The following is a 72,089-nucleotide window of genomic DNA, read 5'->3' on the forward strand; positions in this document are numbered from 1 at the left end:
ACCACCCTGAGTCCTCCGGGAAAGGGCGGTATATAAATGTAATAAAATAAAATAAAATAAATAAATAAATAAACCTTAGAAGGTCTGGACAAGGCCACTGAGTTTTTAACTCCTTGCAATTGTTAACTGATAAAGTACACGTACTTGTAATCTGTCCCACATGTAACATGATGTGTATAACCAAACTACCTCTCCCCCTCCCATTTCACCCCATTTAAATCCTTCATCAGTCTAACTACTCTATGCATTTAATACAGTGATCTGCAACCCATGAAAGTATACACCTTTAAATAAAATTTGTTGTCATAAAAATGCTACAGTACTAGAGTCCTGATTTTTTTTTACCCATCGTGGACTGCTGTCTGCCCTCCATAATGTCTTTATTTCACATGAACTGGGATCACCTACATGTCCAGTTATAAGCCAATTCTAATCAAATGCAAGGGACTAATGGCAGGATGGTTAAGATGTTGAATTAGAATCCAGGACACCTAGTTTAACTATGGAGATTTACTGAGTGATATTAGGTTGATGCTGTGGGGCAGGTGGGGGAACAGAGGACAGAATATTATATGCACTATTGTAAACTTTGGAGGAAAAGCAAGGCAGAAATCTAATAAACTAATAAACCTAACTCGGAAGATGAAGTGTTTTGTTGTAGTTCCATGATTCCATAGATGGAGGTTAGAAACCTTGTTATGTACAGCAGATTATCCAGAGACATACTAATTGGTCCTGATTTATTTTCCTTTCAACTTTGTTCTGAGCTGCATCTGGTCACCTTTTTCAGAAATGTAGCCTTTTTTTCCCCAGTTTGGTTTTTATTACTCCCAATGGGACCCAAAAGAGAAGAACAGGGTATCTGCAAAGGCATTGCCCCCAATCTGCCAGCGCAAATGTTCTGTGGCTCACTCAGTGTCAGCCACAAAGCCTTTAGTATACAGGCAATTCTCACTAGAGCCAGACCACCTCCCCCCAAACCCCCCCAGCCTTAATGGGATTTTGTAAAATGACCAATCACCAGTCAGTCGATAACTCCCCAAAGTATAAAGCAAGAACTGTGTTCATTAAAAATGGCTGTGTAACCTTGTCATAAAAGACCGTAACTGACTCACTATGGATCCATCTGAAAAGCCAGGGACATCTGCAGCAAGCCAAAGATGTTGTCAACATGATGAAATGTATGTCATGACAGAACAGGCAACACTGAGGCAGCATTTCTGTTATGACATATATTTTATCATTGTCCCCCACCTCCCAGTCTCATTCACCCCATGACTGATGCCCACCTATATAGCCAGGCTATCATTCAACTTTCAGATGATACAGGATCAATGGCATATACATTTTCCTCCATTTTTTTAAAGATACCTGAGAAGCAACACAAACTTTGGGGCAAAAGTCTGTCATATTAGGCTTCAGATGCAGAGGACACCTGTCAGAGATTAATTGTTCAATCATTCACTTATGGGCTAAAACATGTATTACCCTCTATCAGCACTTGCATGTCTCAGGAATTGATTTAAAATGCCCAATTTTTTTCTAATGTGACAGAATATGCATCCGTGTCCAAATGGTATGTATGAAAATGCCTGATCAGAACTACTAAGATGCTCTGAATATTTCCACAACTGACCCCCAACTCGTTTCCGAGAAAACAATATTTCAAGGGCAACTGATATTTTTTTCTTTTTTAAATGTCCTTAGAAAATCTTGCTCTCTTCCCTTACATGAACCAGGAATAAGGTTTCTTCAATTATACTTTTACACTGAGGGTTGGATCCCTTTTGTGAACAAGCAATCAGATCCATTTGTGAAAACTCATCTTCTACAGTGGAAAGTCAATCATGAATGCAAAATCATGAAATAAGGAGAGTGAATTATTACTTTTTTTCAAACACGGTCAAAAGAAGAATGCAAGAGGAGTCACAGAAATCATTTCTCAACAGGAGGATCACTTGCTCTTGAGCTGACACAGGCATTATAGTAATCTCAGGCATGCATAAAACTTGTCTTCTGATATTGGCTGAGATAAGCAGCAAGCACCCCGCTTTCTATCCTTCAGGAAACAGGAGGAAACTGCTTTCACAATTACAACTTAACCTTATCTTTCACATCTCTGGATCTTGTAGAAATTCTTCAGGCTTCTGACACAGGAAAATCAGCTCTTATATATATATAAACCTTTATTGTCAAAGTACAACATGTGTACATTGAGATTAACTGAGCCTCCCCCCCCCTGCTCTCCCCCCAACACACAGTGACAACAAACCCTCCATCCTACCACACCATGTGAACCAACTACACCACACACCCGTCTCCCAAGTCAATTCCGCATAAGATTTCTTACAGGTAAAGTTTAAAGTGCAACAGCCACAGGGTATAGGGATGCTCTGTTTTTTTTGTTCTGTTTTGTTTAAACAGCTCCTTATTCCATTCTACCCTAGATAGAAAAGAGCAGAGCTGTGAAAACTCTACAACAGGGGTCTTCAAACTTGGCCCTTTTGTGACTTGTGGACTTCAACTCCCAGAATTCCTCAGCCAGCCATGCTGGCTGAGGAATTCTGGGAGTTGAAGTCCACAAGTCACAAAAGGGCCAAGTTTGAAGACCCCTGCTCTACAACATCCAACCCACCATCATTCACTGCCTTCTGCCTTTGATCAGAACAATGTCCCCACTGCCTCAGCAAACTTCCCAGATGTGAGAGTTAGACTTCTCGGCAGGGCTTTAAAAGGCTCTACTAAAAGTTGTGCCTACAAAGCACGACAGTACCAGCCAGGATGTCGCTTCAAGCAGGGTAAATTCACCCATCCTACTGCTAAGCTTGTAAGCCGCCCTGAGTCTTCGGAAAAGGGCGGGATATAAATGGAATTAAAATAATAATAAAAAAAATATCCTAGGATAGCGCCCAGCCTATTCTGGCAGTAGTATCCCGGGCCACAGCTGGCGGGCGGGCGGGCTGCCTCGGACCGAAACAAACGCTGAGTTATCTTTGGGCCAACTTAACCTTACTGCGCAGGACTGCCGGGAAGAGACAAGGAAGGGCGCTGTGCATTGTTGGTGGTGAGTACGCTGAGTAGCGACGTTGAACTCAACGCACCGTCGCCCTTTTAGATGCCAGAGCCGAGCTCCGTTTCGAGCGACGCCACGAGCGCACAATTGTAACGAGCGCCTCTGAGTTCGTGCAGAGGGCTTTCCGCCCAGCCTCCGCTGGGGAGGGGGGGTGGGATGGGGTGGGGGCGGCGTTTCCCCCTATCCCGCGATCCCTTTCGTCGGTCGGCCGTAACAGCGCGCCAGCACGGCGCTTCCCGATCCCACCTGCCGCCTTCCGGGCAAAGTGACAACCGGGCAGGGAGGCGAGAAGCGCCCCACCCGCTGCCACCGAGGGCGTGGTGCGCGGAGCCCGGCTGCCTCCGGGAGGCCGCGCCTGCCATTGGCTTCTCCTGCGGCGGAGGCTGGGCTAGGCGAGCCGGGAGGGACGGAAAAGGTGGCGGGGGGGGGGGCGGAGGGGGGGGAAAGCAGGGAAAGTTGCTGGCTGCGCCATGCAGTTCTCACTCGACCCGGGAGTTTGCACGGGACTGGCGGAGCCGGGAGCCCAGGGGCGAGAGACAGGTAAGCTGATGCCGGCTGGGCTGGGCTGGGCTGGGCGAGCGCGGCGCGCGGTTTGGGGGACGAAGGGCCACCCCTTTTTCTTTGGCTGAGCTTCTCAGGCTGAAGCCTCTCCTCAGCGTCCTCGCCCTCCCGGCCCAGGAAATGAGTGCAGGTTCGCGTCCCACCAGGCTCAAGGTTGACTCAGCCTTCCATCCTTCCGAGGTAGGTAAAATGAGGAGCCAGATTGTTGGGGGCAATTAAGCTGATTTTATAATAATGCCGCTTGGGGGGGGCGGGGACGAAAGCCCTAATAAGCAGGCTTATTTATTTATTTATTTATTTATTTATTTATTTATTTATTTATTTATTTATTTATTTATTTATTTTAATCCCATTTATATCCCGCCCTTCTCCGAAGACTCAGGGCGGCTTACATTCTAAAGCACAAACCAATGTGCTTAGCAATAGCCTTCATTCTATGTATATGCCTGCTTATTAGGGCTTTCACACACACCCCAAGCGGCATTATTACAAAGTCAGCTTAATTGCCCCCAACAATCTGGGTCCTCATTTTACCTACCTCGGAAGGATGGAAGGCTGAGTCAACCTTGAGCCTGGTGGGATGCGAACATAGAATGAAGGCTACTGCTAAGCTTGTAAGCCGCCCTGAGTCTTCGGAGAAGGGCGGGATATAAATGGAATTTTTTTAAAAAAAGAGTGAGGAGTCCGGTCTCCTGTCAAGTCCCAGGTTGAATCAGCCCCCCCCCTGCCCCCCCCCCTTACGCCCGCCTGAAGGGGCGGGGAGGGATGTTCGACCGCGCGCATCTTTCCCTGGAAAGGCCAGCCCCTGGAGCTGTCGGGCTTCGCCTTCCTAGCATGAGAGGTAGCCCTAGGGCGAATGGGGGCAAGGGGGGGTTGCTTCGGAAACGTCGAAGCGCCGGAACCTAGGTGTTTTTCGGGTGCGGCGGGGAGCTGTTTGTTGGGAAAGTTGGGAAGGGGTAAAGGGGACGATTGAGGAAAGCGAGGGCTTTCGGTTTGGGCAAGGGAGGGGACCTTGCGAAAAGTTTGCAAATTTTTCTCCCGCAACTTTCTTAGGGTTGGAGCCGGCTGAACAAAGCCAGGACTCTTGTAATTTGTAAAAGAGGACGGGGATTAAGGCTCCGCTTTTCAGCCTGGTCTTTGAGAGGCTGGAATCGCAATAACTTGCCGGTCCACCGCAAATCCTTTGAGCCCAAAACGCTACGTTTCCAGTCCTCCGAAAAGATACCGGCAGGGGTGGAAATCCCAGCGTCTGATCCAGTAACAGCCATTCAGATGTACCGGTAATGTTTTGTATCCGAAGACGTTGTAGGGGAAAGAACGCGTGGCGTAATGGTTAGGGTAAGAGGACGCAGGTTCTCGCTGGGCGGCTGTTGGCCAGTCACGCCACTCTTAACCTAGCCTACCTCACCAGATTGTTGGGGAAGTGGATTGAAATAGGGAGCACTATAGACATTCGGAGCTCCTGAGCAAAGGGAGAAAGGGAGGGAAAGGGATCTATTATTATTACATCTAATAAACGAGCATACCTCAAGCAGACGACCTCAGGTATTTGGACTACAATGGCCATTATCCCCTGCTGCTCAGGGTGATGAGACATTGCTATTAAACCTGACTGGGGAAGGTTGCTGAAGGGAGAGACTCCCTTGAGCGGCTGGCAAAACTTGCTGTAACACATCAAGATGAGCCCAAGGACTGCTCTTTCCCCCCCCCCTCTTTCTTTCTTTCTTTCTTTCTTTCTTTCTTTCTTTCTTTCTTTCTTTCTTTCTTTCTTTCTTTCTTTCTTTCTTTCTTTCTTTCTTTCTTTCTTTCTTTTTTGCCATCCGGGTTTTTTGTGGTTTGACTGAAGGGTTGGGGCACTTGGGAAAGGGGGAAATGATCTTGAGAAGCAGGAATCCGGGCAGCATCCAGGAAGGCAGAGTCTGAGCAGAAAGCATGATCTTTTCCTCATCCCAGCTTAATTCAAACTCCTTCTCGCCGCCTCCTCCCATTTTTTTTCTGCTTTTTTTTTTTCAAGGGTGGCAGGACGTGAAAAAGAACCAGTCCATCCCTAGGGCTGTTCCTCCACTTCCAAGTCCGCTGTGGAGTCCCAGCCTGGCTGCACTGCGTGGAGGGAATTGCGCTTTCTCTGCCTTTCTGCTTGACCCAAGAAGAAGCTTCCGGAGGGCTGGAGCCAAGGATCCTTTAGAGACGAGAGACAGCCCAAGGAGCAGCACAGGAGAACAGTCCCTGACCAGAGGTGGTGATGCTGGGGTGCTCTCTTTGGGGCTGTGCATCCCCTGCGCTAAGTGGGGAGAGGCCAGGAGCTGGGGGGCTGGAGCTGCTACTCCTGCTGGTCCTCTCAGGCTGGGTTTGGGCTCAGCAGCCACAACCGCAGATTCTCCCCTGCCCTGCGCTATGTGAGTGCTCCGAGACAGCCCGGACGGTGAAGTGCGTCAACCACAACTTGACAGAGGTGCCGCCAGAGCTGCCGCCTTCCGTGCAGGGCCTCTTCCTCACCCGTAACTGCATCAGTAACCTCTCTTCTGCCTCTTTCCTCTCTGCCTCCTTCTCGGAGCTCACCCTCCTCGACCTGAGGGGCAACCAGCTGAGATGGGTGGGCGCGGAGACTTTTGCTGGGCTGCCCCACCTAACGCAGTTGGACCTCAGTGATAATTCACTCACTTGGCTCAGCCCCATGGCCCTGGGCAATACCAGCAGCCCCCTGGAAGAACTGGACCTGAGGAGCTCCCTCTACAACAACAGCTTTGTGCTCCTGGTGGCGGAGCTGCTCCAGACGGGCACCCTTCTCAACTTGAAGCGCTTGGACCTGTCGGATAACAATTTGATTTACCTGCCAGCCAGGATGTTCTCCGTCCTGCCCAGCCTGGAGCACCTAGACGTGCACAACAACTCCCTGGTGAGCTTGCATCAAGTGTTCTTGGGGAGCCTCCGACAGCTGCACAGCTTCAATCTCGGCAGCAACGGTTTCAAGACCTTGAGGAATGACACTCTCCAGCAGCTGCAGGGCCTCCCTTTGCTAGCCCTCAATCTCAGCAGCAACCCCTGGGTCTGCGACTGCCACGTCGAGGACTTGGTGAACTGGCTGAAGGAGAGCAAGCAGGTGGAGGCCAAAGGGTCCCTCGAGTGCTCCTATCCCCGGGCGTTGCAAGAGCGCTCTTTGGTGAGCATCGATGTGTCGGAACTCAGCTGTCCCATTCTGATCGATGACCAGACACCGCTGCAGACTTCTTACGTCTTCCTCGGGATAGTCTTGGCCCTCATTGGTGCCATTTTCCTCCTGGTTTTATATTTGAACCGAAAGGGGATCAAAAAGTGGATGTATAACATCAGGGACGCCTGTAGAGACCACATGGAGGGCTATCACTACAGGTACGAGATCAACACAGATCCCAGGCTAACAACCCCGAACTCCAACTCAGATGTCTGAAGAAGTACTACAGGGAAATGGGCCTGCTACATAATAGCCCTGCATGAAATGTAGACTTTAAATCTTTCCCTTACTCTCACCTTCTTCCTCTTCCCGTTTCACCTAGACATCAGAGACTTCACACATGCAGAGAATTATGCCTCCCTGCTCAGCATTCATATAGTTGTTATTATGGATGTGGCGCATGGTATTAGGCAGTCTGTACCATTATTACTTCCAAGCCTTTGCAACTCACTACCGGTTTGTGTTTCGATATTTCTTAGCATCTAAGCAGATAAGGAATGTTCCCTCTTTGTTTCCCCCTCCGATATTTTCAAAGAGTGAGCATGTATTAAAAAGTACCATTCAACAAAGACTGCCTCAACTTTTTTTTTGAGAGAAACATTTTACCGATTGCTAGAAGGTTGTTTTTATGCCTCATAATTGGGGGAAAAGGTTTATAGGTTACATGCATATATAGAAAAGTGACATGTACAGACAAGTAAATAGCAAGAATGCACAAAGGGAAAACCCTTAGCCCAAGTAAAATCATATCCCTTAGCCAAGTAAATCAGTTACTGTACTTGGCATGCTTGCCCTTTCCTTGGTTATTTGTACAAACCACTTGTATGGTTCTGCTTTTGGTAAAAAATACAAGCATTTGCAATTTATATGAAAAATTGTTTTCAAGGAATTCTCACCTCATATAAATTGCATATGAAGTGAGTTTGCACTGTTAAATCAATAAATGTTTCTGTTTTGCTGCAGTAGACTATCCTCTTATAATAAGGAAAATAAGCCCACAATACGATAAAGATTCTTTCCTTTTTGATAAAAATTGTGCAAAATATGAAAGAAAGTCCTTTTAAAAAAAGATTTGTTTGGAAGCATGTCATTAATGTTGTTTAATTTTAGACAGGGTAGAAAAAATGCAAAGTTATAATAATTTGCATTTTTTTAAACTGCATCTGAAATACCATCTCTTTTATTATGCAATCTCATTTTACACAACCTGTTGTGACCTAGTAGTGGTTGTACAACAACTCTAAGTGCGAAGATACTGACACTGATTTTTGGAACAATTGCTGAAATTGGGAGCATGGTTTTGCTACTGAATAATGGGCACTTGTACAGTTTCTTTTTAAAAATCTATGCAAACATTACTTTTGGCAACTCAATGGGAATTACTCCCAGATACATATGCGGAATCTTAAACTGAAAACACATATTTTGTTGAATTAAAATATGGATTGTTTCATTGTTGCTCAGCTTATGTGAACCCAGTAAATTGTGGTTTATTCAACAAGCTATGGTTAAACCAGTTGTGGCTTAACAACATATGAACCTATTCCTAATGTCGCATGAGTTTCAGTGACAACCCATCTGGTGGAAAAAGAGTAGCTTTCCAAGTGTTTAATTTGGCCAAATTGTACCTAATATATCTAAGCTGGAATAATTAGACCAAGGATCTAGGTGCAGATACTTTTGGAAAACTACTGTAATGATAGAACTAAGTCGTAGGTCCTGTGAAGTGGTAGACTTAGTCCCAAATAAGTATGCTTAGCAATGGCGTCTGATTATAAAACAACTTTATTGAAGTCAGCATGGCCTTAAGTTTTCAGCTGAGAGGTTGTACATCTTCAGACCTCAAGGGGGGAGGCTGACATAACTGTTCACCAAGCTAAAGACAATATTATACAACTCTAGTCTTCAAACCTTAGCTAGTATTCACAAGGAATAATGTAACGTCTGTGCAAATGTATATTTTGCAGTTTAACTTGTGCATGGCTATGACTTTATGTGTCTCTTTGCACATTTATAAGGAAAGATGTTTTGCAAACCAGAGGGTCACCTTCAGTCGGAACATTGTGATAGTGCAGGAAGTATATTAAACACGCTCTTCTTTGAAAAACTGGAATGCATGAATTGTGATGCCAATCTGCATATCAGCCCTAAACAGATAAATTTACTTTCTGTTGAGTTGCTCCTAGCGGGTTTTTGGAAAGTTGTATATCGCACATCCTTAGTATTGCTTGTGAAGTATTGTTATTTCAGCTAGGTCTAATAAATCAAAATAAGTTTACTGTAGCGATAAGCAATCTTGCCCTTATTGGTCTGGAAATAATTTCCAGCTAAATCAATGGCATGGAAATCTATTTGTGTATAAAGTAATTAACATTATTTAGAATGTTTACAGCTTAACTATACCACTGTTTATGAAGCTTCCACATTTATGCACACACACCATTACTGCAAGTTCTGCTAAATCTCTTTTTGCAAATTCATTTGTCCAATCATACCATTTTGGGGGCAATGAAGAGAAATAAAATATGCACTACTGATTGATGCTTTTGTTTTACAAATACACATTTTCTAATTTTAATCATTTCTTAGTCTGTAATATTACTAGAGTTAGTAATGTAATTCTATTGTGATATCAGCTCTAAAAAAATAAAGTAAAATACAGCAGGTACTAACTAAATATACATTTTCAGACAATGCTAGTGTTTAAGTAATTTTTCTAGTATTTTCAGTAGAGATTGGCATTGCTTTAAAAAAAATACTGGTTTTTGAAGGTGTGCTGCATATTTGCATGTTTCCTAATCAATGAATATTCTCCTGAGTCAGCTTTAATTAGACAATTTAGATTGTCTAAAGTGCAATAGACTTTTCCAATAAGTGCAACAGACTTTTCCAATAAGAGGAAGACAGTTATAAGCAACTGCTTCTGTTTGGCAACTCAGTTCTATTCCCCTGCTTTTCTATGCATTTGTTGATACACGACATGTTTAGACTGGCATATTGCTCTTAAATGTTCTTAGAATTGTTAAACAGTAGACTGATATTTTTATCTAATTATGCTAGTTTGATGTAGAATTAAAATATACAGAATATAATTCTCTAGCAGCTGAAACTAATGCATCTATCGCCTGCTCTGCAACATCTAACTATTTCTCTCTCTTTCTTGGGGCTGTTTTTTTCTGACATTGGAACCCCTTGGCATATTTCACAGTTTCTATTTCCTTAGCAGCTGACAGTGCTTAGTAGGGTTTATAAATGTCCGGATTTGCCCAGGAAATCTTTTAGAAAGGAAGTGTTTCAAAACAAATCAATGCTTATTTTGTCCTTATCTAAGAACTTTATTCAACTTTATTCAAACAAGTTAAATGGAAAATGGATCACCCCAACAGGTACTGTCACACTGTTTCATCTCATTAGGTTGTGATCAGCTGGTAACTACATACTACGGTCGTGGTATTGTAGAGCTGAAAAAGAGGCCAAGGTCAATAAGACTTTTCTGCAGGTATTCTTGGAGCCTGCATAACTCAAAACATCTTAACATTTCTCAGAAGATTATTCTTTTTCATAGAAACATCAGTCTCCAGATAGCTCAGTAACATCCACCTTGTAGCTGCCTGTACTTTGGGGCTCCTTGCTTACTGTAATACTTCAGTTTTCAGACTTAACTATTAAGATACTCCATCTGCACAACAAAGGCAGAACTACCTTATGATGTGAGGGTATCCAGCCACATTGAATCCTACACGTGAAGGGCCATTGCCAGATTCACTTTTGTTCTCTTTCCTTTCAATGGATTCTTACCACTGAGCAGCATTTTTTCAGAAAGGGGACAGGGGACACTAAGAGAGGTTACTTTCGTTGTACCATTTTAGAAAGCCTGTCCTGCCACACTCCTCTTTCCACCAAGTCTCTTCTTTTCCATATGGCAATCTATTAACTGAAACCAGGATGGGAAGAAGTAGGCAAAAAGATGGCCATACCCATATAAACTTAAAGCTGCACCTTTATTGTCAACCAAATCATGGTTGCCTGTACTATCTTTTTTTCCCCAATATCTAAGACAATAAATGATTCACCTCACTTCACCTGGTCTGCATAGATGGCCTTCCAGAGCTTTCCTGTATGAACAGATGCCAGTGACTATCTAGTATCTCTTGTATACTGTTGTGTAGTGGGTTCTGGCGAGTAGGAAGGACACCAGGCTGATGAGTACAGCATAACAGCTCTTTATTAGGTGGAAGTGACCGTACTGGGGAATAGGGCTACCTGCACTCTTTATATACCTGGCCAGTACCTGGCCAGGTACACAGCCAACCAATCGGATTGAACCTCTTATTTCCCGACGAAACTGCTTCCCGCCAAAACAGTTACAGTTCAACGCCTCCTGGTGGTGACTCTTATACAAGTGCTTTAGGTGTTCCTAAAAAGCCTAATACATAACATATACAATAAAGTTGCTCTTCTCTTGAGGGCCGGCTGTTTCTCAAGTCAGCTGACATTTCGGTAATCCTACGATTTGAGTTGCAAATCCTTTGATCATTTTGCTTCCCTACAATTTTTTCCTCGGTGCCAATTATATCCATTAACTATGCTGTTAAGGTTAGAGATACATAATTAATGTGCAATAATGAATAAGGAAGGTGCATTTTGATATAATGACCGAGCCCCAATCCTTATTTCCTTAAAACTATCTGGTAGTCTAGCCATGGATCAAAGGCCTGCCCTATTAGTTTCAGCAATGTGCTATACATGCCTAACCCATTAAAATATATATTGATTGGATAACAAGACCATTGATAAGATTTCACTATGACTTAGTAATTTAAAACTTTCTAATTTTTTTAAAAAAATCTCTACTTTAAAGATGGTTTCCCCCCTCCCCTTGTCCCACACTTGCCAATGGACTGGATAAATACCTGGCCTGACTGTTGCTCAATATACTTACTTGCAAAATTTAGTCTCAGATCAAGATATTTAAGGAGCAGCAGTTACAGCTGGCAAGATCAAAAATCTTATTTAATTTTATCTTTCTTTTTTCAGCTATTGAATGAATTCAACCAACAAAGAAAACCTCTCTGTGGGAGAAAAGAGAATAAGGCTTGGTTCAAGAGAGTTTGCAACTCCAACTTCTATATTTCACTCTTTATGTACTGCAAAAGCAAGGTAGAACGTATGTCCTTGGCATGAAGTGGACAACAATCTGGTTGACTGGAACGGGGTCCTGTCATTTTGATGGACTCCCATGTGCCTACTGTGTGGTAGATGAAAAACCCTACAGATATTGTTCTTTTGTAATATGGGCACTGTTGTGCATTTTCCCCTCTTCATGTCTTAAAGTTGCATTGTAACTGCAATTACATACAGGGGGGAAAATGGAAGGAAGTAATTTTGCTTAAGGGAGAGTTTTAAAAACAGGCTTTATTTGGCTGACTGTGAAGAGAGTTTGGGAAGGATTTTGATTCTCTTTCGATTCTCTTAACATGGGGGAAGCAACCTGATATTCTCAAGACATATTTGACAATTCCTACATTCCAGAGTAGATGGGAGTTGAAGTTGAAAACATCTAAAAAACACCAAGTTGCCTATGGTTACTCTATTTCAGAAGCACCATGGTTAATATATATATTGAGAAAGTGCTCTGCCCTGTTGGTTTCAAGAAAGATCTTTCAAAGTTTGGGCAGTATTGGTTCCCACAGCATGATTGTTATCCTCAGTTAAATAGGAGCTAAAATCTATCAGGGAAAATGTTTGATAATCTTTGGCATCCTTCCCTCATTTTATCTCAGCACCTAGTGGCTCTTATTATTATCCATTATGTAAAGTAACCCTCAAAAATACCAGTAGTCTGCCATGCAAAGTAGCTGATTCAATTATTGACTTGTCTATATTCCTGCTTGCTAAAATAAGCCTTCATTTATTTGAGTGTGGATATATAGCCCTTTTTTCCCCTTGAATTACAAGTTTGAATTACAGGGATCCATCTCATGAAAGCACAGGAAATATCTTTAGCTGAGGTTTGGGGAGGGAAGGATTATATTAAGTATTTGGAAACTTACAGTATTCAGACAATCTGTTGGAAGGTTCTTAAAAAGGACTTATTCCACTGCAAATTTGCACTGTCCTGTAGGTTCAAGACTGCACTGGATTGCCAGATAGGATTAAAAAACACTCGGATCTAAATCCTCAGAATCATCTAGTGAAAGATTTCTGCAAAGAAAGACTGTGTACACTGTACAAGCAGTATTTGTTAAGTATTACCAGCTGCTCTTTATTTTTATTTTGAAAAACGCATTGGAGAACAAGAGCTATTATTCTGTCCTAACCCGACAGAACATTTAAATACTTCAAATGTGGAGTATCCTGAATTCTAAGCACCATCTACACTGAAACATGTTTGGCTTCATGTTTAGTGTGGGCTTATTAATGCGAATGCTCAAAAGGTTTAAGACTGCATATATTTTGGGGTCCTTGGTGCTCTCTGAGCTTGTTTGTTTTGTTGCAGATATTTCATTACCAACTAGGTAACATCATCAGTGATAGAAGTGAATAGGGGTTTTGTCTCTGTTTATATACAGATGGCTTTCTCTTCTATTGGTACTCTAAATATTGGCCCATATAGTTTCTCCATTTGAGCTGTTATCCCCACTTGGCACTGTCTATCCAAACCTCCACTAGAATTTTTATAGGGAACATCTGCAAACTAAACAAGAGACTCATAAAATCTAGAAGTGTCAATATTTCAAAGTCAGAATTTCCTGAGACCCAAGGAACATAGGCAATGAATGCCATTGTATTCCTGCTTGGGATTTTCCCATAAGTCTCTGACAGCCCTTTTAAAAGTCAGGATGCTGTATTAGATAAAGGATTGGACATGCTTTGGAACAGGTGGGAGCCCATAGGAAACATCAAATCATTAAAGCAGCTGCTTCAAGCTGGAGAGCACCAAGGGCAGTTTCTGAAGAAGAATGATACAGCTGCTTTAACAAGTGCTCACATGTGTTCTGAGCAACCACTTTTGAATAATTTGCAGAGTTCAGTTAGAAGGGCTTTTGGATTGCTCCAAAGGGTTCTTTTCACATGCTTTAATTTAACAGCATTTCATTCCTTGAAGTCAGTAGCCAAATTTGTGTTCTTCAGAAGTAATATTTGGAATAAGTGTAATCCATGTTTAGAATAGGATTATTTAACTACTGGAATGTGATCTATCAAGAAACTATTGAAGTGAACTGTACAAATGCAGGATTATCTTCTTGTTCAGTCATTGCAGAAGAGAATTGGCCTGTACCCAGAGCCCCTTTTAAGCTTTGCAATGATGGGAATAGATTGCTGGCATGATGAACATTTGAAGTATCCTTTTTCTTATATTTGCACTCCCTAGAAATGATGCATGAAAATGTACATTCCATGTCTGAAAATAACAATGTTTATATTTAATGCCAATTATATCCTTTAAAACTGCACAGATTTCCATCATATTCATTTAGAATGCATATGGCATGCAGGATTCAATCATAATGGAACTACAAGACAGCCTGACAGGCACTGAATTAGCTTCTATTTAATCTTAAATCTCATATATAGTTTGAAGACCATGTTGCATTGTTTGAATCAAACATGTACTGTATTAGCATCTAAAATGTTTGTTGTGGTGCATGTTGGAGATAACTTTATGTACTGATCTATGAAGTAAGTTTTAGAAGTAAAAATTGACAATTGGCTAAATGGGTTCAGCCTGTTTTGTTTTCCTAACTATAGTTTTCATTTTTAAGATAAAGGAATGCTGATGTTTTTAAAAAGATAAACATGTTGGCCCAAGTGATACAGTAGAACATCCTTTTTCTACAAAATTTCAGATTTTTTCTCCATATTCTGGGCCTTTGGTGATTGTTGTATGTGTGTTTGTGTGTTTTAAATCAGCGATGATTACTAGTTTCATAACCTTTTTCACAGAGAAGAAAGTCAAAATTGAAGTTTGGAGGAAAGATTTCACCCCTCCCCCAGAAATCTGAGCATGGATCTGGATCCTGCATCTTTGCTCCTGAGAAGCCCAATAGGGCAGCTGCACATAACCTGAGCAACTATACCTCATATTTGTGGCCCAGCAGTCGGGGTGACCAGGATTGTATTCAAACAATAAGCTAGCAAAATAGTTTTGAGGCCTTCTTTCCATTCTCACACCCCCAGGAAAGGGAATTTAAGTCTATGCAATGATAATTGGGCTTGATTTACATCTGAACATTTTCAGAAGGGTTATGGACCCACCTATCTTTGACCATTTTTAATTCCTCCTTGGGACCACATAGGGCAAAAATGGAAATAACTATATAGACTGACATATAAAATTAGAAGTAAATATAGCTCTGAATAAAACTGGATTTGTTTGGTGTTACATTTAAAGCCTTCTGGTTTAATTGACCGAGAAAGCGATTTTGTTATTCTCGTATTTTTCCTTTTTATGTTCCAGTTAAAGATGTCATCCAGGCAGAAAAAGTAGATAATTTCTCTTCTCAAATAGTGGCTGATCAAAGATCAGGGAGTCATCCTTATAACTGATTGAGGATTTGAACCAAGTCAAATTGTTCACCTTTAATAAAATAAAGTGGGCTCATGCACTATACAGAATAAAGCTATAGCATGTTAAGCCATAGCCCATAGTGATGGGCTGCTGGGATGTGTACATAGCTGAGTGGTGGCCACAGTCTATAGCTCCCCCTACTAATAATACTGCTTCTTTGGTTTAGCTGGGATGAAGCAGTGCCCAATGGCTCAATACATTTAGCTAGCAGGGGGAACCAAGAGCTATGGGCTACCACCTTATTTCCACTTAAATCAGTAGACTTGTACAAGAGTGGCTACCCACATCATCAAGTTAATACTGTAAACTCAGTGGTGGGATTCAGCTGGTTCTCACCAGTTTGGTAGAACCGGTAGCTAAATTTTGCTGAGTTTGGAAAACTGGCTGAATGCACACTACTTCTGGAAATCCAGTCTAGGCCTCGGAGGCCTGGAGGAGGCCTCCCAGGCTTAGAACAGCCCACCGGAAGTGCATGGATGCCACTTCCAGAAGTCCATTCTACGCCTCGGAGGCCCAGGCCTGCATCCAATAAGAGAACCGGTTCAGGTATTTGAATCCCACCACTGTGTAAATTGCTTCTTTTGAGACAAACTCATTTCACAGAATTTTACCTCTATTTTACTTACTTCTACACCATTTGAAATAACTCTTTTAAAGCACCAGCAAAGTGCAGCGTTCCAGATGTTGAAAAGAGAACATCTGTGGGAGGCAAATAACATGTCTTGGATGCAAATAATGTGTGTGGGGGGGTTGTATGTATGTATACATGCATCAGACATCATAATGCAAGTGCTAAATTGCATCCTTTGGATTATGGCCTCAGTGACATTCTTGTTTGACCTTGTGGCTTGTTAGATACATTATGTTATGACTCATTGTTAGCCAAAGTGGCTAGAGCTTATCGGTATATGTTCCTTCACATTTGACTAATCTTTGCCATGACATACGTCAAGTGAACCTTATCTTTCTCTTACTAATTCCCTTTTGACCTTATTCTATTTTCATCTAAATGGAATTGGCTAATTCTAAACCTAATATTTCTGGAGCAGTTTCAGTATTTAGATCTGATATAGGTTAAGACTTGAGGATCAAAGCAATGGTATACTAAATTTGATTTTTATCCATTTTTTATTAAATAATCTAGAACTGACTACAGTCAAAACACAGTGTAATAGATTATAATCACAAGGAACAGATTTACAGTGGTTGAGTTTACAAAATACACTAAACCACAAATTAACTGGCCTGGTGCTCATCCTCATCCTTTTTACCCTCTAGGGTAAAAAAATGACATATTAATCATTTTTAAAAATCATAATGTCGCCTTCACCTCATCCCCACCTCACCTTTACAGAGGCAGCTTATATTAGCTGCATACAGCAGAATGGAATGGATCTGGTTTTGGAGAATTGCCATTTGTTGTCTTGGATGGGGTGACATTGGCCCAGGCAGATCCAGTGAATAATTTGGGGATTCTCCTGGACTCACGATTCCTACTCAAGGAGCAGATGGCAGTCATGGCCAGGGGCACTTTTACACAACTGCAGCTTGTGGGGCAATTATACCCTTTCCTGGACCAACAATTCCTGCTCACAGTCACTCATGCATAGACACCTCTATCTTGACTACAGCTAGTCCTCGACTTATGAGCCAAAAAATTCTGTTGTTAAGTGAGTTTTGCCCCATTTTATGAACTTTCTTGCCACAGTGGTTAAGTGAATGACTGTAGCTGATTAGTAACCCAGTTGTGAAATGAATCTGGCTTCTACATTGACTTTGCTTTACAGCAGGTTGCAGAAGGTGATCACATGACCCCAGGATGCTGAAACCGTCATAAATATGAACCAGTTGCCAAGTATCTGAATTTTGATCCCATGATCATGGTGATGTTGTAAAGGTCATAACTGTGAAAAATGGTCATAAGTCACTTTTTTCAGTGCCTTTGTAACTTTAAATGGTTACTAAATAAACAGTAATAAATCGAGGACTACCTGTATTGCAATGCGCTTTGTATGGGGCTGCACTTGAAAAATGTCTGGAAGCTTCAATTGGTTCAAAATGTAGTAGCCTAAATCAGGGGTCCCCAACCTGTGGGCCATGGCCTGGTAGTGGGCTGTGGCCTGCTGGCCACTGGGCCATGGGACAGGCTGGCCAGTGCGCACACATGTGCATGCACGCACACCCCTTATGCTAGCACCATGGCTGCGGGGTGCAAAAACAGGATGCCACACTGCAGGGCATGAAAACGGGATGCCACCATGCCTCAGGGCATGGGAAAGAGGCCCTGCGCCATGCAAGAATGGGATAGTGAGTATCATGTGGATGCTATCCCCGCCCAGTTTGCAATGCACTTGTGCTTGCAGCCCCATGTGCACGTGTAGAATGCTTCCCCCTTCTTTTCTCTCCGGTTCGCCAACCGAGAAAGGTTGGTGACCTCTGGCCTAAATGGTTTTGTGCAGGCTTAGGTATGCACATGTGTCATCTCCTGCAGGAGCTGCATTGGCTGATGATTCCCTTCTGGCTTCAATTCAAGTTGCTGGTTGTCACCTTTAAAACTCTACTAGGGACTAGATTATTTGAAGGATAGTCTTCTCCGGTTACATCTGCCTGACCTACCAGAACAGGGAGGCAAAGAATATTACAGTTTCCCTCTCATAAGGAGGTACATCTAGTGGGACCAAGAAAAAGGGCCTTCTCTGTGGTGGCTCTCTCCCTGTCGAACATCATTCCCACAGAAATAAGATTGGCCCCCACTTTGACATTTTTTTGCAAAGGCCCTGAAGAGCTGGTTTTGCCAATGAGCCTAGGGTGGGACAGAATCCATCAACCGACTTATTTAATTAACTGCTGTCACAGGGGAGGCACATTGTTCCTTTTTATTGTTTTATATTAGGTTTTTATCTTTCCAAGCCACCCCAGAGTCACTGACAGTGAGTTGGGCAGCCATATAAATTTTCTTAAATAAATATTAATACTTAGCTATTCCAATGTTGAATTAATGTTGTCTATGTTTTTCTGACTTACCTTTTACATTATAAACAATGTGCCACAATGCATTGATGATGTTCACAATGAAGCAGACAGAGCTGAGATCTGCCCAACTCCCCAGCACCTACTGAATATTATAGGCTGCTGCAGGCTTCCCCTTTTTGGTATCTGGGTACTACCTTCATCGCTACTGTGGCTTGGGCTGGCAAAGAGATCAGACACTTGGCTTTTGCAGATGTCTGACTGGCATTGTGTGACTTCTTATATATGCAGGTTTAACATTGTTTTGGAAGGATGGTAAACATCTTTTTAGCACATGTTTAGTGATCTTCTGAAAGCTGAGCAGTGAGTAGTGTAAAACCACTGTGATCATTACATAGATAGTGGAAAAGAAGGGAGCCTATTTTAGTTTAAGGGGAAAATTTATTCTTGGCTAGCCTGAGGGAGGTGCCCCTTTTATATGAGTGAGTTCACCTATTATGATATCCTATTACAGCATGTGCTTTGCTTTGGCTTAATGTGTAGTGTTAGCTTAGCCCGCAAACCTTTTGGGCTTGGCATGTCAAAAATTCAGAAAATGCCTAACTTGAATCTGTTGGCATGTCTGCCTGTCTGTCTGATATAGACTAGAATGGACAAAGTTGCAACAAACTTATCCCAAAGTTTCATACATTTGAATTCCATCGTTGTGATCAGGGACCTGTATAAAGAGGCGTTCTATTTATTCAGCCTCTCGTAATTGAAATGGTTTATATGTACCCTCCAGCAGTTCAGATAAATGAGATTGAACAATGCTTAAAACTTAATTCCAGGATCAATTTCAGTTACTAAATGTCAGATTATGCACAAAAGTGACAGAATTAAAAATAGCATGGATGTGTAAAGGGAAAGAGGATGAAGTCTCAAGCATTCATTTATTATGTATGATATAATGCTATTTAAGTAAAACTGGCATTCAAAAAGTAACCATATATTACATGGCTTTTTATTGTAACTTTTACAATTCCTGAAAGTAAGCTCTTGACATTAAAAGATTGGGTGCATTCAGAGGAGGATACCCATGGAAAGGGGCAAAAAAGTCAGGATGGCAGCCATAACTGTATGATTGAAAGATGTCATCTTGACATTTTTAACATCTCCACCACCTTGATGCACTGTTATTTGTAATACTTTTAGCAGTCTGGACAATTGAGAGACTGGGATTTTTACATTTGTTTCTTTCATTTTCCTACTTATCATTCACTGCAAGTATGATTTCATATACTCATAAATAAAACAAGAATATCTTTCTAATGGGGTATATAATTTGGTAAGGGTTGAGGGCTGTACTTGACCTTTGAAATGTCTGGCCACCAAATTAAGAATGACTCTAGTATAATTATAAAAGGGACGCGGTGGCTCAATGGGTTAGGACGCTGAGCTTGTCGATCAGAAGGTTGGCAGTTTGGCGGGTCGAATCCCGAGTGCTGTGTAACAGAGTGAGCGCCTGTTACTCGTCCCAGCTTCTGCCAACCTAGCAGTTCGAAAGCACGTAAAAATGCAAGTAGAAAAATAGGGACCACTACGGTGGGAAGGTAACAGCGTTCCATGCGCCTTTGGCGTCTAGTCATGCCAGCCACATGACCACGGAGACGTCCTCGGACAAGCGCTGGCTCTTCAGCTTTGAAATGGAGATGAGCACCAGCCCCTAGAGTTGGAAACGACTAGCACCTTTACCTTTAGTACAATTATATTAGGTTTCATTTCATTTCCCACGACATGTAATTACATTTAAATATTGTTAATACTATTACTTTCTAATAATCTGACATTTTGTCAGATTAAGAACTATAGTGTGGTAGTTCTCTGGGGTTACCCTTAAGAGTGAGCTCTTTGTGGTGCTTTGAGTTGTATCTGTCTGGTCTATATCAATACAAAGTATTTTGAAGGGAATTCAAAAGTGCCAAAGCAACACGAGAACATACCAGAATACTTTTAATTCACATTATTAGTGGTTTTTTAAGCCAAAGAAGCCTAAATGTTGAACTTTTGAAGAACTATTGAAGATAAGAGAGCAAGTTTGGTATAGTGGTTAACCAAGAGACTGTGAGTTCTAGTCCTACCTTAGGCATGAAAGCCAGCTGTGTAACTTTGAGCCAGTCACTCTTTCTCAACCCAACTCATCTCATGGAGATCTTTTTTGTGTTGTGTGTGTGTGTGGTTTGGAGGAGGAGGAGGAGGAAGGAGTGTTAGGTATCTTCCCCAACTTGATTTACTTATAAAGTACTACAGGTCGGATAAAAGTCTACTGAATAAAGTTTTAGCTGTTAGTGAAAATGCATTTTGGCATGCTTCCAGCATCAAAGCATCTTAATTACAGTATTATCATCTAGCAAACCTACTGGTATCTATAAAAATCATATCTACAACAGAAATGGACCATGTGTGATCCTCTAGATACCAGTTGTATACCAACTCTCATCAATCCTAGCCAACATGACAAATGGTTGTGAGGATGGAAGCTGCAATCCTCATATCTAGAACACTGCATCTTGCCCTTCCATGAGTTAATCACAAGGGGAATGCTTATATGAGAAATGATCTAATATACAACTGACTTGCATCACACTGAGTTTCTAACTGTGAAAAAAATAAGATTGCTATGAACTAGCTCATTCTTGTTAGCTACACAAAGATCCATTGTAATACAAAGAATCACAATGTTTGCACTTGGCACCCAAAATATTTTTTCTACTTGTTTTTATTTTCAGCGATCTTTTGTATTAGTTTTTTGGTGTATGAACATTTTGAGCAATAGTAATATTAGAGATTATTGCTCGGGGAGGGGACGTTCAGTGAACTATGAAACTAGCTGCTTCAATGCAGCTTTTAGCTAATAAGAAAGTGCATTGCCATTTCAAATCAAAACCTAAAAGGAACAAATGCCACAGAACAAGCCTGCATGGAAATTGAGACTGTTTATCTTTTTGGTCCAATAAATGGTTAAAAAAAGAAGCCCTTCATTGATTTATTGCAGGTATGTCCAGCTGCAGTCCCATAACTCTCGATGGCATACATACAGCAAGAAAGTTTAAGCATCCAAAGTTTCATTAATCATGCTAATAAAATAATAAAATCCCAACCGAAAGGTACAATTTAACCATAATAAAATACTTGAAATGTAAAAGAGAATCGAGGGGAATAAAAGATGGCACCCTGCATGAATTCAGTAAAAAAAAAAATCTGCAAGAAGACAATTTCCTGGAAGCTAATGTAGTGCCACCCCCGTAGGGACCACTTAAGTCTGGGCTCTCCCGACCTCCCCTCCAACAGGCCACCAGCCCAAAGAGGTCTCTCACATTGGTGCCTCTGCCCAACAGGGCACGTAACACAGTGGTTATTCAGTCACGATCAGCAGCCACACACATGGGGTGGGAATGGTTGCTCTCTCTTGACGGTGACTCACTTGGGATGATGGTGGTTGATCTCAGGCAATAAGATAAGAACTTACAGGGAAGATGGTAGTCAATCTCTAATGACAACAACTTAACCAGAATGATGTTAATCAGCCTCTGGTGACGGCAACTTGCTCTCTCTTCAATCAGTTGGCTCAGAGTGGAAGCTCCACCAAGCCTTCTCTCTTCCTCCCTTCTATTGGCTTCCTCCTCCTTTTCCTTCCCTCCTCCAAGCCATGCCCCACCGCCAGACCCATGGCAGCTGCTGGAGCTCCTCATCTTCCTGCCTAATTGGCAGGGCTCCTGCAAAGCCTCTCAGCTGGCCCCATTCTCACACCAACTCTGCTACACTAACAAGAAAGAGGCCAAACTGATCTCCACTGGGTTCAAAATGTTCCAGTGCCAGGCATTGCTACAGGGAAGTAGTACCTTCTGGCATGGTCTCCCTTTGCTTCTTGGAAATATGGAAATATGGGACAGTGAGGAATTTTAATAATAATAATAATAATAATAATAATAATAATAATAATAATAATAATAATAATAATAAGAAGAAGAAGAAGAAGAAGAAGAAGAAGAAGAAGAAGAAGAAGAAGAAGAAGAAGAAGAAGAAGAAGAAGAAGAAGAAGAAGAAGAAGAAGAAGAAGAAGAAGAAGAAGAAGAAGAAGTTGGAAGGGACCTTGGTGGTCATCTAGTCCAACCCCCTGCTAAGGCAGGAAACCCTATACCATTTCAGACAAATGGCTGTCCAGTCTCTTCTTAAAAACTTCCAGTGTTGGAGCATTCACCACTTCTGGAGGCAGGTTGTTCCACTGGTTAGTTGTTCTAACTGTCAGGAAGTTTCTCCTTAGTTCTAGGTTGCTTCTCTCCTTGACTAGTTTCCATCCATTGCTTCTTGTCCTGCTTTCAGGTGTTTTTCCCCAGATACAAGATCAGATCGATTCTGTTTGGAGCAGGCAGTCTTTCAGTTTGCGAAATGCAAAAGCATTTGTAAGGAACAGGAGAAATCTATGCAAACGTGTCCCAAGTGTGGGGATTCAGAGTCAATCATATTATTAAGGAAGGTGATACAGAAGCCTCACGTAGCAAGTATTAGTAGCATAAGGTTGATGGCAACATGTTAAGGTATGGAACTGTGGATGTATATGCTGAGCTGTCTTGTCTATTCCAGTTATTTATACACAAGTGACACTAGGTTGCTCTGTTCCAATTTAGTCACAATTGGTTGAGTCCCTATGCAAATGTGGATGGAGCAGGCACACCCTCTTCGTCTTCCCTTCAAACAACAAAGTGCCTGAAACTGAACTCCTATTCCCGTAGGAGAGAAAAGCATTATGCCGAGTTATAAAGTTGGATAGGGCCATTTTGTCACTGAATCCATCCACCCTGTTTGATTAGGAATCCATATGAAAGCACCTCCAACAGATGGCTGCTTAACCTTCATTTGAATGTATCGCCTGGAGGGAAATCCATCACCACAGGTATGTTTACTTGTTTGGGCACCAACCGTGCTTGCAGAGAATTGACAGCAAATCAGGTTTTGCTGCTTATAATCAATAGATGAGCAGGGTGATGGATTGTTGTGGTGGTTTTTACCATCAGGAGATTCTCTGGAGTTTTCCAGCCCCGATACAATATCCTTCTTAAAGACATATGCCATGAAATTGAAATAGAACTCAACAAATACATTATTTATGGGCAACATAAAAAAAATTTATAGGCAATTTACAGCTACCAAAAGACTTAAAGATTTAGAGAGGAAATGGAGGAGATCCTTGAAGCACTTTTTGATAATCTATGTTTTCCATTGTTTAATTTTACTCAGGCCATAGATATTATCCATATTAGATATTTTACACTGCTCTCTTGAAAATGTCAATAACACTCTATGGTGCTCTCACATGTGCATTCTTTCTTTCATTTCTAGTTTGGGGTGTGTGTGTTAGAAGCTATATCTAATTGCAGTTTTCCCCTCAGGTAACTGTTTACCATCTCCTTGTGCATTTATTTGTGTGTGTACCTTTATAAGTTTTCTGTCTCATGTTCTATTTCTCTTCTCTTGACTATTTCCCTTCTTGGAAAGCATTCTGAAAGAAGTTGTCTGATTACTGCGAAGTTCCCTCAGATACTTACATAATTGTTTCATCTGTAAGGGCTTTCTATAGGCCATAACAATACCCAAATATATTTCAGTGCAGAAGGCTTCTGCATTCTGAGACATTCTAGATCCGTTTAGTTTCCCGTCATTTAATGAATAAGAGAGATTGAAAGATGCATTCATTTTCTTGTTGTTTTTTTTAATTAACAGTTGAGCAATGTACATACTAACCACACAATTGCTCTACTCTAAGACTCATTTTTAGACTGTTATTTATTTGGCATATATTTCTGCCCTGTTTCTGTGTGTGTGTGTATCCTTCTCATCCCTATTGGTGGTATGTGTCTTCCTCAATCTTAGGTCGTCTTCCAGAGGCCCGCGACTTTGAGGGTTATGCACAGTGATCTTAGTTGTTCCTAGCTCTGCGCTCTTCTGGACAGAGAGCTTTGATGTTTTTCCTGTGAGCTGCTGGAGCCACTCTCCCTGCTTAGGAATCACAGCCCCAAGTGCTCCAACCATCACCAGGGCCATTTTGGCCTTTGCTTTTCACATCCTCTCTAGATCCTCCTTCAGGCCCTGGTTCTTCTCTGGCTTCTCGTATAATGTCTTGTTGCTGTCATTTGAGATTGCTACATCTATCATTACCCTTGTCTTCTGGTCCTTGTCTACTATCAGCATGTCTGGTGATTGGTCAGTATTTGCCTATGCATCTGAATGTGGAAGCCCGACAGGATCTTAGCCCTGTTATTCTCAATGACTTTCTGTGGAATCTCCCATTTGGACTTGGAAAGGTCTAGTCAATACACTATGCAGATGTTCCTACACGCAATGATGTTCAGTGTATGTTGTTCCTGCCTGAATCTTACACCCTGCCACTATATGTTGGATTGTCTCTGAGGTCTCTGCATGGTCTGTAGCTCAGATCCTGTCTAGTGCGGTAGAGCACTGGTTCTGTACATCTGGTGTTGAGTGCTTGTGCTGCTATGATCAATACCTCATTGTTGTCTTTTAATTCAGTCCTTTCCAGCCACTGGTAAGATTTCACAATGTCAGCCACCTCAGCTATCAAGGACAGTTGCTTTGATGCTATCAGACTGCATCCATCTTCTTTCCATGTACAGTTTCTGGTCTTTGAACTTTGGGCGGAAACCTCATTATATTGTGAGGAACTTCTGGGTCCTCATATTGGGAACTCCTGCAGTTTTCTTAGCAAGCTTTTTTCAGAAGTGGTTCACTATTGCCTCCTTCCTAGGGCTGAGAGAAAGTGACTGCCCCAAAGTCACCCAGCTGGCTTTATGCCTAAGGCACAGGTCTGCAACCCGCGGCTCCGGAGCCGCATGCGGCTCTTTCAGCTGTCTCCTGCGGCTCCCAGTCCTCTGCCATGTGCAGTCCAAAAAAAAAAAGTGGGACTAAAAAAGTTCAACCAATCAATTCAAATATGCAGGGTAGGTGCATATCTCGCCTTGGCTCCACTCTTCAGTCAAACCCTGTTCTGCGCATGCGCACATGTACGCGCATGCGCACCCATTTTTTGCGGCTCCCATTTTTTCCTTTTGTGAGGGAACCGGTTCCGAGTGGCTCTTTCACTGTTTCAGGTTGCTGACCCCTGGACTAAGGCAAGAATAAAACTCAATACCCGAATTTCTATCCTGGTGCCTTAACCACTACACCAAACTGCCTCTCATCAGTGTGCCTGACAGAGCTACAAATGGAAAGGAAGCAGGCAACACTGGCTACTAATACATGTTTCATAATATTATTTTTAAGTGTGGTGTCTTTATTGCTCCCTAAGCTTGGGTTTTTGTTTTTTGTTTTTTTGCAGACATTTTATTATCAAACTAGATAACATCATCAGTGCTCATAGTGAGTGAGGTTTGCTCTCATTTTATATACTTGTGGCTTGCTCTGTCAGTATTGGTGGGAGTGTTCTTGGCAGTTTCTTGACTGGGCTGTTGTTTATTGTTAGCTTGTTCGTTGTCATTTTTAAATTTATTCTTCTTGTTCACTGATTTGAGATACATTGTATGACAGGTACCACAGAGTCAGCCAGAAGGGAATACTAACTTCCTCTCCTACAAATAGTTTAACTTAAGAATTGGAGGACCATTTTACAATTCCTGGAAGCATGGGAAAAGAGATAGATTATCTGGTACTCTGATTATCAGGTAGATTGGGGAAGGGTTATCTTAAATTCAGGATCCCCTTCCTTTTCCCTTTCAATAAATACAAGATATAGACAAATATAAGTTAGACCGGGAAGGAGAAAGAGAGAGAGAGTACAAAGAGCTGAGCTGACTTTTAAAGAAATGTTTAGATCCATGATATATGTGAGGACAACTGAGATTTAACTAAACATCTTGCCTTCATTTTTAGCCAACAAATTAATCCAAACAAAGCATAAATGCAGGCTTGCAAATTGTACACACGCAAAGTCTACTCACAGCTTTATATGGAGTGTAGAAATGCAGAATGGAACAAGCCGTGAAGGTCTGTTCACCTATTACCCTGCATGCTTGACATTGGTCAGTGTTTCTGAAAGAGTGATGCCGCTGAACAATTTCAGGCCCAAGCCTTGCTAAGGTAAAGGTAAAGGTAAAGGTTCCCCCGCACATGCGTGCTAGTCGTTTCCGACTCTAGGGGCCGGTGCTCATCTCCGTTTCAAAGCCGAAGAGCCAGCGCTTGTCCGAGGACGTCTCCGTGGTCATGTGGCCGGCATGACTGGACGCCAAAGGCGCACGGAACGCTGTTACCTTCCCACCGTAGTGTTCCCTATTTTTCTACTTGCGTTTTTACGTGCTTTCGAACTGCTAGGTTGGCAGAAGCTGGGACGAGTAACAGGCGGTCACTCTGTTATGCGGTACTCAGGATTTGACCCACCAAACTGCCGATCTTCAGATCGACAAGCTCAGCATCCTAACCCACTGAGCCACCGCGTCCCTAAAAGGGGAGAAGATCGCCAAGAAGGCACTGGTCTATAAATCTGCACTGAAATACCTCTGAATGGGTAGTGATTGTGGCATCTGGCCATAAAAATATGTCTTCCAGAAGTTGCCAATGTATAGGTTTATAACCCTGTCCAACTAGGTCACAGTCCATCAGTTTGGGAAAACAGAGAGATGGACAAGAGAAAGAGATTGTTGGCAAAATAGACATTTAATGCACATTTTCTCAAGATTGTTATTAATGTAGAAATTAATCGAGTGATACCACTCTCTAGGTATCATTGAGAACAAGATGGTACTACAGGCTTGGTGTACAAAACAGAACTAAAAGGTAGCATATATATAACACACACACACACCCCTCAAAACCAACAGAAGACTTAGTGGGATCAGTGGGATAAAACCCAGAAATTGGAAAAGATTGGGATGAAAGAACATAGAAAAGGGTGGGTTGATTGGTAACTTAAACAGAGGCACTTCATACTGCAATCCCCAGCACTCGCTTTTACAAAAGCAAAAATTTAAATTAAAAAAAAACACTTATAAGCTCATCACCTACTTCCAAGCAGTGTTGATCTGAAACCGATAACCAAATTATACAACTTTATTCCTGGACTCTTCTACCAGATGGACCAGAAAGTCAAAAGAAGAAAAAAGTGAGAGAGATCCTTATGACACGATCAGTAGATTTCTTTATGGAAATGTATGTACTATAAATATTCCACACTGTAGGGTCTAATTTATTCGTGACCAGCAGCTGAAGATGGTGGATGATAAGACATTTATTATTTTATTATTCATTTATTGCACAAATTCATATGGCCGACCAACTCACACATAGTGACTCCAGATGGCAGCTGACTTTTAAAAGGGGTGGTGTTTGCAATCATTAGAAATAATCTATAGTATTAAACATAATCTATAGTATTAAACATAATTGCAAAGTCTGCCGAAACGTCTGTCAGAACAAGAGTTCTTGTCAGGTACAACTTTTAAAAGGCTGTTCAAGAGAGAATTGCATTCTGCCTTAATCAGAGGAGCCAAAACACAAAGCTGCCTTAAGGAGAAAACACTTGGAAGAAATGGTCAAAATAACTATTTGGGGAGGCAAGAGAAGAATTCTGTAATTAGACATGGCTACTCCAGCACACATTTAATGGTCAGGCAGGCTTCCCAATGGCAGCCATGATTTTTAAATGGTGCTTCATGAATTCCAAATGTGCCACTGGTCAGAAAGAATTGTCTGCCCCATATGAAAGCATCCAAGGATGAGTGAGGATAGCGAACTGAAGATCCAAAGGCCAAGGTATAGGGATCCAGTTGGATATGAGTATATCCCTGCTTCCAGACATTTTTTAAAAACAAGTTCTGTATGCTGCAATGCTCATTCCATTACAGGTAGAAGAGGGAGTCAAGCTTTCCTCCAAAGCAGGACAAGAAGCAACGGATGGAAACTAACCAAAGACAGAAGCAACCTAGAACTAAGGAGAAATTTTCTGTCAGTTAGAACAATTGATCAGTGGAACAACCTGCCTCCAGAAGCTGTGAATGCTCCAACACAGGAAGTTTTTAAGAAGAGACTGGACAGCCATTTGTCTGAAATGGTATAGGATTTCTTGCCTGAGCAGGGGGGTTGGACTAGATGACCTCCAAGGTTCCTTCCAACATTATTATTGTTGTTGTTGTTGTTGTTGTTAATCATTGCACAGTCAGCCAGATGTTCAGACTGGATTTGGCATTTTTGTCTACCTATCGAGTCTTTACCAAGGACCTGGGATAGGCAGATGTGGATGTTTGGTGGTATTATAGATATCATCGCAGGATGGAAGCAGTTCCTAGTAAGGCCGCCTTTTGCAATTGACTAATGGTGAATTTGTCAATGCCAATGGTGTTCAAGTGGTGCTCCAGTTGTTTTGGGATTGCACCCAAGGCACCTATTACTATTGGTACTACCCTTGCTTGCCTTTGCCATAGTCTTTCTATTTATATTTGTAGGTCTTTGTATTTTATTATCTTCTCCAGTTCTTTTTCATCTATTTTGCTGTCTTCAGGCGCTGCCAAGTCCACTGTCCAGACTTTTTTGTCTTTCTTATCGACAGTTATTAAGTCCGGGGTGTTATGTTGCAGGTGCTTGTCTGTTTGAATTCTGAAGTCCCAGAGCAGTTTAACTTTATCATTTTCTATGACTTTCTCTATTTTATGATCCCACCAGTTCTTGCTTACAGGCAAATGATATTTCTTGCAGATCTTCCAATGCACCTTTGTTGCTACTTTGTCATGCCGCTGCTTGTAGTCAGTCTGTGCGATCTTCTTGCAGCAGCTTACCAGGTGGTCCACTGTTTCTTCAGCTTCTTTGCATAGACGGCATTATTATTATTATTATTATTATTATTATTATTATTATTATTATTATTATTATTATTATTATTCCTCAATTTACAAAAATTCGGACCAGAATTTCTGTGGCTAAGCAAGGTGGCTGTTAAGTGAATTGTGCCCAATTTTACAACCTTTTTGTCACTTTTGTTTAGTGAATCATTGAAGTTCTTAAGTGAATCACATGGTCATTGAGTGAATCCCCCACTGACTTTGCTTGTTGGAAGTTGGCTGGGAAGGTTGAAAATGGCAGTCATGTGACCCTAGGATGCTGCAACCATCATAAATAAATGCTGGTTGCTAAGCACCCAGATTCCGATGACTTGGCTGTGGGGATGATACGACAGTCATATATGCGAGGATCCATTGTAAGTCACTTTTGCACTGTGCCATTGTAATTTGAATGGTCGTTAAACAAATGTCTTTAAGTCGAGGACTATCTGTAGTAACTATCAAAATTACTACACTGAAAAGGAGGCAACTATGATGGTTAATTGATCATTTCGTAGATTCACATCTTCCAAGTTGAAGCTTTCCACATATTTATTAGATTTATGGGGAACATATGGGGAACTACGACACTGCTCATCACTGAAGCATGCTGGTAGGGGATTGTGAAAAATGTAATTCAAGACATCTGGAGGATACTAGCTTAGGAAAAACAGTTTAACAGCTGAGATTATAAAATTCCCTTTATTTCTGCATGTATGAATCTCCCAAAATTCTCTCATAGAATGTCCTGTGCTCACTCTGAGAAATTTAAATTTTCACAGCGCTAGAGTGAAATGTATATTTTTTAAAAAAAGTTACTGCATTTCCTTATTCAAGAAAGAGCATCGTTCCTCTGTTTATACTTATTTGCCTAAAGTCCCAGAATCCCTTCAGCACAAATTAGCTACTCTTTTTTTTCTAGCAAAGCAGTTCAGAATCAGATGATAACATAAACAAGTAAAAATACTACAAAGAACTGGAATCTTGCCAGGTCAAGGAGGAGAGAGAGGGGGGGGGGGAAAGATATGAAGTACAAATCAAGAAGTAAAATGTTCAATTGTGTGATCGTTTGTTTACTTCCAGACATGTGCAATCATATCCCCGTTTATTAGGATACTCTCCTGGCTAATGAAAAGATTTTAGAAAGTGTGGTTTAAAGCAGGCAGGTGTGTTGTTTTGATCAGAGGATCCTTCAAAAGAATATTGGTTCCCACCAGCAATTGCCCATTTCAGTGACAGACGGTCTATAACTATGAGTCCTCTCAAGAGCTGTTAAGGTCTGCTAAATCCATCATTTGGAGCAGATTCTGACTTCCTTTTTTCCTTTTACCCGGCTGCTTTGATAGAGTGGCCTCTTTTTTCAGGCTTAGGCAAGACCCTGAGAAACTATCAAGCTCCGTTAATGAATAGGGGCCGTCCTTGACTTACGACCACAATTGAGCCCAAAATTCATGCTTCTGAGTGAGACAGTTGTCGAGTGAATTTTGCCCCATTTTACAGCCTTTCGTGCCACAGTTGTTAAGTGAATCACTGCAGTTGTTAAGTTAGTAACAAGGGTGTTACGTAAATCAGGCTTCCCCATTGACTTTGTTTCACAGAAGGTCACAAAAGGGGGTCCCATAAACCCAGCACACTGCAACCATCACAAATACATGCCAGTTGCCAAGCATCCAAATTTTGATCACATGACAATGGGGATGCCGCAATGGTTATTAAGTGTGAAAAACGGTCGTAAGTCACTTTTTCCAGTAACGTTATAACTTTGGTAACTAAATGAACTATTGGAAGTCGAGGACTACCTGTATTAGAGAAGGGGGTACCCTTTCTAAATCATTTTTGAGGCATGGCCTGCACTATTAATACCACCCCATTGTATATAATCATAACACCAAATTAGATCAGTCCATATTAAAGATTTATTTTAGATTTTTCAAGTGTTTCTGCTACAATATTGAGAAACTTAGATAACTTTGTCCCCTTTTTTTGTTCTGGACTCAACCTACTTTTTAAGAGCAAGACAGTCAATGAAATATTGCGTATTCCAACAACAGAACGTACAAATTGGTCACATGACCATAAAGAAATTCCAAAGTGATGAAAAGAGGGCTTAAGAGTTAGCCGTTCTATTCAAATAATCAAGATAGAATTGCTTAAGAAGATCAAAAATAAGTCACGTCTTTATAATTTTTACCAAGGGCCTTAATTCTTTGAAACTCACCCAAAGAAAGGCAGTTCAGGACATTTTTTTTTACCTTCTCCCTGCCCTATTCCTATATATATTTCTCCTCCAGGAAAAATAAAAGCTTCCATGCTAGTTTCAATAACTTTTCAGATAATAAAAATACATTTTAGAATCGATGTTCTAGTTCTGCAGGGTACTATTTTATCTGACCATGAATTTCAGATATTTTTTTATATTAAAAATTATACCAAAATTTATGTAGGGGAAACTCAGAAGTTCCCAATGGTGATACATTTGCAAGTAAGTGTATGCATATTAGAAGTATTCGTTTTCACTGTTTAAATGCAGAATCCTTACAGAATGCTCAGAATGAAATATATTATACAACTTAAGGCTATCCATGTTTAGCAGAAGAGTATAGTATTGCCAACAAATCATAAACATTAGCTCTAGAAGAGTAAGCAGAGCTGCACGCATGCATGTTGCCAGTCCGGTATTAATTGCCTCTGTTAACATTCATTATTTTATTGATGGCCAACGAAGGCATTAAAATGAGAAAGCAGGCAGGCAACACACAAGCCTTTGAATATCGTGCAGCACAAACAGGGCCTTCTGAAATACAGCGTAATCCCACCCCCCACCCCCAGTTGCAAAATGAGATATTGAAAGCGTTACTTTGAAAAACAGCTCTCCGAATGTCTATTTCAGCTCTTCCATTTGGTTGTGTTGTGCTTGGGGCATAAGAATCCTCTCATATAAAAACCACACAAGGGAAGGAACCTTCAAAGGAGATCAAATAGTTGATTTCCACACAACTGTTTAAACTACTTACATATAGCAATGGGACCTTAAGTATTAATGCCTACAGCACATTCCCTTAGTCACTTATGACAAATTGGCAGTTTGAGTTTCAACTGCAACTTGACGGAAATTATAGTCAGATATAATCAACTCCCCGTTACAATAAAGAGCAATGTGGAGAAGGACTTTTTGGCAGGCATCATATTTTGATCAATGGATGAAGTGAACTCTTTCTCTGGCACATCTCTTAAGCACAAAATTAGCTGTGAATTAATCTCAATTGGAGGGACGCGGTGGCTCAGTGGGTTGGGACGCTGAGCTTGTCGATCAGAAGGTCGGCAGTTTGGCGGGTCAAATCCCGAGTGCCGCGTAACAGAGTGAGCGCCTGTTACTCGTCCCAGCTTCTGCCAACCTAGCAGTTCGAAAGCACGTAAAAATGCAAGTAGAAAAATAGGGACCACTACGGTGGGAAGGTAACAGCGTTCCATGCGCCTTTGGCGTCTAGTCATGCCGGCCACATGACCACGGAGACGTCCTCGGACAAGCGCTGGCTCTTCGGCTTTGAAACGGAGATGAGCACCGGCCTCTAGAGTCAGAAATGACTAGCACGCATGTGTGGGGGAACCTTTACCTTTACCTTACTAATCTCAATTGTCAATTGAATTGGTAGAGTTTCCCTTTATATACGTTGTGGTGTTTTCCTGGGCATGCCCACATTGCTTTTTTGTCAGGATAACAGTCTTCCTCTTCCTTGGCTATAACATTTTTAGATTAAGATCATACCTTTCATTTTCCCTTTTAGCACCAGAGGCTTGAATTTAAACAATTGCTCTGTGATCACAAGTGCAGTACACAGGATCTAAAGGCTGGCTGGAACAGCAAAAGTTTGGAGAAGGGTGTTTCCAGTGGATCCTCCAAATGCAGGTAGTCCTCACATTTACCGGTATGTTGCTAAGTGAGAAATTTGTCAAATGAGATTTGCCCCATTTCTCGCCCACTTTTCTTGCCACATTTCTTAAGTGAATCACTGCAGTTTTTAAACGGGTCATAAATGTGAGTCAGTTGCCAAGCATCCAAATGTAAATCACGTGATCACAGGGATGCTGCAACACATAAGGGTGAAAAAGGGCCATAAGTCACTTTTTTCAGTGCCGGTGTAACTTCAAACAGTCACTAAGTGAAACTGTTGTGACTTGAGGACTACTGTAGTCCACTATTCTTCTATATGTCTTTGATTCACTTTCTTCTTCGCTGGCAACTCAAGTGCTTTCCAAAGTTTGAGCAAAGGAAAGCTCAACTATTAGCTGTCTTAGCATCTCTCCCAGAAACCGTTTTTAATGAGCACAATGCCTTCTTTCAGGGCAATCTTGAATATTCACTTGGCTCAGAGCAGGAACACCTGGGATCTTTCACCATGGCGGTGCACTGAAAGCAGCCAAAAATAGGGATGCAAAGAAACTCATGATTTATTGCCAGCCTTTGTGAGTCACCTCTGAAGCATGAACTGGTGCTCTCACCACCTCACTGGCATCTGTAGGAATGAAAAAGCATGGCAAACCTGCATCTGTAAAATTTGATTGTGGACATCTAAAAAAGTTGAATGCCCCAGAACAAGCAGTGTATTTCTAACCCTCTGGATTTCAAATTGCTAAAAAAAATTGCTTTAAGGGGAAAATAATTACTTTAAAAGGGGGGGGGGGGAAATGCCAAAAAGAGAAATAGATTGGTGATAATTTTCAAATGGGCTTGTCAATATTTTTTTTATTGAAAAGTTTTTTGATACAGTTTATCTTTAACAATCCCTCCCCCCCTCCCCCCACCCAACCCTTCCTAACCCTCCCTAACCCTCCCCCCTCCCCTTCCCCCCTCCCCCCTCCCCGACTTCCAAGAGCTAAATACAAGATATAAAGGTAAAAACAATCATAAACAACCATATGTTAACAACAATAAACAATTAAGTCTATCGCACTCTAGCTCATGTAAAATGACTACAAGCAATACTAATAGCACATCAAAACTTATACAAATGCTAAATGAAACTTTTTAGTCCCATATTTGTTCTGGATGTAATCAATCCACTTTTTCCACTCCATAATATAACGTTGTTGCGAATGGTCTTTCAAATAAGCCGAAATCTTTGCCATTTCTGCCAGGTCAGAAACTTTTAGAGTCCATTCTTCTATAGTCGGCAGTTCCTCCTTCTTCCAATATTGACCTACTAAAAGTCTTGCTGCCGTAATTAAGTTCAACATCAACTTAGTGTCCACAACAGTAGTATCCGTGATTATGCCCAATAAAAACAATTGCGGACAGAACTTTATCCTTTGCTTAAATATCTTCTGCATATTCCACCAGATTTTAATCCAAAAAGCTTTAACCTTTTTGCAGGTCCACCATATATGAAAATACGTTGCGTCTTCGCCACCACATCTCCAACATTTAGGTTGATAGTTCGGATACATACTTGCAAGCTTTTTAGGATCTAAATGCCGGCTTGTCAATATTTTTAATTAAATGTGAAAAGATGGACAAACTAGTAAATCATAGAGAAGAACATAAGTTACTCTCGTGTCAGGTAAAATATTGGTCCACCTAAGTTCAGTGGGTGTGCTAGGCCATGGTTTGTTAGAAAGTTGGAAATGTTTGTTTCTTGTTTTCCTTAAGACTTTTTTTTATCCTTTTGCCTTGTAGCTCTGTGGTCTTGTTAGAAACTTCAATGGAAAACAATATTCCTGACTTCCTAATAAGTCAGGAAATAAACAATACAAACCTGCATGTCTCCATTAAGATATTATGAATAGCGATACAGGAAGTCCTTAACGTACGACCGCAATTGAGCCCAAAATTTATGTTGCTAAGTGAGACATTTGTTAAATGAGTTTTGCTCCATTTCATGACCTTTCTTGCCACAGTTGTTAAGTAATCACTGCAGTTGTTAAGTTAGTAACATGGTTATTAAGTGAATCTGGCTTCCCTATTGACTTCCCTTGTCAGAAGTTCGCAAAAGGTGATCACATGATCCCGGGACACTGCAGCTGTCATCAATATGAGTCAGTTGCCAAGTGTCTGAATTAGGTCATGTGACCATGGTCGTAAGAGTGAAAAATGGTCATATGTCACTTTTTCCAGTGCCTTTGTAACTTCAAATGGTCACTAAATGAACTGTTGTAAATTGAGGACTACCTGTACTTTTTAAACCATGGTCAGCTACAAATAATGCTTTCTTCTTTTTTCCATATATTTTATTGATTTTTTTAAAAAAATAAATCACTTAATAGTTGGTAAACAGTGTGTTTGCTGGGTTTACATTTGTAAAGAAAAATCATTAACAATTGTTTTCTATAATCCATAATCCACATAATACATTTAGTTGATTTCCCCTTTTCCCCAAAATCTCTTCTTTGCAAACCTTGAAATAATACAGTTATTATTTTGGTAAATAACAGTTACATATATGATTTCTCATCAATATAATATTTCTTTTCTATCTAATTATTCTGGTTGCCTCATCTTATATCCTGTTACAGTCTTTATTTAGATTTGTTTCTCCCATAAAGTTCAAAGTATTCTTGCTGGTTAAGATTTTCTCAACAGTTAATTACATTTAAAGAATTAAATCCATTTTTCCCATATAAACCATCTTAACACTTTTACATTTCTTAAAGAATAGGTAAAAACGGTAAGGAAAAGGAAAAGAGAGCAAGAGTAAAGAAACATAAAAAGTAAAATACTACTTAAAATATATATTCCTCCTAAGCTAATATATATTCATTCCCAAAATTTTTTATTCTTTTTAACCATGATTAAAAATACATTTAATATTTAAATATTCCATTTAATGTATCTAGTCATTTAATCCTTTAACTCTTATTCAAAACATTTTTTTCTTTTTTATACATTATAATTTCCCCAAATTCAGACATATTTAATTATCTAAAACATTTCCTTCATCTAGGCCATTACAGCAGTATTTATTTATTTATTTATTTATTATTTAGACTTATATACCGCCCTTCTCTTATATCAAGAAATAAAATAAAGTGGGGAAAGCATACAATATTATTTAAGGAATTGATCTCTCTTAGAATGAAATAATAATAATAATAATAATAATAATAATAATAATAATAATAATAATAATAATAATAATAATAATGTTGGAAGGGACCTTGGAGGTCATCTAGTCCAACACCCTGCTCAGGCAGGAAACCTTATACCATTTCAGGCAAATGGCTGTCCAGTCTCAATGTACTCAAAATCTTTTCTATTTCTTTAACCATATTCAAACTAATGTTTCTTTTTAAAATATTCTCTCTGGTAGATCCCATCATCTATTTTCTTAATTTTCACTTTGATCTTTTTCCTTTGACCAGTATCTTTCTTGATCAATGTGTTTTGCTGAATCAAAAAGGTTTTCCATATATTCATGACTGTTGCTATAGGTATAAGAAGTAAATCGAATAAAGTGTCTTTATGTGAGGCTTTTGCATTTCCATGATTCTTGAAAATGTTTTTCTCTTTCTCCTTCTTTGCTTCTCTTATCACTTCCTTTCTCTCTGATGTTTTCAACATCTCTACATTCTATTTTATCCAATCTGTTTTTTTGTCCTCAGATTTATTTTGTAGTCTTAAGGGATGAGTTGTTTTTTTCCATTTCTTGTAAATTTTTCCCACTAGGATTAAATCATGTTTTCTTGCTTTGTTAAGTTCTGTCTTTGAGTCTCTATTTTCAATTTTATGTTCACTTATTTGTTTTGTCTGCTCCTTCTCTGTTGTTGTTTCCTGGAAGTTTTTTTTGTTGTAAAATTAACTTAGAGATAGATTGATTTGTATTTTCAAAGTTATTTTGGATTTCTTTGTGATTTGAACTCAGTGTTATTTGAATTAATTGCAGTATACTATATACTCATCCTGAGAGGTATTTATGTTTTCTTGGTGTGTTCTGTCTACATGTCTCTGATCCATGATGGCCCAATTTGGAGTTTTCCTTCTTATCTGCAAATAGCTTTAGCATCCCGGTTAAATAGATATTTGTAATCCAAAGAGTTCAGAAAAGATTTTTTTCCTGAAGTTTACAATTCTTTGTCTGCAGCCCTGTTTGTTGTTGTTGTTTTTTGTCACAGCTGTTCTTTATTATTAAAGCTTTGAAGGTCACAAACACAGATTAGCTTTTCCCAGCTTTTGGCAAGTTTTGTATGGAAATCATAGCTGTCATAATCTTCATCCACCACTAAGTGTCAGCATCTATTTAGTTTTCAATATGAACAATGGTCTTTAAAATGAAAGTCTTAACCATTCAACAATCTTAAACTTGTCCAAAATTAAATTTTAGCTTTCAAGTTTATAAATTTATTTCACTACCATATATTTTGATCCTCCATAGAAATTTTAATTCACTGCTTACATTAGTATAAGGATGGGGCGGAAGTCCCCCTTCTTCACTTTCGGAGGTATTTTGCTTCTTGGGGATCTTTTCCAGCAAACTAAGTGTAGAATAGAAAAGGGAAAATCAAATTCCTCACCCAGTTTCAAGCACGCTGTTTACTGTAGTGCTGATTAGTTCTTTTGGACTCCAGTTGCAAGTAGCTTGGGCTGATCGATGAAATACAGCCTTTCTACTGTCAGGTTAGAAGGCTTTCCCAAAGACGAACGGAATGACTGCCATCATTCCAGAGTCGTCTGGGCACCCTTCTTTCTTTGCCGCCTCTCCAGGGCGGCTTGGACCCATTAAGGTCTCCAGAGAGGACGAAAGTTGACTGCGGGGGTGCGGCGGTCTGCAAGTCTGCAACCAGTTGCTACCATGCAGGACCGGAAGTCTCCAGCTACAAATAATGTTTTCATTGTGGGGTTTACTACCCTAAGAAGTCATGTTTTCTTCCCTCACCCTATTCTCACATGATTGTAAGCAAGAACTAGACAAAGGCTTAGCAGAATGTTGTTTGTCTGAATATTTGGTCAGTGTATTAAAGTAACATCTTTCCTAAAATGATCCAGAAATGTCTAAAATACATTCTCTGTCTCTGGTTCAAACTATAATTAACTTCTATATTTAAAAATAAAATCAAATACTTACTGAAAAGACCAGTAACAAAATAAGCAGCACAGATATGTACAGTCTCTTTGGAATTTATAGGCCATGCACAGAAATTCTATATCAATTGACCATAAGGCGGAAATTTATGGCACAATGCCAGCATGTCAAGAATTGGAGACAGAGCCATTGTTTTGCAAAGCTTACGGATGCAGTATTTTCCCATGGGTGAGAATACTTGATGCATCTCATTTTGTTGCAAACATGCCATCATGTTATCATTACACCATAACAGCTTGCTTTTATATGTAACACAGCAATAATGTGTTTGTGGCCAAGAAGTATGCTTCCAAAAAATCCCTCAGAAAAAGTACTCAAGGTTGGCTTTGTTTGGATACACTATACATTAATTTATTCATTTTATTTCCATTGTGCTTGGAAAGTGAAAATGAAGGTCTGCAGTAGTTTACAGCAAAAATGTTTAAAAATATGTCTAGTAAATGTAACCAAAAATCTGGCACATATTACCAATTGTGGTGGACCTGTATTAAAATAAAAAAATGGACAAAAATATGCACTTTGGTTAGAAAAGTTGTTAGGAAAACATGTAGATTTAAAACCTGATTTTTTCTTATTACGTATAATACGAGAAAAATTTGATAAGCAACATGTATATTTAACACTGCATGTACTAACAACAGTGAAGATAGTATTTGCTCAGCACTATCTCCTTGATCTCCTAGAGAAAAGGTGGCATAGACATCTGATGGAATGAATAAAACTGTCAATACAATATGCTCTCCAATTTCCAGCTATCCCAGGTGTTGAAAGAAAAATTTCCATCAGGGTCCATCCAAGCTGGGAATAAACAAAATGGAGACTGCTTTAGAAAAAAGGTTGCAGTTTATGGAAGAGGAGAGCCAAACAGAAAGATGGCTCTGGGAAAACTGACCATATGTAGCTGGGAGTGGTATGTTTTTATACCTTCTGGGGCTCTTGAGGTTGTTTCCTGTTCCTGTTTGAGGCTTTGTATTTCCTGTGTTATGTACTTTGACCTGAGTCTGAGTGTGCCCTTTCGGTATTGGTGGTTTAATCCTATTATGTCCTCAAAGGTTATGTTTTTTAGCGTTTGGGTGGGGTATGCAGATTTTAGGTGTCTTTGTTTTCCTAATCTCTTCAGTTTATAGCTGGAAGGCTCCAACCTTTCTGAAAGGATGATTAAATTTGCATTTCTAAAAGCTGGCTTCTGCTGAGTTTTCTGGCTGGGGGATAGGAGAAGTTTCTGCCTTTTTAATATTCCACAAAATATTACTTTCTCTGGATTCTTCCCACACAGGGTATAATTTTCTTTTTCTTTTTTTTTTGCCACAATTAAAAACTCAGTTGACATCAAGGAACAACAACAATTGACATGTATTTAGGCCTGCACAAAGCTTTGAAGGCACCCTCTGATTTGATTAAGCTTTAATCACAGAAGCAGATTCATGCCTTAAAACAAATTGAGCCTTGCAAGGCACCTCATCAATTGGATGGCTTTTGTGCTGTTTCTGGGGCACATCTCTAAAAATGTGCCAATCTTGCAAGCTCCTGGTATGCTGAATTGCAAGGGGTGAGTTAACCAGCTCACTAAATTATCAGAGCTATTTTGTGGTGACAAAAGCTCGCATTGCTCTGAGCTTCATTCATTTCCTCACTCTCCATCCTTATTCCTGTGGTCATCCACAGGCCTGGGCTTTTTGTTTTCCTGTCCCAATAGAACATTACACTTCTGGTCCTAATCATCACAAATGGGAGTTCAATACAATTCTCAGCATTCTGTGTATGGGCTCAGTGCCAACTTACATTGCACATTTAAACATTCTGAACAATTAGGGCGGGTTTAGTTCTCTTGGCAAAGAATGGACGGGCATCGAGTGCTATGCCAACAGTTTAGCATTTTTTAAAATAGAAAGTGCCAAGGCTAATACCACTTTCTTCATGCCAGCCTCATTGTGGCACTGCACTGCACTGTGCCAGCTTGCTCCTGCCATTGCCTCTGCTGATTCACTGATGGTTGCCAACAAGTCATGCTATTGCATAACTGAAAAAAATACGTTTAAAAAACCCCTAAGTTTTGCCATTGTGCCTGGCTCATCTTGGCTCCACAGCATAATTGGGCCAGTTATACAAGGTCCTTCCAAAACAAGGGGCAGATTTGCCACCTTGTAGTATTTTCCCCTCTCTTAAATTCAGCGATGAGAAGCAGAAAAGCTATCCTATCTCATAAGGTTGGTATTCTTTAGTTTCACAGCAAATCTGGCACTGCAAAAAAGCAAGAATTTAGAAAGTAAAAGTTTAAAGAGCTGATTTCTTTAAAAAAAACTTTTCTGTATTACTTCTGCATAGATTTTCTATAGAATTTTTGCTGGAGAGTTGAGAGTGCTGAGCTGTCTTTTTCTCATTCCTGTCTTATGATTTCTGAATGATGTTGCAGTTAAAATTTAAAAGATATCTGGAATAAGAATAGGCAGGATTAATGTCTGAAGAGTCTATCTTTCTTGTTATTTTCATCCTCTTTTCTCCAAAAATTAAACTGCTCCAAGTGCTTTGTGTTTTCCCATTATATCCTATGAACAACAACAAAAAATCTCTTTTAAGTATCTCAGACAAAAACATTTTGCCCTGAATTGCAAGCTGGAGTCTTCCTCTCTTTGAATCTTGAGTCTTCAATTCAAATCAAATCAGATCTGATTCACGAAGGCTCACTCAGATTCACTGTGGCGTTTCCCTTGTGTGTGGTTTGAAAGTTCCTCTGCAGATATTAGATGACCAAATCGAGATTATGAAGTAAAAAACAGAAAAGATAAAAGGCCCAAGAAGCAAAAACGACTCAGAGAAAAGCAACTGAATACTCAAGGCTAAGCCTCCAGTGGCATCAAGTGAAATTGGATTGTGACTGCATTTCTGAAATTGGCTTTACCAGAACACCAAAATGCAAGACGTGAAAATGAATTAAAACGATAACAAACAGGCTTCCGATAGCCAGAGCAGCTGCCTTTCAAATTACTGATCTTTCAAAACTCTTGAGTCCAAAGTCAGTGCTAGCATCATCTTTAGGCCAGGAAACTATGAAAAATGAGTACAGCTCAATAAGGGGTAAGCATATCGCAAGATCAGCTGGCTGCACTTCCAATCTGTACTCTTTAGAAGCACTACATTCCTCACGGATTATTGTGCTGTTTCATAATAATATGGCTATTTCAGTATAAATTAGCCTGTTAAACATTTCTTCCCTGCTCCTTCTCGTCTTTTGCAGAGCAAAATTTTTCAAGCCCAAAAGAAAAAGAGGCCAGCCACTAAACATCCCCAACCCCCTTCCCCCCAAAACAACCCAATAGAGAATGTCTCTCCTCTCCTCTACACAAATTACAGTATCCAAAATGTGTTGGGCTGTGAGGCAATAAATCCTTTCCTATCTTTTCCTTCTTGTTTTAGGATTTAGAATTTTACAATTCTCTTCAGTAAGGTATTTGTGACATTTTCGATCAAGGGTTTTTTAAACTATTATTTACTACTTCAATCTTTCGATCACCCTACTCCATAATAATTTACAGCTTATAGATGGCAATAAGAAGAAAACAAATTGTACCAAGAAAAAAAGAAGATAACTGAGGGAGCAAGGGAGAGGAGGTGCAGGAGAAGGAGGAAGGGGAAGGGAGGAGGGAGAAAGAAAGAAAGAAAAAAAGAAAGAAAGAAAGAAAGAAAGAATGAAAGAAAGAAAGAAGGAAAGAAAGAAAGAAAGAAAGAAAGAAAGAAAGAAAGAAAGAAAGAAAGAAAGAAAGAAAGAAAGAAGGAAGGAAGGAAGGAAGGAAGGAAGGAAGGAAGGAGAAAGAAAGAAAGAAAGAAAGAAAGAAAGAAAGAAAGAAAGAAAGAAAGAAAGAAAGAAAGAAAGAAAGAAAGAAAGAAAGAAAGAAAGAAAGAAAGAAAGCTCAACCACAACGTAAGTCTGGAGCCTGAGAAAACAACTAGGCCTTAAGCCAGGGATGTCAAACTGCTGTCCCCTGGGCTGAATGCGTCATGCTCAGGGCACGCACACCCCAGCTCCGCAAAGGCAAAAAACATCACGATACATCACAATATGTCATGTGACACGATCGAGTTTGACACCCGTGCCTTATGCATTCTGTAGAATTTCGAAAGATGGGAGCAGTAGTGGAATCTCTGGGGAGCCATGACTAAGAAGGCATATTTTGGGGGGCCTACAAATGGATTCTTCTTAATTAACAGGCACTTTAGCTGACTTCATGTATGGACAGAAACATATGTAGACAAATGTTTCCTCAAGCAAGCAGGCCTTAGGCCATCAAGGGCTTTAGGTGACAATGAGCACTTAGACTATACCTGGAAGATAACTGGCAGCCAGTGCCATTTACAAAGCAGCTGGGACATGTACACATACCCTGACACTCCAATCCCATCCCATGTTGTCACCTTCTAAACCAGCTGCACCTTACCTAACTTGTCACAAGATATATTCTCTAACTTTGGAGAAGGAATTCAAGGGTACCCAAACAAGTGAGCTAGGTTTCATGCTTTGACAGTTTAATTCACAAATCAATAAAACCTGGGATAGGGTTTCTTCTGCAATTCTTAATGCCTATGAGAAAACCTAATTTGGGAGGCAGGGAATGGAAAATGGGCAAGGCCAAGCTCTTTGGGATTTTGTTGCTATTTCTCAGCAGCTTGAGTTTTTCGGCCCCCACAATGGCATCAGGCCTGCCTACTCTTAATCCTGAAAAGAGGTCGTAGCCTAGCCATGATTAATTTTAATCTGGGTTTACATAACACACTGAACTAAACCACACACCCCAAACAACCACCAGGAACCTGTTATAACACCGGAGCCATCTTGAGTTCAAATTCCACAGAAATTGGCCAAGCAAAGTTTCTTTTATCTCTTGTAGAATTTATCCTCACCAGATCTGCTGCCAATTTTTCCAACAATAGAGGGTGCTCTTTCCCTCCTTCCTGGACCATCAATAAGGAAAAAAAGTTCTTCCTCTTTTATGTAGATCATCAGGTATTGGCAAGCATATGGTATTGGCATTTCAATACTGTACACAATGGTACATTCAGAACTGTATTCTAAAACTATTGACCGAACAGACCAGTAAATGCTTCCCCAACTCTCCTCCCCAACATTCCAAAATGACCTCACTCTAACATCTCTGCCCATATTTCCTATAGCTCAGACATGTTAAACACAAGGCCCGGGGGCCGGATCCAGCCCGCAAAGTAGTTTCATGTGGCCCATGAAGCCATCCTGGAAACAGTGAGGGAACAGTCCCTGCTGCCTTGGTCCTGGCCAAGGCCGGCCGGGAACCAATTTCTTGGTGGCCATCTATGCTGAAACACATTCAGTCTTAGCTCCACAAGGCCATCTGAAAACAGCAAGGGACCAGCCCCTGCTCCGTCGGCCCCGCCCCCCTGGGTGCACGCTGGGAGGTATCACCCTTTGTGAGGAATGAAGAAGTGCACCATCGCCTGGAAGTGGCCAGCACATGGCCCTCATCTACTTTGCGCAGGCTAGGGGCTAGGCAGCATTGTGCTTCTCTTCAGATTCTTGCCACCTGGCTCAGCCTCTCGGCACTGTGAGGAGAGCTCCCCGTTGCCTGCCAGAACCGGGCAGGCTGGGGCTGGGCAGCATTGTGCAGGTAACATCGTCTCATGCTGCTCTTGGCATCCCCTCCCCCAGAGCCCACCAAGCCGGATATGTGAAGTAGGCGAGGGCCATGTGCTGGCCACTTCCAGGCGACGGTGAATTTCTTCATTCCTCACGAAGGATGACACTTCCCCAGCTGTGTTTCTTGCCTGTTTTTCTCCCTCCCTTATCTCAAATATTTTCCCACCGCTCTGTTCTTAGGAAGGAAGGAAGGAAGGAAGGAAGGAAGGAAGGAAGGAAGGAAGGAAGGAAGGAAGGAAGGAAGGAAGGAAGGAAGGAAGGAAGGAAGGAAGGAAGGAAGGAAGGAAGGAAGGTCTGAGGGAAGTCCTGCCTTAGTCCTTCCCTGCTGCCCTTTCACCATCCCCTTGCCCTCTTGCCCTATCCTGGAAGGTCTCCCATCCTATTGCTAAGGAAGCTTTGGATACAAAGCCAGGTCTCCTCATTTGGAGAGGGAGTGGGCCTCCCTCTTGACTTTGCCCTCATACCCATCACAAGCAACCTGGCTAAGGAGAGCAAGCACAGCAGCAGCAGCCTTGAGGAAGAGATAAGTGCAGCGGGGCACCCCCTTGGGGAAGTGGGGCTGGGCTTAGTGCCGCGAGTGCTTGAGGGCTGGGCTGCGCATTTGACCTCCGTGCCACATGAATGATGTAGAGCTGGCCATGCCCACCCAGTAGGCCACACGCACTCCAGCCACGCCCACCCCAATAGGCCATGCCCACCCTGGCCACAACCACCTGGCCCCCCAAGGGCAACCGTAATGCTGATGCGACCCTCAATGAAATTGAGTTTGACACCCCTGCAATAGCTGGTTCCTTGCTGCTGCCTTCATGGATCAGGTTTAAGGCACTTTTTTCATCTCTCTCTGGCTCTCGCATCTTTCTTCTCTTGAGTAAGGTCTCTCAATGGTTTCTCAGCTTCTCCTCACAGGTGAATCTTTCAGTTCTTCCCACCGCCTTGACTCAGCTCCAGTAGTTGCTTGGTATTTCTTGCCTCCTCTCCTTCTCCTAATGCCTCCTCTCCTTCTCCTTTTGCTCAGGAGTAATCTTTATCCCAGCAGAAGGGAGCTCTTCCTCCTATTCAAATGTTTGTTCTTTCTTCTGCATCTCACTTGCTGCACTCAACACGGGCATATTATATTAAACAGGGGTCCTCAACCCCCGGTCCATGGACTGCCACCAGTCTGCAGCATGTCAGCAAGTGGGCCGCACAAATGAGCAAAGCTCCATCCTCAGGATGCAGGCAGTATTCAAAACCACATCCCCTCTTGTACACAGAAAAACCTTTCTCCATGACACTGGTCCCCAGTGCCCAAAAGGTTGGGAACCTCTGCCCTAAAACCAGTGCTTTTTTTCTTAAAAAAAATGCCAGAACTCTCATCTTGGCGGGTGCAGGAGGTGGGGGGGCGGGGGGGGTGCTGCTGCGGTCACAGGTGTGAAGGTTGTTGGTGGCAGGCTGCCCCCCTGGGGCCGGAGCTGGTGCGGCTGGTGCTGTGGGAGCAGCAGGGCCCCCTCTATATGGCGGGGCTGCACGGGGTGGGCGGCGGAGGCGGGGCGGGCCAGGTGATGCAGAGCAGCCACTTAGGCACAAAGGGCAAGGTGATGGTGGCACAGGTCCAGCACCAGGTAGGCCACCAGCCTGGCTGACACAGGTGAGCACAAGGAAGGAGTGCACATGGACTCCGCAGAACCCACCTTGCACTCCTTGTCCTCTCTTACCTAGTTGAGATGGTGTAGTTGGGCAGCAGGGAGGGATGCAAAGTTTCTGCCAACTCACCTTCGCTACAGACAACTTGCCGGTGCAACGCTTGCCGGTCAGGTCTTTTGGCACTCTCAGCAGCAATTCCTATTGGCTTTTGAAAGCCAATAGAGGTAGTAGCATAGCTTATGCAAAAGCTTTTTTGTGTGTGCAAAAAAGGGTGCCGGAACGCCATTCTGAGCATTCTATGAGAAAAAAAGCCCTGCTTTTATGTTTTAAACTTATGATTTTAAAAATATTGTAAGTTGCCCCAAACCTCGCCATGTGGATTGCATACAAATATTATATAATTGGTAAATAAAGGTAGAACATATGTTAAATATACATCAAATGATAATATGTTTTCCTACAAAGTCAATTCTTGCTCAATGACAGACCGAGGAGTTAACTCGGAAAGGCAAGAGGAAAATCTAGAAGAGGTCTGTGCAACTTGTAGAAGGGAAAGGCCCACACTGATAAATTAAAAATCTTTGTGGTCTGCAAAGGAATGCTGGTGGGCTAATCAATGATTTGGTGACTAGAGGAGCATCTACAGTGTTGGAGTTCGTGGTTATGGTAAGCTGTGGAGGTCTGTGCTCTGTGCAAGGGTGCTTGGTAGGCTGCATGTACAGGCCTGGTCTAGAATTTATTTTGGAGCATTCAACTATCTAGAACAGGCATGTCAAACTCATTTTGTTTGAGGCAACTTCTTATAAAAGAATTGCCATTAATTTGTTTTAATAAAATAATTTAAATCATTTTTTCACTTGATTTCAAATTAAATGAATTATATTAGTTGACAATGAGATTTTTTTTTAGTACAATTGCCAAATGCAATAAACTGATTTTAAGTATATGTGTGCACTAATTATTTCAACACTAATACATTTTAACAACATATTCTATTTGTAAATGAATGCAAATGCAAATTATACAATTTTTTTGTGCAAAAATAAAACAAAATAACAGATATAAGAGCTGTTATCATTAGTTATCCTTAGATAAAAAATAATTCCATCATCCAAAACTTTGTTATACTGTATTTAACGAACAGATGCTTTGGGATTAAAAAAAAAGACTGACTACATTTGATTGTGTATCACCATGGCACTAAAACAAAATTCGAATAGTGTATGAAAAATAAAGGTTCCCTAAATGTCTGGTGGCTATATCTATACATTTTCTTTCTGCACATGTCAAGATGGCTGCTTGCTGGCTTCTGAGCTCTTAGTGTGGAGCGGTTTTAGGCTCTGCTGGGTTGCCATGGGGCTTTTTGCCATCGTTTGGCCCCTGTTCGGTTGGTGGAGCTGCCGGTGGAGCGTTGGCACCCTCCCCTGTCAGGATACAGCCCGGAATGACAGAGGATGGAGGAGGAGAAGCCAGAGAGGTTGATTGTCTAGTTCACCGGTGAGAGGACGCTGGCGGCTGGGCGGGGCCGACTCTACTGTTTCCCTGCTTGTTCGAGCAGAGCAGAGCTGGGCCAAGTAATTTTGTGCCAGATTTCGGACTCTGCTTGTGCTTGTTTGTTTTGTTGAGACCAGGTTTGTGGCAGGTGGAAGGGGGCTTTGATATTGTTTCTCCCCCCCTCTGCCACTTGGCAAGTTCAGCTCTGTGAGTGCAGTGGACCTGTTGCCGTTGTGCTCGCAGCTATGGGGTTTGCTGCTGCTGCTGCTTCCTTGCCGCTGCGGAAGTTGCAGCTGCCCTTGTCGCCGTGCCTGAATCCTGTTGCTTTGGGTCCGTCGCCATTGTCATCGGGCTGCCTTTTTGGACTTGTCATCATTTGCCACCACCACTTTGTCATCACCACCTTATGGCTTTTGCTGTCGCTGCCACTGATTACTCTACTGCTACCACGAGTGTGGCTTTGGGACTTGCCACAGGCTCCCTGAACTATGCATTACCATCTGCTGGCACCCTCCATTGTCCGATGCTACCGTTTCCCTCTGTATGCCAGCGTATACCTTTGGAGAACTTTACTCGCTGCGAGATTCCCCCCTCTCGCAGGAGCATCCATCTGTCTTACATAAGAACTTTCTTGATGACGGGTTGTGGGACCCTGAGAGATGGCATGCTTCAAAGAGGAGCTTGTGGGGATTTTTAGCAAGATTTGTATTTAAAATTTTAAGGGGATCTGGGAGGGGGGAGGCCCAAGGGATCCGGAACAAACTTGGGGGAGTTCGACCTGGACAGCAGTCCAGACCATTGGACGGTCGCGGGGGGGAGTAGGGGTTTGGGGGCAGACTCAGCTCCGAGTGAGGAGGGTCTTCCTATTTTGACGATGATTGGGAGGGGCAGAAAGTGTGGGAGCAGAGGGCTTTATCGCAATTGGGGAACGGGCCACCACTGTCTTCAAGCGGTTGCCTGTTCCCGCCCTCGTGGTTCTTCTTGCTCCCCCTGGGGCATAGGATTGCAGGACCCTGGGCTCAGGTTGGTTTATTTCAACGCCAGGTCCGTGGTGAACAAGGCTCCCCTCATACATGATCTTATTGAGGAGGAGAACGCGAACCTGGCCTGCATCATGGAGACCTGGTTGGGCCAAGAGGTGGGTGTCCCCCTCTCAGACCTATGCCCACCGGGCTTCCGGGTGCTTCACCAGCTGCGGGCCCAGGGCAGGGGTGGGGGGATGGCAGTTATTATTAAGGAGAGTCTTTGTCCACGAGTGGTCACTGTCGCTCAGATAGGCGGGTGTGAGTCTCTCCTTTAGAAGTGGGGTCCTGGAGTTCAGTTGGGCCTATTGATTATGTACCTGTCTCTCAGCTGCATGTCATTGGCCCTGCCCAAGCTCCTCAACGTCTTGCCCAGGTTGGCGATTGAGTTCCCCAGGCTTATAGTTCTGGGGGATTTCAATCTGCCTTCCGCGGGTGAGGCGTCTGAGTTGGCTCGGGAGTTCATGGCTTCCATGACAGCCATGGACCTAACTCAAGTAATTCAAGACCCGACCCATAATGGAGGGCACACACTCGACCTGGTTTTTATCTCTGGACAGTGGATTAATGATCTGGGTAGGGGGGATTTAACCATTCAACCCCTGTCATGGTCTGATCATTTTCTTCTCCGGCTGGGCGGCTGCTGGGGCCTTGGATTGAGTTGTGTCTTTGTGGCTTCTGACCCGGCACAGATCTCGGGTGGCCCCCTGGTTCACTGAGGGTCTCCGAGAGATGAAGTGCTGGAAAAGATGTCTAGAGAGCTGTTGGAGGTCCAGCAGATCCGAATCTGACTGAACACAGTTAAGAACTTATCTTAAGTCTTACCTAGTGGCGATGGAAGTGGCAAAGCGTGTTTACTTTTCCGCTCTCATTGCGTCCGCAGATAACCGCCCAGCCGCCCTGTTTAGAGTGACCCGCTCACTGCTTAATCAGCGACCGAGGGATGACCCCTTGCAGGGTAGGGCTGAGGAATTTGTACAGTATCTGCAGGACAAAATCACTCAGATCCGGACTGGTTTGGACTCCGACTGGGTGGAATCCAGCGGAGTGGAAAGGGCAGGTCTTGGTTATACCATTTGGGGTGAGTTGGACCCTGTTTCTTTGGATGATGTGGACAGTATTATGCATAGACTGAGCGCTACAACTTGTCTATTGGCCCCATGTCCCCCCTGGCTGGTTTCGGCCGCCAGGGAGGTGACAGGGGGCTGGCTCCAGGCAGTTGTCAATGCTTCATTGATGGAGGGTGTCTTCCCCTCCGCCTTAAAAGAGGCAGTGGTGAGGCCCCTCCTCAAGAAGCCTGCCCTGGACCCGGCCTCCTTGAATAACTATCATCCTGTCTCCAACCTTCACTTTGTAGTGAAGGTTGTTGAGAGTGTTGTGGCGCGTCAGCTCCCGCAATTCCTGGATAAAGCGGACTATCTGGACCCACACCAGTCTGGTTTCAGGCCCAGTTACAGCACAGAAACGGCATTGGTCGCACTGGTAGATGATCTCTGGCAGGCCCAGGACAGGGGTTGTTCCTCTGTCCTGGTCCTACTTGACCTCTCAGTGGCTTTTGATACCATCGACCATGGTATCTTGCTGCGACAGCTCGGGGGGTTAGGAGTGGGAGGCACTGTTCTACGGTGGTTCTCCTCCTACTTCTCGGGCTGCTCGCAGTTTGTATTGGCAGGGGGGCAGAGATCTACCCCACGGCCCCTCACTTGTGGGGTGCCTCAGGGGTCAGTTCTCCCCCCCTCCTGTTTAACATCTATATGAAGCCACTGGGTGAGATCATCCGTGGCTTTGGGGTGAGGTATCACCAATATGCGGATGATACCCAGTTGTTCATCTCCACCCCGAGCCAACCCAGTGATGCCCTTGACGTGATGTCCCGGTGCCTGGAGGCCGTGCGGGTCTGGATGGGAAAGAACAGGCTCAGGCTGAACCTCTCCAAGACTGAGTGGCTGTGGATACTGGCATCTCGCATTGTCCAACATGTTCCATCTCTTCTGATGGGGGGGAGGTATTGCCCCCCTCAGAAAGGGCCTGCAACTTGGGTGTCCTCCTGGATTCACAGCTTAACTTGGAGGATCATCTAACTGCTGTGACCAGGGGGGCCTTCCCACAGGTTCGCCTGATGCGCCAGTTGTGCCCCTTTTTGGACCGAGATGCCCTATGCACGGTCACCCACACCCTTGTCACTTCTCGCCTGGATTACTGCAATGCTTCTCTACATGGGGCTGCCCTTGAAGTGCACCCAGAGGCTTCAGCTGGTGCAGAATGCGGCCGCGCGGGTGCTTATGGGAGTTTCTCGATACTCCCATGTTACACCACTCCTGCACGAGCTGCATTGGCTTCTGGTTGCCCTCTGGGTGTGATTCAAGGTGCTGGTAATTACCTTTAAAGCCCTACATGGCTTAGGCCCAGGGTACTTGCGAGACCACCTGCTGCCATTGTCAACCTCCCATCGCCCGGTTCGCTCCCACAGAGTCGGCCTCCTCAGGGTTCCGTCGGTTAAGCAATGCCGGCTGGTGACCCCCAGGGGGAGAGCCTTCTTTGTGGGCACACCGACCCTCTGGAATGAGTTGCCTCCGGAGCTGCGGATGGCCCCTAACCTTCGGTCCTTCCTCCGTGACCTGAAGACATGGCTGTTCCAACAATCAAGCCTGGACTGACTAGTTTTAAATTAGATTTTATTTGGTTAATTGTTATGTATTTATTACATTTATGATTTAATTCTTTTTTAAATTTTGTATTTTATGTTTTTTAACTTTTTATTGTTGTGAGCCTCCCTGAGTCCTTAGGGAGAAGGGTGGCATATCAATTTAATAAATTCTAATTCTAATTCCTTAGTAGCACTCTATTGCCTTCTTTTTAGCCTTTTTTTCAACTTTCCAGCTTAAAAAAGGCAAGGCACCGGGAGCTGAAAGTTACAGAGACTGTTTAAGCAGGTTGCTAAGCAACCTGTTCACACTCAGCCCTTCTTACCCTCCCACTTTAAATTAGCCTGTACAGATCGCATTTCATTCGATTTGAGCCATCTGAAGGCCTGCCGCTGCGATGCATTCTGCTGCTCTGCAACCTGGCTGCCTGAGGAGAATTTGGCTCTCCGGAACAGTTTCCTTCAGTTTTTGTTTTTGTTTTTTGTTTTTTTGTTTTTTTGCAAAAAAAGGTGCCGGAACACCGTTCTGAGCGTTCTATGAGGAAAAAAAGCCCTGCCTAAAACTAACTTTGCTTCCTCCAGACCATCATTCTCTCATTGCCTGATCTTTAGGTCTGGGGACAGTTGATTATAACTTGGCATCAGCACATCTTGCAGGGAAATCTCATTTCTAACCCTCATCTTTATTCCTGTATGCCTACTTATCCGCATACAAAAAGTTTGCTTCCTGCATTCTACATTTTAAATAAATATTATACTTTAAGTCCTTCCTGTTTTGCATCCAACTTCCCAGTGTATCAACTGAGTTGAACCAGTTTTAGTCCCTCACTCCAGCCCATGAAGTTAGCTTGGTAACAGAAGTGTCGAGATAACTCTAGATCAGGAGTCAGCAACCTGAAACAGTGAAAGAGCCACTCGGAACCGGTTCCCTCACAAGAGGAAAATCTGGGAGCCGCAAAAAATGTGTGCACATGAGCGTACATGCGCGCATGCACAGAACAGGGTTTGACTGAATAATGGAGCCAAGGCGAGATATGCACCTACCCTGCATATTTGAATTGATTGGTTGAACTTTTTTAGTCCCACTTTTTTTTTTTGGACTGCACATGGCAGAGGACTGGGAGCCACAGGAGATGGCTGAAAGAGCCGCATGCGGCTCCGGAGCCGCGGGTTGCAGACCTGTGCTCTAGATGAAGATTTTAAGCCATTGTCTAAGGTCCATATGTAGCAGAGCATGCATAGCTGAGTAGAACTAGTCTCCTTAAAGAGCTTTTGATAAAGGTGCCTAAGATCCCAATGGATGAATGAAAATTATTGAGGGAGTTACACACTATAATACAAAGACTGCAATTGTGGACCTTCAGATCTATGGGTAATCAAAAAAGAAAAGAAAGAAAGACTCATTTTTTCCTGTAAGAAGCAGTCAAAGAGGCGAGTAAGAGTATTGGTCTTCCAATTAGGGGAAAGCAGAGCAGAGAGAAAGGGAAGAACAAGCTTGTTTGTTGTCTGGACTCTGAATGCCCCTAGTTGTAAGAAGGATAAAAGGATATTTGTAGGATATTTGTTGGTTCCATAATTTAATTCTGAACAAGTTTATAGTTTGGTGCAACAAAATAGAATAGAATAGAATAGAATAGAATAGAATAGAATAGAATAGAATAGAATAGAATAGAATAGAATAGAATAGAATAGAATAGAATAGAATAGAATAGAATAGAATAGAATTCTTTATTGACCAAGTGTGATTGGTCACACAAGGAATTTGTCTCCAGTGCATAAGCTCTCAGTGTACATATAAACAGCAAGCAATCAGTCATAGGTCATAAATCATAAAGTTATCCAGAAAATCCACGGCTTCCTTAATTATGGGTAAACAAATCTTAAAAACAGTGTCTCGAGAGTTTTAAGGGCAGCTTATAACCTGCATCACTCAGAACCAATTTCAACTGGTTTATTTTACCTTATTTGGTTGACCTTCCTTATATTAGTATAATCAAACTTGGCAAGAATGGAAATAATCATACACTTTTCATTATTCCTTTACCAGCAGATGGCACAAAAATTGGACTGAATTATGATCCACAAATAATCTAGTGCAGTAGTCCTCAATTTACAGCCTGTCACTTAACAACTGTTCGAAGATACGGTAGTTAAGTGCTACTTACAACCCATCCTCAGAGTTACAACTGCCGCAGCACCCTTGTGGTCATGTGATCATGTTTCAGACACTTGGCAAACCAGCCCACATTTATGGTGACTTGACTTATGACTGCAATGATTCATGACCGAAATTCTGAGTTAAATTGTGCTTGTAAATCAAGGGTGACCTGTGATTAATTTACATTCTAGCAATGCTTGCTTTAAGGGAGTCACCTTTCAAAGTATATGAGGAACGCCAGAGAAATGCAGCAACCTAAAGTGTTCTTACTGGCACATTAACTTCCCTGTCCCACAAAAAGCAACTTTTGATAAAGCTGTTAAACAATTCTGCCTCCTTTGTGAACTCATGAGGCCCCCTCCTGTAATCAAGAAAGCCTTTTACTGTATACCTTCTCAGGGGACAGGCAAATGTCCTCCCAAGGCAGTGACAAGCTCCCTTTCCGATCTTTGGGAGTGGAGGCTCTTCCACAGTTCTTGACAGCTTCTCTTCTGCTGGGATGCCAAGAGTGACTTACTTATGGCCACATTAAGGCTCTAAACTGTTGGAAAGGAGCCGTGGAGCTGCTTGCAGATGACAAATGAGGTATTCTTCAGAGCAAAACAAGGAAGGAAAATGATCGATCGTATATTCTCTCAGGGTGTTATACATAGTTGAAGTCATGCCTCTCTGCTCATTTTGCTACGATCAATTTTGCCGCTTTAAAAAACAACAACCCTCTTTGCTGCTGGCTGAGAAGTGGCCTTGCTGGATCCATTAATTTAGATGCTCCAGCAAATAGAAGAGCAAACACATCATCATCATCATCATCATCATCATCATCATCACCACCACCACCACCACCTTCATTTCTGCAACAATAAGCTTTTGGAAGGAGAAGGTGTTTGGGACCTTCTTCCATTAGAACTAAGCTCAGTAAGTAACTGGCATTGATGAAATTTATTTAGATGGGAGAAGACAACAAGAGGGTGTTCTTATCTCCCCTCTGGTCCACCATACAGTAATTTGGTGCACAATTCTGGGGTCCCAGCTGGTAAATCTTTATGTGGAAATTGGCTATGTGTATCTAATCTATTGTCTTAAAGCTATTCAGCTCCATAAATACCACCAATATTTTGATGGATATGTTTTGGAAGGATGAAATTTGGACACCGGCCTTCAGAGACACTCCTGCCCCAAGCAGACTATTACGGTGACTGTACTGGTAGGCACAACTCTGGGTAACACTGCAGTGAAGACCACATGGTGGACTAACAATCTTCAGTTGCATTGAATCTGCTGATTTCCCAATGCCTTCTTCCAGATCAGACCACCCAACAGAAATTTTTATTGTGAAAAAGCAGAAAAGAACCCTACATATGTTTACTACCACATGAACATAGGTAGAGATGTTGTGGAAGGTAGGAATTTTTTAAAGATCTCCATGAATTAACTTATGCTTTATGGCACCATGGCCCAAGGCCCTCTCCTTATTATAGTACTCATATGTTTATACACATCTGAACGACATGGACTTGGAAGTCAATCTTACTAATTGTCAGGCTTTTAAGCTCAAGATTGAAATCTCTCAACCACTTGCTGATGCATTCTCATGGGCATTACTACTTTACAAACTACTCAGAAGGAACAGTACAGAATATAAACCAATGATAACAAAGCTAGACAAAATACACCCCATTTAGATGATGGGGGCAAAACAGTAAACAAATTTCCTGTGACAGACATCAAGCATTGGAATATCCACCTGGTTTAATTTGATTACTCAAGAACTCCAGGCAACTTCATTGTGCTAGGTGAGAAGGTCAAGCACAGACCCAGCTCACAGTCTGGCAAAGCTCATGAGGCAGTCTTTTCCTTAAAATGGGGATCGCTAGGATTGTTGAAGAAATGCAGAATAGGATTCACTGCTTTGTGGAACCTGATTTCAGTTCGACATCAAATTGATAATACGGAAAACAAAGTGCATAAGAGTGGTCACTGTAGCAAAGCTGGGATTTTTATTTTTTTAGAAAAGGTAGTGACTATTCAGTTACAAAAAAGTGACGTATGACCTTTTTTCACACTTACGACCATTGCAGCATCCCCGTGGTAATGTGATCAAAATTCAGGCTCACTCGGTTGCAGTGATCACGTGATCACGTGATCACCTTTTGCAACCATCTGACAAGCTAAATGAATGGGGAAGCCAGGTACATTTAACAGCCATGTCACTAAATTAACAACTGCAATGATTCACTTAACAGCTGTGGCAAGAAAGGTTGTAAAATGGAGCAAAATGCTCTCAACAAATGTCTCACTTAGCAACGTAAATTTTGGGCTCAGTTGTGGTCATAAGTTGAGGACTACCTGTAGTAACTTTGGGAGAATTAAGCATTACATTTCCAGCTTTCACAACCTGGAAAAGCACAAGTTTTCTATTTCAGGTGGCCTGCCTGGTTTGCTTAGTTAAATGAGTGCCAAAAATAGATGCCCAAAGACCTCCAAAAATGCATGGCAAATTGCATTTAACAGATGTGCAGTAGCCATAGAAACCACTGACTACACAAAGCAAGTAAATACACATATCACCTACAATTTGATTCATGCTGCTTCTGCTGCAATTGTTGAAAGAATCCTTAAAAGGGAGGCTTGTGAAAACATATTGAATGCGAATCTTGCAGGATGGAGAAAGTCACTAATGTGGCTACAGAGATATTTAAAAGATCTCATAAAGAAATATATGGGTTGTGTGTCCTTGGCATAGAATTAGAATAATAATATATTGACTGAAATATAAATCCTACAGAGAAAAATAGCACCCTGCTTTTGATCATACAAAAATATAAAAGATATATATAGTGGGTTACTAAATTTTGACAGAGGATTTGATTGGGACAAACAAAACGAGAATCTAATCAGCTGCTAAAATTACCATTGAAAAATTGGACCTATTGCTGTGGATTCCTGCCCTCTGTTGATGTGGAAATTACAATGGAATTTATTCTTTGAACAACAAAAGTCTTAAGCTAAATTGCAGAAGAGCTGAGAGGTGCTAGTTCTTATAGGAAAAGAATCAAGCAAATGCTTAAAGTTCCCACATAGTCTAAAAATATCTAGATGTCAGTTTGTCAGGATATCTTTAAACAATTTGGAACACATTTTATTGCAAGAAAGACTTATGGCAATCTCCAAGATGGTCTCAGTTCTCATTAATGGTCTAACTTGCATGTTTGAAAGGTGTTCCTAACTCCCCTGGAATTTTATGATGATTACTGAGGATTTATAAAGAATTCTACTTGCACTGTGAAGCCCTTGAATGATGTCAATGGAAGACATCAGGCAACTGCTATCAAAGAAAGATCATCTCAAGCAGATTGCGGTTGTTCTTCAGGATAACTTTAGATCTATTTAGAATGAAAACAAGGAAGAAATACTGGCTTAACGGCCTGACTTGGAGAAGTGCTATATTGTTCTCACATAATTGCCTATTAAAGCAATATGTCTAAGGGTATGTGCATTTGTTAATGTATTAATATCAGTATGATCTTTTAAATAAGATTTATTTCTTAGGTAACAATCAATAGATGAATCTCTTAATTATCATCAGATTCTCATATTGCTAAATATAAATTTATGAACTCAGGGAAAGAATAATAAAAAAAATCAACAATATTTGTCCTTTTTGTATGTACTTTTTAGGGTACACATCTTTTTCAAGCTATTTTTAATACAGTGTTTTTATGTACCATTTCTAATTTCAGGCTACTTATAGATCAATGTAGCAGTTAATAGAAGTCAACACAGAATTGCAAGTGTTGGAATGGGAGAGAAAAGTGTTGGTTAAAGGAACAAGTAAGAGAAATGAAACAAATAAGACTTCCTTGAAGAACAGAAGTCTGAAGCCAAGATGAAGTCAATGATTCCCACTAATGCACACACAAACCTCTTTAAATAAATTGGCAAGGGAGAAGAGAAACAAAGCAATTTAGCTCTGCAAAGTGCCCATGTGATGTAATCAGCCAACTCTGAAGACATCCTCAAAGTGACTCAAATTCATTGAGTAGAACTATACAATGTTCTAGATCAGGGATCCTCAACCCCTGGTCCATGGACGAGTACCAGGCCGCGGCATTCCAGCAACCGGGCCTCACAAACAAGCAAAGCCCCATCTGCAGGATGCAGGCAGCACACAAAACCACACCTCCTCTGGTCCACAGAAAAACCTCTCTCCATGGAACCAGTCCCTGAGGCCCAAAAGGTTGGGGGCCTCTGTGCTAGATGGCAGTGGAAGCATCAGATGTGGCTGGAGATGACTCTGCTTTTCCCAGAGGCCAAACAATTCAATTCACATTTAGGGTTGTCTGGAGGGAGGGTAGGTACAAAAGTTACAGTGGGGAGGCAATAATCTCCAGTGGTTGGCTATGTCATATGTGAAAGTGGGGCAGAATTGTCTGCTTAGTCCTGTATGTCAGGGGAAGGAGCTTTTAAAAAATGCATACCGGTAACTTATTTTAGAGCTCTGTTTTAGAGAGCCCTGGTGTCGCAGTGGTTAGAATGCAGTACTGCAGGCTACTTCTGCTGACTGCCAGCTGCCAGCAGATCGGCTGTTCGATTCTCATTGGATCAAGGTTGACTCAACCTTCCATCTTTCCGAAATCAGTAAACTGAGGACCCAGATTGTTGTGGGCAATTTGCTGACTCTGTAAACCACTTAGAGAGGGCTGCAAAGCACTGTGAAGCGGTATATGAGTCTAAGTGCTATTGCTATTATTTTAGAGCTCTCATTAGAGTTTTTAAGTTTGTCCCACTTTAGAAAACAGGAAACTACAGCTGTGATCAGAGGGAGCCCTCACAAAAATGAATTCAGTGGTGTATGTAGCCTTGGGAACTGATTCAGCCTTGGCTAATCAGTATCCCGAAAACAACAATGTGAAACTTACCACAGGCAGAAGAAGACCTCATTTCTGGGCGCTTGGACACCTGGTCAAGCGTCATTCCACACCCATCAACAGGAGGAACTTCACTTCTCCCAGTGTTGGCTTTTGGAACATCGTCAGGGCTCTTAAGCCTCAAGATACTGTATATGCTGTATCAGGAACAGCTGCTAAATTAAGGGGACCAATCATGCTAGCAAGCACTTCCAAGTAGCAGATCAGCTTACTAGTCTACTTCTAGCAGAGGTGGTGATTTGGGGATTTGAAATAGCTTCTCACATTTCAGTTTTAGGCAAGCAAGTTCATATTGGTGGTGACTTTTATTCCAGCCTGATGCAGAGAGGCAATTGTGAAATCCAGTTGTGAAATCCAATCACTATGACAGGACAGTTTGCCGACTTAAAATAGGATACTGCTTTGAGCCATAAGCAGAACTGCGAGGTACTCATATTTCCTTTTCAGCAATCATCAAAGAGAAATTTATAAAGGACTCTGAATGGGCTACAGGACAGATTTCTGAAATAAAGGATTGTCTCTTATTTTAAAAAGCCATCCATTAGATTTATTTATTTTGGGATGTATGGTCACTGAAGATATAATTCAAACTTAAGAAAACAAAGTCTAAAATCTGGTCACAATATAATATTCCATCAATAGAATAGAATAGAATAGAATAGAATAGAATAGAATAGAATAGAATAGAATAGAATAGAATAGAATAGAATAGAATAGAATAGAATAGAATAGAATAGAATAGAATAGAATAGAATAGAATTCTTTATTGTCTTTGTTTAACTCACAACGAAATTAAGTATAATCATCATCATCATCATCATCACAGCAGCAAATTGCTTGACTGAGTTTTCTCTTAAATACTTTTGGAGAAGAAACATGCTGCAAGACAAATGTGAGAAAAGCGTAACAAGATTAGAAAACAGTTTAAATTCACTACCAACAGACAGACTAACTTTATTTTTATTTTAATTACAGTACTGCAAACATGGTAGGGACGCGGTGGCTCAGTGAGTTAGGATGCTGAGCTTGTCGATCAGAAGGTCGGCAGTTTGGCGGGTCGAATCCCGAGTGCCGCATAACAGAGTGAGCGCCTGTTACTCGTCCCAGCTTCTGCCCACCTAGCAGTTCGAAAGCACGTAAAAAATGCAAGTAGAAAAATAGGGACCACTACTGTGGGAAGGTAACAGCGTTCCGTGCGCCTTTGGCGTCTAGTCATGCCGGCCACATGACCACGGAGATGTCCTCGGACAAGCGCTGGCTCTTCGGCTTTGAAACGGAGATGAGCACCGGCCCCTAGAGTTGGAAACGACTAGCACGCATGTGCGGGGGAACCTTTACCTTTGCCTTACTGCAAACATCAGGCCCTTCTGTTGGTTCAAAGAGTCAGAGAGACAGGCACAACGATCAGATGGATTTGCTAGAAGAAAGGGAGAAGCACTGGACATCTAACACCAATGACTTTAACCAATCCTCTGCTTGCTTTAATGCAGTTAAATGCTGTACATCTGTGTCAGAAGAATAATTTGGGGTTCCACCTGGAGCTGAAGTTGTGCAAGAATAAATAAAAATGAGATCCAGACAACTGTGAGGAAAGAAAAAAAATATTTATTCCTAAAAACAGTTTACTTTTAGGGGCAGCTGCAGAGAAATGGAGTATAGTGGCAGACCTTTACAGAGGCAACTTGTCCGGGGTGTGGAAGTGTCTACATGCTGATTCCAGGGTGACACTTGATGGGTGTGTGAGTGTGTGTGTGTGTGTGCTTGTGAACATGCAGATCCTCTGAGAGACCTAATTTATTTAACTCTGTGTTTGCAGACCTTATCTTTTGATGTGTGGATTAGGTCTAAGTAACTTATTTGATGGTTTGAGGAAGTTTGCTAATTCTAACTTAATTTCAGCTTGACTGTAAAATCATCTAGTGGAGAACACTGATTCTCAGACCGTTGTGGATTCTGTGAACATTTTATGGGAAGATGGAAACAGTTATAAAGAATAAAATACATTTAGATATAAAACTTCTCACAGCTGGAAGGGAAGTCCTGTTTGGAGTATCTGTTTTGCTCTCTTTTGCTTTTGGTGATGTCTATTTCGTAACAAATAGTGCTGAAGTTATTAATGTATTAACATAGGGCATGATACTCTAAATGACTAGCTAAGTAAACATAAAGAATATACTCTGTTATTTTCATCTCCTTCTCTTATGTATTTTCACTGCAAAAAACCAGGAAGCATTGCCAGCATTTTCAGATGTGCATATACCCTGATGCAGCAAAAAATAGTTTGCCAGAGGGTAGTACTGTAGCCATTCTTGATCTCAGAAAGGGAGACTGGGTGATACATTGCCATGAATCTGATTTAGATGAATTAGCTGAGGAGGAAGCTATTTTCCTGCTGAAGATTTCATCTCTGGCCAGGATGTGGCTTAATCCTAATTGAGAAGAGGCAACTTGGGAGATATCACTATCTAACCTACAGTTGTGTGAAAATGTTTAGGTATCTATGATCAAAGTGTACGTTTCAATTATTCACTCGGTGAACAGAGGTTGACATACCTCAGCATGGGGCCAATCCATCTTTCTGTAAATCAAAATGTGTATTTACTATTTATGTGCAGCTGTGTACAGATTCAGACTAAGAAAATAGTGACTATGATATGTCTATAACTTAGGATCACCCTTCCAGTTGACTGAGGGTGGTTGTTTTTTAATTTAATTTGTTAATGAAATGGGATTCATTAACTAGACTTATAATTAGCCTGGTGAATGCAGTTCCACAGGTGAACAAATACTCCGACATTTGTAAACTCTTGGGTTGTGATGGTTCTATCTATTTTTGAGCATTATGGGTTTCTCTAAGCAGGCATCTAAGGATTTGAAAGTCAAGATAATTCATTCTTAAAGAGCATGGAAAGGTTATTTAAAAATCTCTAAATACTTTCATATAGCAAGTTCAGCAATAAAAATGTTTTTAAGAATTGAAGTTACATGGAAGGGCTGAAGTTAAGGAAAGATTTGGGAGACCAAGAAATTACCTATGCTGGAAAAGTCTGAAAACTATTCAGGTCTGCAAAACAGAAGCAAGGATTATGAAAAATGATCTGGAATAATTAGCTGGTACTAGAGTCCATGGGTCCTTAATACAGCATTGCTTGTAAAACAATGATCTGCATGGGAGAATTTATCAGAAAGAAGTGAACTTTTTATCTTGAGCTTAGCACAAAAGTCATTCTTTAAGATACGCAAAAGAAAATCTTGATAAGCCAGAAATATTTTGGAAGAAAATGTAATGGGTAGAATGACCTGGAGGGGCAGGAGGAATTGCTGCTATGAACACAACAGTCAGATCAAGTCCAGGCCTAGAAAGTAATATGAGTAAACATCCAGACAACCCTCTCCTTAGTTCACATGAAGATAAAGGGAGTTGGGGGAAAGTGCATTCAGACTTACAAGATTCTGTTACTATAGTTTTACAATAAAAAGCTACCAATGGGCTTTCTAGTCTGGTTAATCTGGTTGGTCTTGAACATCTGGTATCCATCAGCATTCAACTGAGGTCACAAGCACAAGAAGACACACTTGGGGGGGGAAGTGGACAACACATTTCAAGAAAAGGAAAACCTCATCAACCATTAAACATAGTTGTATAGGAACCAATGCTAGAGGAAAAAATGTATATGTGGAAGGAAGGAAGGATTTAACTGTATCAAGCTATTGAAAGTCTAATATTACACAGTCCACAAAAAAATTGAAACAGAAACAAGACTGGATGGTTTAGCAAGAGAACAATTCAAAGTATACCTGCAAATCAACTATGAAATACTTAGAGGAAAGAAAGATCAAATTTATGGAATGGCATTTAAAGTCTCTAGACTTGAATATTATTGAAAATCTGTAAGAAAATCTCAAACCTACAGTTTATATAAAGAGTCATGACATGTTTCTGAGCTAGAGGAGTTCTACAAGGAAGAAATGGAAAATTTCCAAAAACCAAAATATAAAGACGCCTAGCTGACTACAGAAAACATTTGAAAGCTTTTATTCCTGTCAAAGGAAGTGATATAAAGTTTGAAATTCTATGCCTGCAATGTTTTGTTCCTGGTGTCCCTGTTGTCTTCAAACTTAAAATCTCATTCAAGACTTCGGTTCTGTTTTATGTCATACATTTTGGGCTATGTTTTTCTTTTCTTCTCTTCATGTGAGCACATGGGTTGTGAAATCTATTTACAGACTATTATGTGCTTCTTATGACTTTGAACTGTATTCAGCCTTGGGCATGGTCTGCATTCTTTCTGAGAAGCAAGTGAAATAAAAATTCTAATCAATTTGGAGTCTGTCAAATTCACTAAGTTCAGATTCCAATATAAGTATGGCGTGGGCTCGGGGAACTCAAAGTATAAAAAAATTATATGAAGTTTATGATGTTCAAGATTTTTCTCTGGCTTTGATTAAAACTTGATCCAGATGGGAATTCTTGATTTCACTCGCACTCTCACCGTGATGATGATTCTGCATTGCTTTGACTACACCTAGAATAGTGAACCCAATCTTAGGTTTGGATTTTACAAAAGAGACTGACAAATTAGAGCATGGCCAGAAGCCAGTAAGGGACCTGAATGAAAAACCTACATGAGAAGGTTAGAGACACTGAGGACATTTAGCCTGTGAGAGACAAGACATGATAGTTCTTCTGATAGTCTTGATAGTCTTCAAATATCTGGAATATATCATATAGAAAACAGGGCAGAGTTGTTTGAAGCTCTTCCTGAAAACAAGACCAATTGTCTTCAATGACTATGAGACAAATTTTTGCTTGGATATCAGGAAAAATTACACAATGGACTGTCTATGAGCATTGGTTTATCTATTTGAATCTGTTTCATTGGCTATTACAGGCCAGGTTTTTTTAGATTATAATTGTAAATAATGTACAGGAATACTATATTTCAACAATTAAATAGATAGGGTTCGCAACTTTGGTGTCCTCCTGGATTCACAGCTCAGTTTGGAAGACCATGTAGGAGCTGTGACCAGGGGGGCTTTTGCCCAGGTTCGCCTGGTGTGCCAGTTGCGACCCTATCTGGACCGGGATGCCCTGCGTACAGTCACTCATGTGCTCGTGACCTCTCGTATAGACTACTGCAATGCTCTGTACATGGGGCTGCCCTTGAGGTCCACTCGGAGGCTTCAGCTGGTGCAGAATGCGGCCACGCGAGTTGTGATGGGGGTCTCCCGATACTCCCATGTAACACTTCTTCTCCGTGAGCTGCATTGGCTTCCAATTGCCCTCCAGGTGAGATTCAAGGTGCTGGTGATTACCTAAAGGTAAAGGTAAAGGTTCCCCCGCACATGTGTGCTAGTCGTTTCCGACTCTAGGGGCCGGTGCTCATCTCCGTTTCATAGCCGAAGAGCCAGCGCTTGTCCGAGGACATCTCCATGGTCATGTGGCCGGCATGACTAGACGCCAAAGGCGCACGGAACGCTGTTACCTTCCCACCGTAGTGGTCCCTATTTTTCTACTTGCATTTTTACATGCTTTCGAACTGCTAGGTGGGCAGAAGCTGGGACGAGTAACAGGCGCTCACTCTGCTACGCGGCACTCGGGATTCGACCCGCCAAACTGCCGACCTTCCGATCGACAAGCTCAGCGTCCTAACCCACTGAGCCACCGCGTCCCTGCCACCGCGTCCCTGTGATTACCTATAAAGCCCTAAATGGCATGGGTCCGGATTACTTATGGGATCACCTGCTGCCGGCGTCATCTTCCCTTCGTCCTGTGCACTCCCACAGAGAGGGCCTCCTCAGGGTGCCGTCGGTCAGAGAGTGCCGGCTTGTGGCCCCCAGGGGGAGAGCATTATCTGTGGGTGCGCCAGCCCTTTGGAATCACTTGCCGGTTGAGCTCCGGATGGCTCCTGACCTTCGCTCTTTCCGCCGTGATCTGAAAACCTATTTATTTGAACAGGCCGGCCTGGTTTAAGGGTTTGGGGTATTTTTAATTATTTATTGTTAGGGCTTAATTAATTTAATTTAATTTAATTTTAACTTTTGTATGTAATGCTTTTACTGCCCTGTACACCGCCCTGAGTCCTTCGGGAGAAGGGCGGTATAGAAATTCAATTAATAAATAATAATAAATAATAAAATAATTGCCACCAGCATTCAAGTACAAACAGTGGTTGGTTAATTGTAGGTGAATCATCTGATAGGTGCTTTGTAGAGGTGGTTTTTTTTAAAATTGTCTAAGCAATTCTTTATTCCAGGTCTTTTCAGGCACAGTACTCCTCTCTGCAAAGTTTTTTGGCCAGCTATTTATATTCTGATTAGTTCTCAGACCTTCTCTTTCTAATTATTGGCTTCAAAGGCTAGGATTTTTGTGTTTTACTTGTATAATCTGCAGAAACACTTTTTGCTATGTTCAGGGGACATCACATTTTTGGGTACTTTGCTTTTTCAATGTGTCCTGCTCTTCTGCTACCTTGAAATAAATAATGAAGGCATTAGAGATCTAGTTTTAAACCCATGGCTTGGAGATAATTTGTTGCTCATTCCCTCCTCAGAACAATTTTGCATTTAAATCTAAAAAAAACCCATAGGATAACATTTGTGCCACAAAGTAGGATTTCGTACCTCTATCCTATCTTATCTTTACATTTTTACAACCTTCCATTCAACACTTTTTCTAGTCAGGCGCATCTATAAGAGTAGGACCAACCGTGATTAAATCCACATTTCTTTGAATATGTGTACAATCTTAATGTGCGTAGAGAGTGGAACAGTTTCAGTCAATAACTGTACCTGTCATTTCGGCCCACTTATTTGTAAGTCAGTCCTGTTGCCATCTTTGAGTAGTCACAGCAAAAACCAAAAGGAGAGTGGTCATTAGACAAATCAACTATTAAGCGAGTTTTATTCCCAAACTGAAAAAAGGAAACACTGAGAACAGAAGGAGTCAGCAAAGAAGAACATTGTAGGAAAAATGTGTTCTAAATTACTCTTTCTACTTTTCAGCACTTTCCAAAATATTTTTTTTGACTCACTGACAGAGGTGGGTTGTATGAAACAATAGTGTTTGTTACCCTGTGTTTAGAAGTGTCAGTCTTCATGTTTGAGTAAGGTCATTTAACTGCTGGGACCTTTAGTAGTTTTTTTTTTTTTAAAAAATAAGGAAAAGGAAAAAAATGGAGGCAAATAGAGAATGGATGAAACTGAGCGGGGGGGGGGGGAACCACGGCTTTGATTTGGAATGGCAAGTTCTCCAAAGTAAAACAATAAACAGCCATAATGTGCCACCACCTACCAATCTTATACATACCCTTGGCAAAAATAGCTCTTATGAAGGCAGGATGGAACAAGAAAAATATAAGGCAGATACTGTAGAACAGGGGTGTCAAACTCAATTTCACTGAGGGCCGCATCAGCATTGCAGTTGCGATCAGGGGGCCGGGTGGGTATGACCTGGGTGGGCGTGGCCTACTGGGTGGGCATGGCTAGAGTGCATATGGCCTACTGGGTGGGCATGGCCAGCTCTATATCGTTCGCATTAAGGGTGCCTATGGGGGCCTGGGCAGGAGTGGGACAGATCTGAGGGTCTCTGGCAGGAGGAGGGTCTCTGGGCCAGGGCCAAGGCAGTGGGGGCCGTTCCCTCACTGTTTCCAGGATGGCTTCGCGGGCCACATGAAACCACTTCGCGGGCCGGATCTGGCCCCCGGGCCTTGTGTTTGACATGTCTGCTGTAGGAGCTGTGTGTGCAAATCCTGAAAAAGGTTTGTACTGAGCATCTAATTTTAGGGACAGAAGTGGCATTTTTGTTTTAAATTCACTATATTGTATTGCAAAGTTCTGTGAAGGCCGTAGGGGACAGTGGGAAGATTTTCTTTTAATGACTCAGACTAAGAATTCTGTAAAATTACTCTAATAAGCCTCTCAAGGGATCTCCAATTCAGGAAGACCATAATCACCTGCCCAATCCCTAACCAAAAAAAAAATCAGATAAGAGAAAGTTACTGTTGGTCAATCCAAAACTCAATCTGAGGATTAGGGTTCATGTTTCCAAAAGCAAGCTTGTGGTTTGGGACAATGGTTACATCCTTAGCAGTTATTATAATCCTAGATGGCAGCTATCTGAGAAGCAAAGACTATTTCTGGATTGATCAGATTTGGCAACCACTTTGGTTTCCAAGCACCTTTCTACCTGCCCAATAAGCCATTCTACAATGACCGGGATAGTGCTTGCGAGTTTTAAGGGATACCAAATGCAGCAATTAAAATGTTCACAATAGCAGAATCATGTGATGCCAAAGTAAAAATATTTGCTTTGCTTGTCAGTTGTTTTGCAGGTCTGCACTTATCTCTAAAGCCTTAAGTGGCTGATGGCCTAATAGTATCTCCCGTTATGAACCTGCCTGGCCATTAAAATCTGCAAGAGAGCTTTCTTTCTGATTCATAGATCTCTATGGATCTTGATCTCTCAAGTCCAAGGTTGACACTTTTAGTTTGGCTCAATGTTGTAACTGGGCAGCTGCAAACCAATTTTCACACAAAAACGTCTATGTGCTAACCTATCCTTCACAGTAATGTAGATCGATTGAGAGTCTCAAATAGGCAGGAGATTTCAGTGAAAAGGAACAATTGCTGTGCTCTAAAATGGGAAGTCCTCCTATGTAAATAAGACATTTTTCCAACCCTTGCAAAATTGAGCTTATACTTTAGAATGATGACTTCAAGCTAATGCAAATGCATTCTGTGCACTTCCAACTTTCTGCTACAGATTTGCTTTGGGAAGTGAGTGTAAAAGAATTCTACCCAATTTAATTCAAATCTACCTGTCTAGGGACTGTTCACTTACCTGATTCTATAACCAAGTGAAATAATGTATATTGCTGTAGCAAGCAAAGAGCAGCCCCCTTTCTTCCAGCTGTCTTCTGAGAACCAGAATTATAAGTACCGATCTGAGACATTTTGTGCCTTCTAAGTAGGTCATCATCATTGTTTAATGTTATAGTGGGCTATTGATAAACCTTTATACCTGCAGAAAGCCTGGAAGTTCCTCTTTTGGAATCTGTTCTCTGGTGATAACACAAAACAGCTTCTACTGAAACATTAGTCCATTTTAATTAATCAAATTAATTAATTTCCAGTGAAGGAAACCTTTGTACTCTGTCATCATTTGGGAAACAGAAAAGACACCTAAAAGACAAAGTCTTTGGGGACAGTGATTTTCTTTCCACAATTTTTCCTCTTCTTCCTGTCAAAAAAGAAAAATCCTCAGCAAAATGCCTTTCTATATTGCGAGTTGTGCCAAGCAATGGGGAATCTTACTTCGTCTGCTTAGGAGTAAGCATTTTGCAAGCTAATTATAAGTATAAATGCAGATAAAGATAAGATTGTGCCCGAATGACAATATTTCTCTTGTGACATCACAATGGAAATTTGTTTTGTACTTGGCTCCTGATGTTTTGTAAGAGTCTGCAAGGAGCAGAATTTGAATCACAATTTTTTGGTAAATTTGGACCCTGAATATATATCTGTATTAAATGGATATCCAGTGGAATTGGGAAAAATGGATTTCAAACAACAAATTTTGCATATTTAAACAGTCTCTGAAAATAAGTATTTAATAAAGTATTTAGGAAATCATATTTTTTCCTCCAAGTAAGGCTATATCCTTCCCTTTATCCATTCATAAACAGTGTAAGAACAAAATTAAAAACTAAAAAAATGTCTAAGGATATGTGGCTTAGTTCTGCATATTATAAATTATTAGTTAAATCCATATTAAATACTTAAAGGATATTAAAGGAACAAATGGAAGCAAAGTTAATTGGTAATAATCCCTAAACTAAATAAGGACACCCAACAAGTGGTATTATATATTTCTATTTCATTGCTAAATGCAATAAAACAAAATACTGCACTTATGGCCAAATAGTTAACCACATTTATTAGGTATAATTACTGATGCAATTCAAACAGGGTTTGTTCCTAACAGAACTATAGACAATACATTCCGAAGAGTGTTACATAAAAATCACACTGAATGTTCACAACTTTGCATTTTACAGATGTTTTTGAAACATTTTACATGATTGAAACTTTTTTTTTGAGTTGCTAGTTATTAGAAATGGAATTTGGTTACAAATTTATTCTACAAGCAATTATCTAGCACATTTAGTAATAAGTATTAATCTGAAATATTAAAATGGTATTAAGCATTTTATATTATTAGAAAGATTCAATTGCCATGGATATAAACAGAAATGGCATTTGTCTTTAGTGAGAGCTAAGCTATTTTATCTGGATGTTTAGTAGCTAATTAAAGCTTTATAAAACCCTATTTAAAACTATTCATAAAAATTGGATATAATGAAAACATATTTGGGTTTCTAAACTCTTGGGTTTCTCATGTTATTTTTTTGATCCTTCACTCTACAAGTATGAGAATAAATTTGAACAATTCAAGAAATGTATTTAAAATATTGTTATGCCTCCCCATCCTAAGAGCACAACTCTAGGCAGCTCATAGCAACAATAAAAGACAGAGAACAATTAGAACTATACAAGTACGAGAATGGAGCCAGTGACCTAATTATAGAGAATAAACCTCTGAATTTGTTTTGAAGGTGGAATGAAGACAAGCTCCAAATGATTTTCAGACAAAACAAATCAACTTCTTTTTTTACAAGCCATATCATTGGTTTGGATAATATTTTAAAATCAACTAAAGTTTCTTTGGAAGTCTTTGAAAATATTGGAAACCAGATATAGACTTAGAACTTGATCAATCCTTTTCAAATGTTGTGTGGTCTCCATTTTAGCAAATTATCAAGTCATGACAAAGAGTACCTTATCAGTAGCGTTAAGTTACATTAAACTAATTTTAATCCTTCTACATTGTTTTGGTAAGAATGTAAACAAATCAGCACATATTTTCATTTTTTGGTGGTGATGTCCAGTTAACCATATTTTTTAGTAAAAAAAAATTGAAATAGAAAATCACACAACAGCCTTTTTTATATAGGGAACCCAAGTGGATTTACTGCCTATGTTTCCTACAGTGGATGAAAAGTTAGCATAAAAACATGAGGATTAGCCACTAGAATTGTTATTGCAAAGCACCGAAGACACAAATATCATTGCTGCAATGGTATATAGAGAACTTTAAAAAGAAATTGATTTTTTTTCCAAAAAAATTGTCTTACAAGCAAAGGATTTTGAGCAAAGAAATATAGATGCTAGTTCAGCAAAATATTACCATTTGTGTCTCAACAGAGTCTGTTTTGGTAAGTCTTGCACAGAAATCCACATCCAACCCAGGAAACAATTCCAACATGGAGATACTCTTAAGAGGCCAATTATTCAAATTGTCTTAGCATAGAGCTAAATATAGTGAATCTTGACTGAATAGGAAGCTCATTTTACTTGCACCAAGCTACAGTGTTAATTGACAGTGTGGGTGTCCCAAATATTTACCATACATGTCTCTCACAGAGAAACCAGATATAAATGAAATTTAACGGGAGTTCACCTAACCCTATAATGTTAATTAAGGTACAACAAGGCATGGGATGATTATCTTCATATGTCAGCAGGATTATAGATATAGATGTAAATAAAGATGATATATAGATGCTATAGATGTAGATATGTGTGTATGTGTATATATGTGTAAACACACACACATACACACTCACACTCTAAGCTTCTTAAGGTCCAGGCAAAAAAGTAACTGTAGCACATAATGAAGGCTCAGTGTTGTTCTTCAGAACTAATTTTATGCAGATTCTGACATAATGGCTTCTCTATAACAGTGGTTCTTAACCTTTTCTTCACCACAGACCCTCTTTAAATATCTTTTGTGACCATGGACCATGGCCGCCTCCCCCCCCCCGCCCCCCACAAGACTTAACTCAAGATTTAAATCATAACATTTCTTCAAGCCTTCATGGACCCCCTGTGTCAACATAATGGCTCCCCAGGGGTCCAAGGAGCACAGGTCGAGAACCACTGCTCTATATGTATGTGTGATTGTGGTTTGTTTTTTTTTTGTTACATCAGTGGAGCAAAACTGAAAAGGAAAGTGATAGCTCATGTGGCCATTCCAATATGTTTATCTCACTGTTCTGCTGGCTGGAAATTTCAGACTAGCACTAAAGCATCATTAGGAAGGGTTGTTTAACACATGAATAAAATAAATATTTTAATATATTTTAATACATTAAAGAACAATCCACAAATGGTTTGTTTGCACAGCAGAAATTCAGAGATTAAGAGAAATCCAATCACTTACAATCGGTAGTGCTATTTTCTTGTAAGAAATTCAGATGTGCTAAGCTTTTAGCTATAAAATTAAAAGAAGCAAATAAAAAAAAACCTACAAAAATCCCAAAAATAAAAAGTATAAAGCATAGTGCAACCCACTGGTCATGTCATTTGACATTACTGGGTTTTGTTTTGTTTTGAAAAATTCCTCCTCTCAACACAAAACATTTACTCAGCCCTAACCTAAGACACTGGACAATATTTCTTCACAGCAGAATCTTCCTTCTTTTCCTCCCTTTTTTAAAAAAGGAGCTATACTTTGAATTGAGCAAAGCTGGGACCCATGTCTGTGCTGTGGGTTAACTCACCACAAACCAAGACAACAAAGAAGAGTTATTTCATCAGGAAGGGAAGAGTTAAATCATTCCTGTGATTTTTGCACCATTGGTCTTACTGCTGTGCAGAAATATTATCCTGTGTGTGGTGAACAGAAGACACCAGCCTCCCTGTGAACAAGCCACAGAGCAGAATATGAAGGTCTTCAGTGCCTGCTGAGCAAAAAGGCTGCACTAAAGAAAGGGCAGATGTGTTGGATGGAGAAAAAAGTGGAGGGCAGATGCTGGAGGACAATTAAGAGAAACATGCAGAGAAACACCTGCTGGATTACTCTTACCAGGCTTGTATGAACAAACTACCCCACCTTTCTATGGGGCCTCACTGGAACTCAGCCCATTACCTGGGCAGAGAAGAGAGTTGGTTACTCAAGTTGGAAAGACTTCCTTTGAAGGAGGGAAGTGTGTGTGGGAGGGGGGAGACAGATTACACAAGTAAAGAGTTGACTATATTCCTACAGTCCAGGATACAAAGCTTACTGAGTTTCTAGGTGAAAGAAGGGGAGAACAAGCCTCAAACATTTGCTGCCAGATCAGTTTACCTCCTCAGTTAGATGTTTTATTTTGGATGTTACTTTGAGTGCTTGGTTTGGACCAAGAGTGTTTTTGTTTTCAACCCCTGTCCATGGATGCTCAAATGACTGGGGGGAATAAACTTCAGCAGGTTCCCTACAGCTAAAGCTAAATACTTTGGTTACAATATACACATGGATCAGTGGGAGAATATGTGGTTGAAAGGATTGACATTTACACTATGCTATAGGGACACAGTGGCTCAGTTGAGCTTGTCGATCAGAAGGTCGGCAGTTTGGCGGGTCGAATCCCGAGTGCCGCGTAGCAGAGTGAGCTCCTGTTACTCGTCCCAGCTTCTGCCAACCTAGCAGTCCGAAAGCACGTAAAAATGCAAGTAGAAAAATAGGGACCACTACGGTGGTAAGGTAACAGCGTTCTGTGCGCCTTTGGTGTCTAGTCATGCTGGCCACATGACCACGGAGATGTCCTCGGACAAGCGCTGGCTCTTTGGCTTTGAAACAAAGATGAGCACCGGCCCCTAGAGTCGGAAACGACTAGCACGCATGTGCAGGGGAACCTTTACCTTTCTTTACCTTATAGTCTTGAAAACATTTTTTTTGTAAACTTATGTCTCAGTGGTACACATCACCAGGAAAATTGTCTAAAGGTTCTTCAAACCTATGTAACCAACAAGAAGGGACATTTTATTATAGACATGATAGATGTGTAAAAAAAGACAACATTTTGGACTCAATTGCTTACAATAATACAGAAAATTTAAAAAACATAGAACACATGTTTTTTAAAATCTTTTTTAAAATCTTTTTTTTGAATCTTCTATATTATTGTATGCAATTGAGTCTTCCAGCATAGGTTCTTCAACTTCAATCTGAACAAAGTTTCAGTGTAAAACAACTTAAATACCGTATATAAAGTGCTGCCCAGTCATATTACACACAGCCATTGCTCTGTTTTCCAGGCTAAAAAAAGCTGTTCCAGATATTCAGAGGAAAAAAGAAAAGTACAGTACTAGACAATAAAAACTATTGGAGAGCCAATTTGGTATATGAACAAAGTT

General features: G+C 41.2%; 1 protein-coding gene across 2 annotated transcripts; it reads left to right on the forward strand.

The window, feature by feature from the left end:
• Window positions 1–3,508: 3,508 nt before the first annotated feature.
• TPBG (trophoblast glycoprotein) lies at window positions 3,509–49,132 on the forward strand. Of its 2 annotated transcripts, XR_014024574.1 has the most exons (3): window positions 5,124–7,003; window positions 11,883–12,005; window positions 49,005–49,132. XR_014024574.1 is itself a non-coding variant. In XM_081313425.1 (2 exons), exon 2 carries the CDS (start codon window positions 5,877–5,879, stop codon window positions 7,059–7,061), a length of 1,185 nt encoding a protein of 394 aa, XP_081169551.1. In that variant the 5' UTR covers window positions 3,509–3,613; window positions 5,649–5,876; the 3' UTR covers window positions 7,062–7,708. The 2 variants fall into 2 exon arrangements, 1 of the variants encoding a protein (XP_081169551.1); XM_081313425.1 differs by lacking the exons at window positions 11,883–12,005; window positions 49,005–49,132 and adding an exon at window positions 3,509–3,613 and having other exon boundaries at window positions 5,649–7,708.
• The last annotated feature ends 22,957 nt before the right edge of the window (window positions 49,133–72,089 follow it).

This window comes from Vipera berus, assembly GCF_964194415.1.
Source record: "Vipera berus genome assembly, chromosome: 1".
In the NCBI taxonomy this organism is placed as follows: Eukaryota; Metazoa; Chordata; class Lepidosauria; order Squamata; family Viperidae; genus Vipera; species Vipera berus.

Bases quoted from the DNA above. Each gene is read 5' to 3' on its own strand.
- TPBG (XM_081313425.1), top strand. From the start codon at position 5,877: ATGCTGGGGTGCTCTCTTTGGGGCTGTGCATCCCCTGCGCTAAGTGGG.